Source organism: Myotis myotis, unplaced genomic scaffold (assembly GCF_014108235.1).
Source record: "Myotis myotis isolate mMyoMyo1 unplaced genomic scaffold, mMyoMyo1.p scaffold_m19_p_16, whole genome shotgun sequence".
Taxonomy (NCBI): Eukaryota; Metazoa; Chordata; class Mammalia; order Chiroptera; family Vespertilionidae; genus Myotis; species Myotis myotis.
In genome coordinates this window covers 45026991-45099079 of record NW_023416320.1, presented here as the reverse complement: position 1 = coordinate 45099079, position 72089 = coordinate 45026991, and the positions used below count along the sequence as shown (strand labels likewise).

Here is a 72089-nt window from a genome sequence, read left to right as displayed (position 1 = left end):
AGGCAGCCTGCCTTCAGCCTAAGAAACATACAGGCCCACATGCTGCAATCTAACCCACCAAGATGCTCCAGTTGGGCCACCCAAGAGGTTAACTTGGCAAACATTTCTGAGCACTGGCCAAGTGAATCACCTTGCTGGGGTCTTCATATGGATTACCTCACAGTGACCCTCAAGGACCCTGTGAGGTTTTTGGGTGTATCCTCAAAAACAGACATAACCCAGGCTCAGTGAGTTTGAATGACTTGTCTTAGGTTGCATAGTTAATGCGTCATCAGAAAGAACCTGGCACAATTAACTCCCAGACATCTATGGCTTTTTTACACACCAACAATAAACTCACAGAAAGAGAAACTAAAAACACAATCCCATTTAGCATTGCACAAAAAAAATTAAGATACCTAGGAATAAACTTAACTAAGGGAGTAAAAGACCTATACTCAGAAAATTACAGAGATTGAAGAAAGAGACAGAGGAAGACATAAACAAATGGAAGAATATACCATGCTCATTGATCGGTATAATCAACCTCTTTAAAATGTCTATACTACCCAAAGCAATCTATAGATTCAATGCACTCCCCCATTAAAATACCAGCGGCATACTTCACAGATCTAGAACAAACTCTCCGAAAATTCATCTGGAATTAAAAAAAAAAAAGGCCTCAAATAGCTGCAGCAATCCTGAGAAAGAAGAGCAAAGCTGGAGGGATCACAATACCAGATATCAAGCTATATTACAAAGCCACTGTTCTCAAAACTGCCAGGTCCTGGCACAAGAACAGACATATAGACCAATGGAACAGAACAGAGAACCCAGAAATCGGCCCAAGCCAATTATGCTCAATTAATATTGGACAAAGGAGGCAAGAACATACAATGGAGTCAAGACAGTCTCTTCAATAAATGGTGCTGGGAAAATTGGACAGATACATGCAAAAAAAAAAAAAATGAAACTAGACCACCAACTTACACCATACACAAAAATAAACTCCAAATGGATAAAGTTTTTAAACGTAAGATGGGAAACCATAAAAATCTTAGAAGAATCCATAGGCAGCAAAATATCAGACATATGTCGTAGCAATATTTTTACTGATACAGCTCCTAGGTCAATGGAAACTAAGGAGAAAATAAACAGATGGGACTACATCAAAATAAAAAGCTTCTGCACAGCAAAAGAAACCATCAACAAAAACAGTCCACTGCATGGGAGAACATATTTGCCAATGTCATCCCCAATAAGGGTTTAAATTCCAAAATTTATAGGCAACTCATACAACTTAACAAAAGGAAGATAAACAACCCTATCAAAAAATGGGCAAAGGTTGCTGGGCCAGTTTGGCTCAGTGGATAGAGCGTCGGCCTGTGGACTGAAGGGTCCCGGGTTCGATATCGGCCAAGGGCACATACCTGGGTTGCGGGCTCAATCCCCAGTAGGGGGCATGCAGGAGGCAGCCGATCAATGATTCTCTCTCATCATTGATATTTCTATCTCTCTCTCCCTCTTCCTTCCTCTCTAAAATCAATAAAGAAATATATATATATATTTTTAAATGGGCAAAGGACCTAAATAGGCCCCTTACAAAAGAAGACATACAGAAAGCCAAGAGACATATGAAAACATGCTCAAAGTCACTAATCATCTGAGAGATGCAAATCAAAATCACGAGGTACCATCTCACACCTGTCAGAATGGCTGTATTCAACAAATTAACTTACAAGTGCTGGTGAGGATGTGGAGAAAAAGGAACCCTCACACACTGCTGGTGGGAATGCAGACTGGTGCAGCCACTGTAGAGAACAGTATGGAGTTTCCTCAAAAAACTAAAAATGGAACTCCCATTTGACCTAGTAATCCCACTTCTAGGAATATATCCCAAGAAATCAGAAACACCAATCAGAAAGGATATATGCATCCCTATGTTCATAGCAGCACAATTTACCATAGCTAAGATTTGGAAACAGCCTAAGTGCCCATCAGCAGATGAGTGGATTAGAAAACTGTGGTACATGTACACAATGGAATACTATGCTGCTGTAAAAAAGAAGGAACGCTTACCATTTGCAACAACAGGGAGGGACGTGGAGAGCATTATAAAAGCGAAATAAGTCAGTCAGAGAAAGATAAATGTCACATGATCTCACCCATATGTGGACTATAATGAACAACATAAACTGATAAACTAAAATAGATCCAGAGACATAGAATCATCGAACAGACCATCCAAACTCAGGAGGAAGGCGGTGGAGTGGGGGGTGGGGGTGAAGAGTGAGAGATCAACCAAAGGACTTGTATGCATGCATATAAGCATAACCCATGGACACAGTCAGTAGCAGGGGTGTGAGGGCAAGTGCTGTGGGGGTGGGAACGAGTGGGGAGAGGTCAATGGGGGGAAAAGGATTCCTATGTAATACTTTAAACAAAAAAATAAAGAAAGGAAGAACCTGGCAGGGCAAGTATATTGCTTCTCAACCCTCATCATTGTAGACCAGTCCAACAAGGGGACAGCACTGAGAAAGTCTCCCAGCAGCGAGCATGGCTCCACCCCCACAGTGACAAGACAGAACTCACAGATTTAGAGAAATGAGGAAGCTCATTTATTATCAGGGCAGGTTGGACTGGGTGGCTCTCTGTCACAATTCCTGGAAGAATGTTGACCAATAGTTGATTCCATTCAGAGTGCCACTATTTTACCTACATCCTGTCTTCCCAAGGCTGTGAAGGCCACAGAGATGACCTCAAGCAAGATGACCTTGAGGTCTCAAACATCAGTCAAGCTGAGTGGTCACCATCTCCCCCACGTTCACAGAGAGCTCTCTGTCACAAGCATCAGAGTAACATTAACTCATGTAATCCTTACAAGCACATTGTGAGATAGGAGAGAGTTTTTATTTTCAATGTCCCCAAGGTACAGGTGAGAAAACAGAGGATCTGAATGACTGGAAGCATCCATCATCTTCTGAGTAAAAAAAAAAAAAAAAAAAAATAGAATATGGACAATGTTCTATTTATTATCAGACTAGTAATTATAGGATATTTATTTTATCATAATTCACTGAACTGCATATTCTGTTCCACATACATTACACTGCTAATAAAAATGGTAAGCATGACTACAGAGGACACGATTTAATTCCAAGGCCTAAGAATATGTATCACATATCAGTATTTGTCATTCTTTGTCATAGCTGTGTACTATTCCATTTTATAGATGGACAGTTGTTTATTTAACATTCTCTCCCTAATTGAATTTCTTCCTAGACTAGAGTATGGCATTACATGTTGCAAAAATAATCTATGTACATATATCTTTGCTCGTATGTGCATGTGCATCAGTAAGATAAAATATTTAAAATGTATTTAAAATATTAGTCCTCAACCAAGCATTTTTTATGAAAGCTTTGATAGTTATTGCCAATTTTCCCTCTAAAAATTTGTACCAATCCTTGATGAGATCGCATTTCTTCACATCTGGCCAATAGAATGATCATCAAACTGACATCTGTCAATCCAACCTGGACAAACTTCTTATTGGTGTTCTAATGTTTATTTCTTTCATTATAAGTGATGCCAGGCATTTTTTCATGTGCTAATAAGCCCATTTTATTTCTTTTTCATCAACCTACCTATTAATGTTTTTGCCTATTCATGTTTCTATTAACCAAATAGTCTTTTATTGATTTCTAGTAGCTCTATCTATTGAGAAAGTCCGCCCTTCATTTGTCATTCTTTATGCTTTTTGCCTAACAAGAAATGCTCCATTTTCATTGGCCAAATTTGTCTGTCTTTTCTCTCATACCTTTTGGGTTTTATGTCTTGTTTAGAAGGGCCTTCTCCATTCCGACTTACTTAAGACAAATATTTTCTCTAATGCAGCATTCTTGAGGGGATTTATCTAATAAGATTTTGCTGTCTCTGGGCAACAGAGTGTTGACAGTAATATCCAGGTAGAACCCAAGCATGTTGAGTTTAATACCAAAAGGATTTCTTACTGTGAAACTCTACAAACATGATCCAAAGAAATGCTTGAACAAGATGAAAGCCATTGTGTAGTATGGCAAATAGACAGATTTTACTGGACAGTTAACTAAAGTTTATATTGTACAACAGACTGTAGATACTATTTGATGGGCTTTTGCTACTCAGCCACAATTCCTCATCATGAAGGGAGTGATAAATATATTTAGCCAGATATAATCTAACCTCTAGCATTCATAATACCAGTCACTGTTGTTGGGTCTTCGGCACAAACTACTTCCTCACTTGTTACTGCTTAAATTACTTAGAGAAGAAAGAGAGGATCCCAGAGATGGAGTAATTTGCCCACCAGGGCACCAGCCAGATAGAGGTACCGAAAGGATTAAAATCTAGGTCAAACTGCAAAGACTAAGCTCTTAAGTGTCAGACAATATACCCATGTGAGATATTCAAAGGTACGATAGGACTGCAACGGCGAGGCTAAAAAACACACACACACAAAACAAAACAAAAAAACATTGCCTGAAAAAGTCCGCACAAATAAGACTCTTGGAAGGGGTTTCAGTAATGCCAGGTGCCCTGAGTTTTAGCACAATAGCCCTTCAGAGAGAGTATCCTACACCCACTCCCCGAAACAATCAGTGCACCAAGGGGTTCCCTCTCCCCTGCTGGCTTGTTCTCTGAGGGTTGCAGATGGCAGTGTGGCTGGCTGACTTTTTGTCTAGACAGAACCTCCTCCCCACAGCTCATGTAATTTCTCAGAGGCCGCCGGGCCACCTCCACCTGCTCAGTTCCCCCCGCCTCGCTATTCTGTATTCTCCACACTGCTCCCATCCTGCGGAACAAACACATCAAAGCCATATGGAGTCATTCTTTCTGGGCGCCCGTGTCCTTTCTCTCGTCTCCTTTCCCTGGCACATTAATATTAATAGCTTGTTTCTTCGCAGTTGCTTTCTTCTGCAACCTCAAGGGACCGGAACCTTTTCTTGGTCTTTGTGCCAGACTGAGGCGGTGTTTGAAGGCGTGGGGAGGCAGGCTGGAAGCATAGGCGGGGTGATGTCTGATGTCATCCAGGCCACAGTACAAGCTTGTGATGTCACTCCCTGCAGCCCGGTCCAGCCAATGTCCTTTGTGATATGTCCTTTTGGAGGAGGAGGAGGGATATGCAAATAACCTAGCAATAGCCCAGTGAAATCATTCCTAATTAACACTGGTTTGGAGACAGGCTCTGCACTAATTTTGCATGCCTTATCACATTTTATTACCACAATTAAACCAAGTTAATATCGGTATCCCTATTTTATAGGTATAGACACCCAGGCTCAGAGAGAGCCAACCACTTGCCTAATGTCACACAGCTTGTAAGTTTGAAAATGGAAATTCAAATCTCTTTCTCACTAGCTCCAAAGCCCGTATTTTAAAACTTCGACGTCAACTATTGCCTGGCCTGGAGCCTCTATTCAGGCTGGATTCCCAGAAAGCGGAGACAGGAAGAAAGCCTTCTTTTGTGCTCCCTGGGTCCCGGCGTCAGAGCCTGAGACCTGGCACGGCAGGCCCGGCCTCTGTGGGTCTGTGTTCTCCTCACTCACGCCCACTCCTGCCAGGCTTGGCACCGTCTCCGGAAGCTCTGGCATGGGAGGGCTGTGAAGCCAGAGGCCTGCGGCCAGACCTGTGCTTGCCAGGCCACAGAGAAAGCCAAGTCCTGCACTGTGCGCACCCATAATGGGCCAGAGAGCAGCTGCCAGTCAGGAATAACAAGGGGGCATGTGCCAGGGGGACTGGGTGAGTCCCAGTGTCAGCAAGCGGTCACACGAGTGGGGAGTGGTGACAGAGCTTCAAGTTCATGGAGATAACACGAGGTGGGGTGGCAAGGACACCACCCTTTCTGGCTTCATGGGTTTCTTTTTTAATTTTTAATGCACTCTCTGGATGTGAAAGTCTAACATGACAAAAATACCTAGAAGCATTATCATGGTTTGCAAGGCCTGTGATATAGCTTTGGCGGGCTTTTCCAGCCTGAGCAGGAATACCTCCTTCTGACTTTCTCCGCTCTGCACTCTGATTCTCCCCGAGGGAGGGCTTTCCGGCCTCAGGGCTGCTCCCTCTGCCCTTGACCTAGCTCCTCCCCACACACCTCCCCAGCTTCGTTGTTCCTGCCATGTTGGACTAGGTGAGTTCCCCGACCAGGTACCAATTATACAAGGCACAGGGATAGTGAGCTACGCAGTTTCCTTTAAAGGGCCAGATAGGCCCGGCCAGTGTGGCTCCGTGGTAGAGGGTTGACCCATGAACCAAGAGGTCACTGATTTGATTCCAGGTCAGGGCACATGCTCATGTTTGGGTTGTGGGGCACCTGATCGATGAGGTTTCTCTCTCGTCAATGTTTCTATCTCTCTATTCCTTTCCCTTCCTCTCTCTCTAAAAAAATAAAAATAAATAATTCATTAATTAAAAATTGAAGGTCCAGATTGTAAATATTTTGAGCTCCGTGGTCCATCCGTTTTCCCAGCACATCTACTCACCCCTGCTGTTGCAGTGTGAACACAGTCACAGGAGATACGTAAGCCAATGGGTGTGTCTGTGCTGCAAGACCACCTGACTTACAAACCACGTGGCAGGCCCATGTGGCCTGTGGCCACGGCCTGCTGACCTTCGCTCTAGGGCATCGCTGAAACTCGGAACTGTGGGCGCAGCTAACTCAGGTTTCCACAGTAAACTAAGAAAACTGACAACATGTAAATTGGTTTGGATTTCAGAAAAGTAGATCACACCCTTGAGTGCAAATTGAAGCAAATCTTTCTTGCTGGGCCGAGCCTACTTGTGATGCAGTTTTTAAAGCAATGCATGTTATCGGCAGTCAGCTGGGACTCCGGATCCTGATAACCCATGGGGTGAAATGGGAGCGAATGATTTATTTTAATATCTATATTTTGGATCTTTTAACATGCTTCCCAAGATGCTGCCTGGCTTGGGAAATTGCAAAAGAAAACGTAAGTGAGAACAAGGAATGTAGAAAGCATGTTGCCAGCAGTGTTCAGAATATTGATTCTGCTTCAGTCGGTGGAAGTGAATTAATGGGTGGAACTATTTGGGGATTTCATTTTGATGAATTCTAAATAAGCTTCTCATAAGCCTGTTACATGCAGGCCCTGGGCTCCGTGGCTGTGTCCTTGGTCTGTGCTGCCACCTTTCCCAGCCCAGCCAAATTATAGGCTCCACTGCCATTGGTGTGTGGTGTTTTGGATAAAAAGACTTCCCACGAGCTCCCAGTGTCTGGTGGAGGCCAGAAAGATCCAGCTAGAAGAAGTGTTTGTATTTATACAGCAACCGCTTATGGGACATGTACTGTGGGTCAGGGGAAAACTTATGGGTGAAACACAAACCCTACCTTCAAGGAGCATCCTGATCAGGTGAGTTAGTAGGAAATACTTATACATGGGATACAGTTCAAAGGAATCAAAATAACCTGCAGCACCCACATCTGAGCACCACGGCCACCTGCACAGTGTGGCCCTCAGCCACAGGCCCTTGTGGTCAGCTTGCTGCCAGAGCATCAGGCTGTCGGAATATGAGCTGAGGTCAGGCTGGGGCATGAGAAGACATGAAAGGTACAGAGTCACGGCCCTGCTGGAGAACATGGGTGACCAGAGCGAAAAAGGAAGTGTTCTGACTTTGCCTGAGTTTAGGGCTCCCATGGCTCTTCCATAAACGTCCTTTACAGGAGCTGGTTAGTTGAGAGCTATGGATGGGGCGGCATTGCCAGTAACACAATGCATTTCTTTAATTCTTGCCTCCTCTCGCCTGCCCTCACTTTAGGATGACCTCCAATCACTCCCCAAAATCTTATTCAGTTATTGAAATGTCATATGGAGGCATATGGCCATACAGATTCAATGAGTACAGCAACGAATGAGAGGGGAAAACCTTAGGTTATGTGGGATGGTTGGGAGTATTATTCTATAGTATAGAATCTATACGCTTCCTAGCTAAGGCATAGGAAAACAATTGTTCCCCTAGGACAGAGGTCGGCAAACTCATTAGTCAACAGAGCCAAATATCAACAGTACAACGATTGAAATTTCTTCTGAGAGCCAAATTTTTTAAACTTAAACTATATAGGTAGGTACATTGTTATTAACTTAATTAGGGTACTCCTGAGGCTTAGGAAGAGCCACACTCAAGGGGCCAAAGAGCCGCATGTGGCTCGCGAGCCGCAGTTTGCTGACCACAGCCCTAGGACCCAGACTGAGTCACCGCCCTGAACAAAGATGAAAGGCAGGCAGCTGGAAGGTCTCTACTCCTCTGACCCAGTGGACCTGTCACTCTAGCCAGGATGCTGGGCCCTTTCTCCCAACAAAGCACATCCATACATCCACGCTTGCCCACATCGATGTGTAGTCTCATGCTTATGCACAACCTTCAAAGGGCTTGTTTGCTCTTTCATTAGTGAAATGGAGTGAATTATTTTTATTTTTTTAATTTTTATTTTTTAAATACTTTTATTGATTTCAGAGAGAAAGGAGAGGGAGAGAGAGATAGAAACATCAATGATGAGAGAGAATCATTGACCGGCTGCTTCCTGCACACCCCCCACTGGGGATCTCGAGCCCACAACCTGGGCACGTGCCCTGACCAGGAATGAACCATGACCTCCTGGTTCATAGGTCGATGCTCAACCACTGAGCCACGCGGGCCTGGCGGAGTGAATTCTTTTTAAATTAGTTTCTTCCTGCCTCCGTTAAATAACAGGTGAACAAGTATTTTTTTTTTTTTTGATCTATTTGAAAACATACCAAATTATTAGCCTGTGTAGGAAACCTCTATGTTTGAGTCCCTTCACTTCTTATACTTACTCTCATAGTACTATTCAAAATTGCAAGTAATTGATTTGCTAATTATGTCTTCAATCTCTCGCTCTTCTGATTGAATACTACATGAGGGCAGGGCCATGTCTGTTGTATCATTCCAGGTTCCTTCAATACTCGTTTGTTGAATGACCAAAATGATGCACTAACTCCTTCTGGCTTGTTTCATGGCTCCTCTCCTGGGAATGCCTACATTTGGGCTGAATGTCGCTGACTTCAACAATAAGTCTCTCTGTAGCAGATGCTTTTTCTAGAAAGCCTCTCCCTCGCGGGTGATGGAAGCATCCCCAGTGATCCTTGTGGTGGGAAAACCAAATAAGGGGAAAAAGAAAAGACTGGTCCGGAGGGAAGGCACTTTCCCACTAGCAAGTCAGATTATTAATATTCGGAGGGGAATAAGAAATCTATTTAATGTTTTATGGCAAACAGGAGACACAACACTGTAATACATAACTTGCCACTGGACATTTCAAGTAATCCAGACCCTAACTCTGCCGTGTAAGCACTGTGTGAGTCCTGCAGTCAGAGAGCCAAGGCTGAGTTACAGTGTGCAAGGCCAACATATTTCTGAGAGCGCTCCAGGAGCCCTAATGGGAAAATTCAAATGAGGCCACCTGCTTTATTACCCGGCAAACGCAGTACCCCCTCCCCGCCCTCCCCGAGTGCAATTTATCCTCCTAACCGTACAGCATGGGAAATAGAATTTTTCAATGGATTTTTCTTTTAAAAGTCATCGTCTTTATCAAAAGCCACCAAGCTTTTCATTGAAAATGGATTTAGATAATTTGGGGTTTAGTGTGTCAGGCTTTTATTTTTTTATTTTCAATTTTCCTATTCTGTTCGGGAAGAGACTCATTCTGGTGTAGTCATGCCCCATTGAGCAGAGCCAAACCTGGATATAATTTATTTCCTCTGAGATGAAAGCAGCCTAATATGGAAGGAGCTATTGAAATTAAAATCTCAGAAAACCACCAACACAAGGCAGGGGTATTTTTATCAATGATGTATTCTCCCAAGAGGCAGGTTATTAAAATTTCAATTTTATATATATGAGTATATAAATACACACATACATATGTTCACACATATATGCATGTGTGTATATAAATACTTATAGAGTTTTATATATATAAATACAGACTTTCGGAAGGAAGATATGTGGTAATTAATAGAGAAAGCAAAGTCAGTAACATCTAATTAGAATGGAAGGAGAAGTCATTTTTAAAAACTGTCATATATTTAATTAAGAAAAATTAGAATTTAGATGCATGACTACCAGTTGGTAATGAGCTGAAGAGGAGCAGGTTTCAGGAAGCAGGGAGTGACTTCTAAACACACACTCTCCCCCAAGCCCAAATAACCACAACAGACCCTCCAACCGGTACAGCCATGGCGTAAGTTGGAACTCTTGTTCTATCAGGCTTTTCTTCTTGCTCAAGAGCCATTGGAAGCACATCCAGTCAAACACTTGACTGGAAGAGGTTTCTGATCTCTGGAAATGTGCACAGGGACCGCAGGTAGGTGTGGCACTGTCCCCTGCTTCCTCTCCAGAGACCAAGAGAGGCCATTAGGTGGTCATAGTCTGAACATGAAGCTCAAGCAGAAGCCTGTAGCTCCACTTGACCCTTACCAGGCAGAATTCCCAAGGTGATAGATTGTTCCTTTGACCACGTATACTTGATTGGTTGTTGGTTGTTTCTGTTTTATTTCTTTCCATCTTTTTCCCTTCTCCCCCTCCCTCCCCCCCCCCCCCCCGATTTTGGCTTTTACAAGAAATCCAAAGGGACAAACAATTATCTTAGTCCATTTCAGGCTGCTATGACAGAAGTCCATAGACTGGTGGCTTAGAAACAAGAGAAATTTATTCCTCACAGGTCTGTAGGCTGAGAAGTCTAAGACCATGGTGCCAGCAGATTCTTGGCCCATACATGGCTATCTTATCACTGTAACCTCACATGGCAGAAGGGGGAAGGATCTCTCTGGGGTCCCTCTTACAAGGCCACTAACCCCATACATGAGGGCTCTGCCCTATCTTTAAAGATCATCACATTGTGGATTAGGTTTCACCACATAAGTTTGAGAGGGACATAAATATGCAGTCTATACACTTAACCTCCCTCTGTTCCTCCTGCTCTTGGGATAGCCTACAGCATCCTTTTCCATCTTTTCAACTTCATTTTCTCTTAGACATCTTTCCAGAATAATTTTCAACTTCCTTCACCTTCTATACTCCTCTGGGCTGAAATACAAAGTCCTCCAATGTGCTCCCATAAGGCATTGTGCTTCTCCCGTTCACTGACCTCATGGCATCCAATTGATCTGATTATGGATCTGGCCCCCCATGATCTCTAAGCTCTTGGCAGGCAGAGCACACGTCTCTCTAGCCTTTCAATCCATACCACCTAACAGAGTGGACAAATTTTAAATGATTATTAGACTTAATATAAAAATTGTGTTTCCTATTTTGTACTTGTCACAATGGGGTAGGTTTTGCTGCTTTAACGAACAACTCCCATATCTCAATGAAGGACAAAACTTACCTTACAACAACACAAAAATTATTTCTCACTCATAGTACATGTCAATCGTGTGCTAGCGGCGGCCTTGCTCCATGTCGGCCTCACTCTGAGCCACAGGCACTGTGTGGAATACAGCCGGGCTGCCTTAGGACCTTACACTGGCAGGTAAGTGACCAAAAGTTACACCCATGACTTCCACTCATAGCTCACTGGCAGGAAATATCAGATGGCCCATCTAACCACAAGTAAAGCAGGAATTTTACTCCTGAGCCTAGAAAGCAGAGTGCCAACTATTGGAAAACTAACACTAAGGATCTTAATAGCTGTTGAATAGCTTTGCTTTATAATCCAGGTAGGGGTTGTGGGAGGTGGCCTGTTGCAAAGAAACAGGAATCGTGTCGGGTTTGTCTGAAGAGCCTAAACCCAGCACTACCTGACTGTCTATTGGCTCACTAGCCTCCAATTTATTATGCTTTGACTGCTGTGTTTTTTATATAAACTACTCCTTGTGCCTTGAGGTCTCATTGTATTCTGCCTGCCTTCACCTGATGACGCCCTATTCATCTTTCAGATATCTGATTATATGTGTCTTCCTCCAGAAGCCTTCACTGGAAACTCCTCACACCCCACATAGAGTGGTTAAGTACCTTTGTCTCTCTTTCTCACAGAGCCCTCCATCTTGGAATTTAACACTTTATTTCAATCCTCTATCATCTCCCACTAGATTGAATGTTTCATGAGAGTACAAATCCTGTTTTGTCCAGTACAGTAACCACTGTATCTCCAATGCTAAACACGTACTAGTCGCTCAAGAAATATCTTTGAAGGAATAAATCAATTAATGACTTTATGAATGAATATATGAAATCTCAACTGTTTTTATATTGTTACAAGGCAGTTTACTCCCATGATCTAATTCCTTGGCAGCCTTCCAAGAGAGGAAGGAATCCATTTCCTTTATTCATCTTCCTGTTTAATCCAGAATCACTACTATTCAGTTCATCTTCAGGTTTATTTCTCTCTGGCTAAAATTTGAACCTGCCTTTTTTGTTTTATTTCTAAGTTGGGAAAGCCCTCTTGGTTAGTAGAAGACCTTTGCGGAGCTGTATACTCCAAACTGTATCAGCTCATTTCATACGCATGCACACACACTCGGAGACTTGATTTCCTCTGTTTAAAGTAGAAGATATGGCCGTGACTGCTTTTAGAGCTTATATTGGTCCTGACACTCTGATTTTACGATCTCATACAGTTGCTGCATTCCAATCAACTCACCAGTGATTTCCTGTACAACTTAAAATAAATCCCTGAACCTCTGACCAGCTTCGCTGTTCCTAAGCAATCTTAAGAAGTATTAGCGTTATCTGGGAGAAGGTAATATGTTAGGTAATATGTTACTCCCTTAGAATGGGCAGAAAACTTTTTCTTGTCATTGACAATATTGCCAGAAATTCACCATTTGTCAATACAAATTTTTTGACATCCGTGTGCCAAATTCTATGCTATATGTTTGCCCAAAGGTCATAGATGCTATGTTAAACCTCGATCTTCTTCTCACACCCCATTTCTCAGGGATGCTATCTTTGAATAAGACATGATGTAATCTCCTCCCTGCCTATGGAGTGTTTTCATTTAATTCATTCTCCCTTTGGGAAGCTTTCCATGGTTCATAGACCAGGACACGAAACCCTGCACTCAGTCCCCACAGCATACTGGAGTCCTCCTTGTGATCACCTATTTACCCTCTGCCTTCCCCCGTAGAAAGCAAGCTTCATGGAGAAGGTGGCTTGAGACTCTTGCCCAACATCTGCTTCCCAGTGCCTAGTGCATTATTCACATGCTTTATTAATGGGCATATATTAAATATTTGTCAATTTAATGGATGAGAATGTTCTGGTCTGGTTGAGACTGAACTTGAGTTAAATCTTACAATCAATACTAGATTTTCCAGTTCTCAGGCTAAGCCTTTGCTTAGAGCATTACGAAAATAAAAGGGACAGTTAAGAGATTAACCAAAAGAACCAAAGAATATATATGCACATATATGCGTAACCCATGGACACAGGCAATAGTGCAGTAAAGGCCTGGGGTGGAGCAAGGATCTGAGTGGACGGGTACAAAAGGGGGGGAAAGAGGGGCATCTGAAATACTGTCAACAATAAAAAATAAATTTAAATAAAAGGACAGTTAAAAGCATTATAAAAACTCCTTTGACAAACTTATCCAGAACTTTGGAATCAAAGCATCCCATAAGTAGCTATTATAATGTTATGATACATAACCATGTTGTGTCATTTCCAAAAAGTAAAATTCTCTTTCTGGAAATGTCTTTTCTATGGTAAAAAAAAAAAAAAAAAAAAAGCCACCATTACATTTAGTAAAATTAAATTGATGGTCTCTCAAGTGCTGACCTAGCCTATACAGGAAACATCTAAGGATGTCCTTACCTGGTCTTCTATCTGTACTCTACCTACCACTTCCCAACTAAACAACTTTCCAAATGATAAGCTAAATGTTTGAAGTGAAAACGAGAAACCAACAGCTGTGTGCCTGACCAATATATGGGAAAGGAAGACCTGGGGTCTGGACTCCCCTAGTCCTGGCTGCATAGGGAAGCTCTGGAGGGTAGAAAGCCCTACTAAGAAAGCGTTCCATCTGCTATTTCATATGTGTAAACCTAAGTGTGTTTCTAACTTTCAAATGTGTTTAATTCCAGAAGTGCATTTCTTCGTCAGATGCTTTTAAGAATTCAAAGCCATTTTCCCATATTGTCAGTGGCTGTAGGTTTCCCAGGCTAGCTCACCCAATCCTATTTATTCCATACTTTAGCTGAAATACATTTTCAATTACAAAAGTAGAAAACAATGCTGTAAAGGGACCACTTTCCTTCAAATGCCATATAACATAGCTAAACACAGAGATTAGAGCAAAATACATTTAAAAGTCACAATAATTCTTTAGGCCTCAAGGTTTGTTAAGATTCAAAACTTAAAACAAGGAAAATGAACAAGAACTCAGTTTTACGTCTCCTGTAAGCAGCATGGGACACACAGCTAGCCATTTCCTAACATCCAGTCTCTCTTCCCTTAAAAAAAGAACTTATAGCTGGTTACAAGGGCAACTGGAATAAAGAGCATATGTTACTGTCCCCTGTGCAGCTAGGTGTGGGCATGTGATTGATTCTGTCCACAGGTGCATGCAGAAATGACGCATGTAACTTCCAAGTTATGCTCATGAAGTTCTGTCTATGCCCCTCCTCAACCAGTGGGATATAGAAATACTGGGGAGCCCTCGTAGACAGTGCAATTTAAGGTGGCACCCCGGGGAACAATGAAGCACAGTTTGTTAGACAATCTTTTTTTATTATGTTTTTATTGATTTCAGAGAGGAAGGGAGAGGGAGAGAAAAACAGAAACATCAATAATGAGAGAGAATCATTGATTGGCTGCCTCCACCCCGACATGTGCCGGAAATGAACCGTGACCTCCTAGTTCATAGGTCAACGCTCAATCACTGAGCCACACCGGCCGGGCAATGTCTTAGACAACCTTGAGAAGGTCTCCCAGCAGTTCTGTACCATCAACTTACTAATTTCTAGAATGATCACTTCAGTTTTCTTTCCAATTTTGAAACTAAGTATGCTAAAGAGGACATCCATTTTGGGGGTCGCAACAATGTTATCATTGTCTATGTTTCATCAGAATCCCCAAACTCACCAAGTTTAATCTGTCACTACAAAAGTGACCATTTATTAAAATTAGTCTCCACTCAAATATCACCGCTTTACTTAACACAAATATCTCCTAGTCCATTGAGACAAGGGAGGCAGCATTCACGGATTATCACATGTAAACACCTATTAGTTCCATGAAATACAACAGCAAATCTATTTCAGAACGAAACTGCGCATCTGCTAAAAGATGCAGGATTTCAGACCACCTTCATGTGTCTGCCATTTTCTCAGTCTCCTTCAGCTGGAAATAAAGATGTTCGGAAATACCCTAGGTCACAGAGGGGGTGAATGGTAATGCCAAGCTGTATGCCTAAGTCTGTCAGACTCCATTAAACATTATTGTTTTGTTTTGGGGTTTTTTTGTATGCTTGTGTTCTGAGACTAACATGACTGCCTCAAAGGTTACTGTGGGAATTAAAAAGGGCCGTGCATGTGCTATAAATGCTAATATACGGTACTGAGTATTGGGCTGAGCTCCCTGTGAGCACATTCTTATGCTGCCACCATGCCTCTCAGCTTTACACAAATAGTCTCCAGACTTTAGTCACATATTTCTTTGGGTCTTTTATTGGTTTAAAAATGTAGTGATGTGTGTACGTTAAGTATATGTACTACTGGACTAATAAATCTTGATTCTGTCACTTATTAGCTAATTGGTCTTATGTTAGTTTCTTAACCTATATCTATTTCAGCTTCCCGATCCTTTAAATAAGGATGCTAGTGTGTTTGTGTGTGTGTATATATATGGCTATAAAAGTCAAAATAATATATGTGAAGCATTAGAAACACTAGTTGGTACACAGTAAGGTGTATAACGTGCAAGATATAATTATTATTATTGTGTCAAAACACCCAAAAATAAAATTTTAAGAAAATAAAAAATATGAGTTAAGTAGATTTTCTTTTACTAATTAATGTTACAAATTTTTTTGCCCTACCTAAAAATATTATTAATTTCATTAACTTTAGCAACAAAATTATGATTGAATATGCTCCATTGCTTTTGAAAGTCTGGATACAATATTTTGTGGTAGAGTGATTTGATGACCTGGTTGAAGATTTATTTTGATTTTTGATTTTAATGACTACCTCACTGAAAAATATACTTCATAAAGAAACTCAGGCCCTGGCTGGTGTGGCTCAGTGGATAGAGCGTCAGCCTGCGGACTGAAGGGCCCAGGGTTTGATTCTGGTCAAGGGCACAAATTGTAGGCTCAACCCCCAGTAGGAGGCATGCAGGAGGCAGCTGATCAATGATTCACTCTCATCATTGATGTTTCTATCTCTTTCTCTCCTTTCTTCTCTGAAATCAATAAAGATATACTTTAAAAAAATTATTTAAAAAAAAGAAACTCAGGTCCTTATAGAAAAAGCATATTCATGTACAAATAATCATATTAGCTTTAATTATAAGCACTGGTCCCTATCTTGGGCCTATTCATTAATAATTTTTATGTTAATATTTATTTTATTTTTATAAATTTCCATCTTCCATAATATCAATCTCTTTTTATGCAAATTAAAGGACAGTGCTTAATATTTATTATCTTTACAAATGGTCTAAATATCTACTAAAAGTTTTCATTTGAAAGATTTTTTTTTAAAACAGAATAGAAAATTCAGTTTAAAAGCCTTTTTCATATTGAAATATGAGAGTTTGTAGGTAAATACATTAGTTTTAGTCTCAGGAACAAAAATTGCATAATGATGGAAATATTTATAAACATACTTTTTCAAAATTCTTTCTCTAAAGCATAAGTTTCCTTTAAAACCTGTTATTTTCTCATTTATTGTCAAAAACATTACTTCTACCTCAAAGGATCAATTAAGTGGGTACGTTTTGTCAAAAAAAAAATCACTGTTAGATAACATATCAGCAATAACTATTATTTTTATCCCAGGATATGTCTGGAAAAGAGTCCAAACCAGGAGGAGAGGGCATGCTTCCATTTTTTTAAATTATCTTCAACTTGAATTATTAGTTTCATTTTTGATCTGCAGTTTCTTTACAGGAAATATTTTAAGTAACTTGTATGTTTTAAGAGGGTTAGCTTATTAAATCAGTAATATAGTGTATAAATCCATTTCACCAAGAACATGTAAACTGTAACATGTCACCATATGTTCAAAATAAGGCCAAGAGTCTCACAACATAACATACCAAATATTTAAGATACAATCCAAAATTATATATGTAGAACCAGGAAACCTTCAATCCACATGGATAAAAGACAATCAACAGACAAAAACCAAAAGATACCACATGTCAAGAGCTAAATTGTGTTCCCCCAAAATTCATATGTTGAAGCCCCAACCCCCAGTATCTCAAAATATGACTGTATTTGCAGACAGGGACTTTTAAACGGTGATTAAGTTAAAACGAGGACATCAGGGTCCGTTCTCATGCAACTGAGTGGTGTCCTTGTAAGAAAAGGAAACAGACACATAGAGAGACAAGAAATGCCTGCACACGGAGAAGGCCATGTGAGACATCCTGAGAGCAGCATCTGCAAGGCCAGGAAAGAGGCCTTGGAGATTCCAAACCTGCTGCCACCTTGACCTCAAACATTCAGCCTCCAGAACTATGAGAAAATACATTTCTATTGTGTAAGTCACCCAGTCTCGGGTGTTCTTTTATGGCAGTTGAAGCAAACTCACCTACGCTGATATTATAATTTTCTGACAATGACTTTAAAAGCAGCTATATTTAAAATGCCACAACCAGTAATAGCAAATCATCTAGAAACGACTGGAAAAATAAAAAGTCTCATCAAAGAACTAAAACTTTTAAAAAATCGAGTGGAAATTTTAGGGAGAAAAAAAAAGTACAATAACCAAAAAGTATATAAACAAACTCACTGGAAGGGTTTTGAGATGACAGAAAAAATAGTGAGCCCAAAGACAGATCAATAGGAATCATCTAATCTGAACAACAAGGAGAAAAGAGATTGAACAAAAATTCAGAGAGTCACAGGGATGTGTGGGGCAATAGAAAGTTCTAAACTTCAGGTCCCTGGAGTTCCAAAAAGAGAGAAGAAAGAAAATGGTGCTAAAAATATTTCAGAAAATAACCACTGAAAATTTCCCAAACCTGTCAAAAGACTTGAACCTACAGATTCAAGAAGCTAAGCAAAACCTATACAGGATAAACCCAAAGAATTCCACACACGGATGTGTTAAAATCATAATCAAATTTCTGAAAAAAATAATCAAAGCCCCCAGGCAGTGTGGGTCAGTGGTTGAGCAACAACCTATGAACCAGGAGGTCACGGTTCAATTCCCAGGAAGGCACATATTCGAGTTGCAGGCTCAATCCCCAGTGTGGGGTGTGCAGAAAGCAGCCAATCAATGATTCTCTCTCATCATTAATGTCTATCCTTCTCTCCCTCTTCTTTCCTCTCTGAAATCAATAAAAAAATATATTTTTTTAAAACTAACCAAAAAAAATCTTTAAAGCAGGCAGAGGGAAATGATGTCTTATCTATAGCAGAGCAAATCAAATGACAGATTTCTCATCAGAAACCATAAAAAAAGAGGGGCATGATACCGAAGCGTGACTCATCAAAATAATGATAAACTGAACTTCATTAAAACTAAAAACTTTTGCTCTACAAAAGACATTATTAAGTAATTAAAGAGACAAGCTACAGAGTAGAAGAAACCATTTTCAAATTAGATATCTGATAAGGGATATCTATATCTATATCTATATCTATATCTATATTCAGCAGTAGGAAAACAAAAATCCAATTTAAGAAATGGGCAAAAGAAGAGACATTTCCTTAAAGTATTTATAGGTGTGGCCAATATGCATATAAAAAGATGTCCAATATAATTAGCTATTAGAGGAATGAAAATTAAAAGCATAAGATGCCACTACATATTTATTAAAATGGTTAAAATTAAAAATACTGGTAATACTAAGTGTTAGTGAGGATTTGGAGCAGCTGAAACTCATATATTGCTGGTAAGAATGAAACATGGTACAGACACTCTGGAAAACAGTTTAGTAGTTTCTTATGAAGTTACACATACATGTACATACAACTCAGCAATTCCACTCCTGAGCATTTCCCCTTGAAAAATGAAAAGTTGTATATGCACAAAAATCTGTACATGATTGTTTATACCAGCTCTATTCCAAATTGCCAATAACTGGGGAAAAAATGTCCTTCAATATGTAAGTGGAGCAATAAACTTTATATTCCAATAATGGAATACTATACAAAACCTAAAAAGAACAAAGTATGGATGCATTCAACAGTTTGGATAGGCTTTAATGGAATTATACTGAATGGGAAAAGCCTATCTCAAAATACTTCATTTATGTAATATTTTTGAAGTGATAAAATCATAGTGATGGAGATCAAAACAGATTAAAGGTTACCAGAGTTAGGGATGGGAGATGCTATTTTAAAGGGGTGTCACAGGGTGATTTGGAGGAGGCATCATATAACTGTTCTGTATCTGGATTGTGAAGATGTGTTAAAATTCAAAGAACTGTATACCCCCAAAACAGTCAAAACATTATGATAATTTAGGAAATAAAATTAATAAATTAAAAATACAATCTTCTGTTTTATTTATTCATTAACATTATTACTTTTCCCCCAAAAAATGTTATTGCCAGGTATCAGTCACATTATTGGAGAGATAAGCCTTTGGCAACAAGCCTAGAAATCTAAATACAACTTATCACAACATTTTCAAGGAAAAGGAATATTTTGAGTTCCCATCATTACTTGACCATGAAGAATGCTTTGATTCAGAAGTCTAAGTAGCAAGGTGGGGCCAACTAAGACTCACAGGAGGGTGTGGTAAAGCGAGCTGTGAACAGAAAAACAGTCCAGCCAAGATGCGTGGGTGTGGGTCCTCCAGGGAGAGAGGGAAGCAGACTCCCTAGATCTGAAAGCATCAGGCCTGAGGGAGTCTGAGGTTAGAACCAGTGCCTTGTTTCCCTGGAGGCGACTGGAGACCGTTTCAATAAGAAAGACACTGATCTTCTCAGTCATCACCTTTTAGTTGGACTGCTCTTCCCGCCTATCTTACTGCGGGCTTCGATAACAGAATAGCATAAACTGGGTGGCTTAGAAACCACAGAAAATGCCCAGCTGGCGTGGCTCAGTGGTTGAGCATCCACCTATGAACCAGGATTGGCGGTTCGATTCCAGGTCAGGGCACATGCCTGGGTTGCAGGCTCCATCCCCAGCATGGGGCATGCAGGAGGCAGCCGATCAATGATTCTCTCTCAGCATTGATGTTTCTATCTCTCTCTCTCCCTCTCCCTTCCTCTCTGAAATCAATAAAAATATATTTAAAAAAAAAAAAAAGGAAACAACAGAAATTTGTTTCTCATACTTTGAGAGCCAGCAGTCCTAGGTCGAGCCTCCAGTAGACTTAGTGTCGCTAAGACCCGGCTTCCTGATTTGGGATCCCTTGTGATCCCTTTCACTGCATCCCCGAGACTCAGAAGGCAAGGAGCGCTGGCTCTGGAACCCGTTTGTATAAGGGCACTAACCCCATTCACTAGGGCTCCTCCTCGGACCTCACCTCCCCAAGGCCCACCTTTTAATAACCTGGGTTCGGATTTCAACACAGGATTTTTGGGCGACACAAACATTCAATACATCGCACCACCCCTCGGCATCAGTAGTTAAGAAGGCGCCTGAGCAAGATGAGGGAAATTCTAGAAATAACATATATTCTTTTACCACAGATATATATACATATATATATATTCTATAAATAAAAATATATTACATATTTTATATATGAGATATAAAATAAACATAATACATATAAATATATTCTATTTATACATGTATAGTACATACATGTGCACATATAAAATATGTGCCAGGTGGCTCATATACATGTTATATTTGTATTTTACATATTACACATATATTTATATTTCATGTATCTATATTATATATATAATATGTGTTCCAGACAGTGAGGACCAGGAACGAGGCCCTGGCACCGGGCCTGGCATGAACAGCAGCCTATGACGGGCATGGATCCTACCTGGCGGTGCGCAGGGCGGGAGCTGCCTGCTGCGGGGCCTGTTCCAAGGCGTTTTATGTCCACAGGTTCCGAGCCGCGTCTGCGGAGAAGCAGCTGACCTTTCTGCCAGAAGTTTCTCCCGTCCTGGTCCCCGGGGACCCGCGTCCAGCTTCCCTGGCCCGACGGGGCCTTCGGGGCCGGACTGGAGGCTCCGCCAAAGGGCCGTCCATGGCGGGGCCGTCCTAGCTGAGCGGGGAGCAGCCTGCGGCCAGAGCCCAGAGGGCAGGGCACGGACGGGGCCCCAATGGAGCGGCTGCTGCAGACCATCGCAACCCAGGCCACGTGGTTGGAGGAGGTCCCCTCGGCCCCTCCCCGTCCTGGGAAGGTCCGTTCCGCCCAGTGTTCATAGCCGGAGCCATTTAGAGGGTGCAGCCTTGAGAGAGCATCACCGTCTGCACTGAGACCGGCTGGACTAAGGTGAGGTCTCTGTATAAGCTCCAGAATCTCGCAGGTAGTTTCCTCGCTGGTTGAGCTGTCCTACGGATCTGGAGTGGCCTCCTCTTCCCACCTCGCCTCTCCCGATGATCTGGACCAACGCACACCCACCTGGCTGCCTGGGAAGAGGCGTCCAGCCTCCATCTGTGCTGCGCTGCTTTGCCCGGGAGCCCGCAGGCGCTGGGGGGCCGCCGGCGCAGGAGGAGGAGCAGCTGAGCCAGCCTGCACCCAGGATCCCCCGGAGACCACCTGGGCCACCCACAGATGCCCCCGCACGCGGCTCGGACCCTCTGCTACTCGGAGGGGCTGCACCAGCCTCACCACAGAGCTCATGATCCAGACCTGGATCTGGGGAAGGGGCTTACCTACCTGGGACGTGGGCTTCTCAGACTAGTCACATAGCGACATGGTGTTGGTGCAGCCCATGTGACCACATGCTGAAGGAGGCCACCTTGAGCCCCCTGGCTGCCCTCCCCTCTGTTTTCATGTTGGCTGTCAACACCAAGGTCCCTGAAAAGACCAGCAGGCCCAGGTCCCCTCCATAGTCAGTACCGTTTATGGGACGAAGGCTGGTCAGGGCCCCCAGAAAAGGCTGTTCTGGTGGCTTTCCACTGCCTGCTCTGTATGTGTGTCTTGGCCCCACCCAACACTGGTAACAGCACCATGGCTTTCAGGGCTCAGGCCTCCTCGAATTTCTCCCAGATGCAGCCCTCAACCTCACTGGCTGAGGCCAGGATACCCACAGTGCGCTGTAGCTCTGTGGAGGTGGGCAGGGCCCTGGGCCGCTGCTGGGGAGGGGTGGGCCCTGTTCTGGCTCCACTCTGCCGGGGCAGCCCTGGGAGGTCTCTGCTGGTCATGAGCACCGGAGGGATGGCTCCCCCTATGTCGCTTCCCCCAAGGCCTGGGTCTCCCAGGAGATTCAGGAATGTCTAGTGAGGACAGTGACAGAGGCAGAGATGGGTGGAGCTGAGCCTGAGAACCAGCTCCTCCTCTGGGTGAGGGTCCTGAAGACATGCCCAGGACCCTCACCCAGAGGCATGGTCACCCTGCTGGAACCTGTGCCACCCGTACCAGGGCAGGAAGGCAGGACAAGGAGGGGCAGGTGGCATGAGATCATCAGCTTGAATAAACAAAAACATTTTTAGTTAAAAAATTATATAACCAAAATTAAAATAGAAATTGACATTTAGTAGGAGCCTATCCTACGTTTAAAATAGGGAAGTTTATGCCCTGACTGGTTTTGCTCAGTGGATGGAGCATCGGCCTGTGGACTGAGGGGTCCCAGGTTCAATTCCGGTCAAGGGCATGTACCTTGGTTGCGGGCACATCCCCAGTGGGGGGTGTGCCGGAGGCAGCTGATCGATGTTTCTCTCTCATCGATGTTTCTAACTCTCTGTCCCTCTCAACTTCCTCTCTGTAAAAAATCAATAAAAATATATTTTTAGAAAATAGGGAAGTTTATTGACACCCTTCTACTCAAATAATAAAGTCTAAGTCCCTTCATCTTGATCATCAGATGGACTTTAGTGACTCCTTTCAACCAACAGATGAGAGTAGGTCATAAAAATGATAAACCCTTGTCCTTCTCTCCCTCTCCCCCTCTCTTTCTCTCTCCCCATTGCTCTGACTGGGGGTGGGGGGTGTTGGGGAGGGGAGGAACAGACACCATGCCCTGAGGCTATTTAAACAGCCCTGCAGAGAGGCCCACAGGAGGGGAACTGAGAATTCCCTTCAACAGCCCACCAACATGAGGGAGTCATGTAAGAGGGCCTCCGGCAAAGTGGGTTCTCCAGCCACAGCCCAGCCTTCAGACAAATGTAGCTGCAACATCTTACAGCAACTTCATGAGAAACCCCAAGCCTGCATTCCTGAGCCACAGAAACAGTGAGGGTGGGGATGATCATTTCGCTCCAAGCCGTGCCCTGGGGCGGCAATAGATGGCTCATACAAAGCCTATAAACATCAGGCTTCACATGCATGATCTTATTTCATTCTCATCCAGTAGAACATCTTATTTGCAGATGAGCAACCTGCTGCCTGGAATTACTGAAGAATTTATTGCATGGCCGTGGTGTTACGTCACAGCCCAGCTGGAATTCACACTCAGGACATGCCACCGAGATCGCAGACTGGGTATCAGGCACTGGCGATTCAGGTGAGAGGAGTGTTAATCAGAGGAGGGAGAGGCTATTAAACAGAAGCATCATCAAGTTCAGCTGGAAGGAACAAGAGCTAAATTAGCAATTTAGTGGAAACTCTACAGGTCAGGTCAAACTTGAGGGTAAAGACCAAATCAGAAATAGGCCAAAGATGAAATGACCCAAAATGAAGAGCCCGAGTTGATTCACACTTGATATAGGGTGCCCCCCCCCAAAAAAAATGTATATACACAATTTGAATAATTATAAAGGCAGTGTTTATTAAAATACATTTCATTTTCAAAATTGAACGACTATCTATTAAAGTGTGCATACATTTTGGGAGAACACCCTGTCTGCACGCCTATGACTGTCCTTCCTTTAGGTCCTTATGTTCCTTGCAGATCCCACAATATCACAGTGGATCTAAGAGGTCAGGTGCCAGCTTATGAGTGTGAAGACTTGGCTTGGTGGGACTCTGCGACCAAGTTGTCTAGGTGAGGACCTGATCTGGGACCTTCAAATGAGTGTCCCCCAAGCAGCTGCTGAGTCAATTGAGCTTTGGTGAGGCAGTTCATCAGCCCAGGAGACACCTACATCCCAGGTGTCTGGGCCCTGGGTGTATCTTCTGGCTCCCAACATCACATCTGCAACTCAACCTTCAGGAAAGAGGATAGGCAGAAGGAACCCTTGTCCACAAACACTGAGGGGACAGTCTGGAAATGGTACGCATCACTCCTGGTCACATCCCCTTGTCCAGAACTCAGCTACATGGTCACACTCAGAAGCCAGGGAGGATTAAAAATGAGGTTTCCAACTGGGTGGCCATGTGTCCAGTTAAAAATCAGGAATTATATTATTAAGGTAAAAGGGGAGAGTGGATATTAGTGGTAAACAGCCTATAGGCACTGGATATGCCACAGTGACAGAATCTTTGAGTTGGAAAGGACTTTAGTTAGCTTCTTGTCTGCGTGTACATTCTTGGAATAATATGGTTAACATTGCTTCTCAGTCCACTGCGCAGATCAGTAGAATGAGAAACACATCCTCATCAGAGCTCCTGTTATTGCTGAATTGTTTCCAGGCTTAAACCTTTCTCCAGCTGAACACCAATCTATCTCCAGTAACCCCCACCTGTGGTTCAAGACTGCAGTCTGAAACCTCAAAGGTAAAATTTAATCTCTTCCCCACACAGGCCTCTTAGCCCATTATGTAGCAATTGTCCTCTTAACATGTTCTCTCAGCCCTCATCATCCCAGTGGCCCTCCTCGGGGCATGCCCAATGGCTCTCTGTTTCTCTTGGAAAATGGCATTCAGAGCTAGACAGCATATTCCTCTGGGATGGAGAGATGCGACTCTTGGTAAGCCAGTTGTCAAACCATCACGGCCGTGGTGAGGTTTAGAAGTGCTGGGAATTATGGCTTCCACTGAAATGGAACTCAGCCACCAATCAAAACATTGGGGTGACATTTCTCAAAAGTGCGTGAATCTCTACACAGGCACTAGCATGAGGAAAGCCTTTCTTTTTTTTTTTTTTTTTTTTTTTTTTTTTTACCTGTTTTTATCATTCATATCCAGGTCAAAGCCCCTGAAAATTCTACTTTTCCAGATTTCTAATATTTTTGGTAAAAATGTGGCAAGAGGTATGCTTCATTGGGAGTAGATTGTAAGCTTTGGAGTAAAACAAGCCTGGGTCAGACAGCCAGGTCCCAAAGGCATTAGGTGTGTGCGTTAGGGAAGGGAGTTAACCTCCCAGGGTACACATGTCCTCACACCCTTCCTGGCTGTTAGGATCACGTGTGTAATTAGAGTTAACATTGATTTAGAACTTGTCATGTGTCAAGCTGAGCATGTGCACACACAGTATGCATTTCAATGCCTACTCACCTCTGTGAAGAAGGTTCTATAATTACGCACATTTCCTAGAAGAGGAAATGGAGGCTCAGAATGTTAAAGGCATTTTCCAAATGTCACAGAGCTAGTAAGTGGCAGTACTGGGACATTGACCCGAGTCTTTGTAGCTCCAGACTATGAGCACCCAGAGAACATTCTAGCAATCTTGGTTCCTGAAATCCCACATTGAAAACCAGAGGAATGGGCGATTCCTGTCACTAAATGGTGACTGATGTGAGCCGCCTTGGCTCAAATAAACTCAGGGCTCACACAGTCCCTGTGCTCAGCCCTCAATGGTTAAGGCCAAGGTAAAGGTCTCGGCTCAGTACAATACTCCATCAATCTGTTGGGGTTTGGCAGTGGTGACCAATTTTGCTTCTGTATTGGCACACTTCCCCAGAGATATATTAGAAAGCACAAAAATTTTTAAAAAGAAAAAAGAAGGGAAAAGAATACCTACCCTGAAGTGTTATTTTGCTAACAGCCTTAACTTTGTCATAAATAAAGACTGCAAATGGGAAGAAAATGCATAAAATGAAAACAAGCCGAGGGAATCGTGGCATGCGGTATGTACAGTATATAAATATTCATGTTAAATTACCTTTCAGCGCCAACTCCATGGTTCTCCTGTGTGCACTTAGGGCTGAGTGGTTTCGGTAGGCCGTAGTTACCGGCACAAACGCGAGTGACTTTTGGGAAAGCAGGAGGAGTAACTAAGGACTACTAACACAGCCTGAATAATGTGGAATCCCACTGTAACCCCAGAAGCTCAAGCACCCTCTCTCCACTTGGCAAAGGAATAGTCATCCATCCCTTGGTCTTTCCTAGTCCATGGAAACTGAGCTGAGGGAGAACAGAGGGGAGAAAATCCTTAATCTTAGCAACAGCAGGATCTGGTATTTTCACTGCAGAGCTCAAAGAAAGAAAGAAAAAGGCTTGTTGGAAAGTTCAAATCTAGGTAACCAGTTTCTGAAAGAGTCTTTTGTGTGTGTGGGCAGGGAGGAAGGAGGGCCACGCAGGGAGGTGCCCGCGCTTTCCTGCCTGCCAGGGGGCGGGCGCCCTTCCTGTGATGAGAAGCACGAGGGTTGCTAAGTAAGGGCTGGTACAGACTGTCACAGCGCTAGGTGGGAAGGCCATTATAGGGTGGTGAGTTTGCCCAGAGGCTCAGCAGCCAACATTCCTTCCCTCTTTTCTGCTCTGACCTCCCAGGAACCTTGGGGTTAAGCTACAGTCAAGTCCAAAGGCCTTGATAACATTGATCTCACTCCTCTGTGCAGCCACTAGCTGCTTCCACCAAAGGCAACATTCTAAATGTGAGTGGTTGGAAGTTCCTCACAAGGACACAGAGAGATGTGTTGGAATCTTACTCCCCGAGCTACCCCTGCTTGTCCCTGCCTAGGAGAGGGAAGTGCATGGTGTGTAGTTTGGGTGTGATTGTGTGTGGTTCATACCTTGTTAGGACAGTGTCTGCATGCAAAAAGGGTGCTACATACATTGTTTTATGTGTAACAGCAGCATGATTTTAAAGTATTAATTAAGCTTGGCTTTCTCCTGTGCCTCAGGGATGCAAGTTCATTACATCAGCATATCCTTCAAATAAGAATACAGTCCATGAACTTAAAACTTTCTGAGTATGGCTTTGGGTATGTGTGCCAGTTCATTCAATAAGTACTTCCTGCAGACAAACTATGGGGGAGGTATTCTATGTAGCGTTAGTAATGCCAACACAGCTGGTATAGAGGGGAAGAATGTAGACTTCTGAGTCGTACTGGATTCGAATTCTGGCTCTGCCACTTGGACCTTTGAGAACTTAGGTAAAAATGCTGAAAAAAATGTTTTAAATATATTTTTATTAATTTCAGAGATGAAGGGAGAGGGAGAGAGAGATAGAAACGTCAATAATGAAAGAGAATAATTGATGGGCTGCCTCCTGCATGCCCCCTACTGGGGATCAAGCCTGCAACCCAGGCATGTGCCTGTGACTGAAATCAAACCTGGTACCCTTCAGTCTGCAGGTCCATGCTCTATCCACTGAGCCAAAGCGGCTAGGGAAAACATGTTGAAACTTTTGGTGCCTCAGTTTCTTCATCCATAAAGTGCGGTAGCTATGCCTCATAGGGCAGATGTGAGGATTTCATTGGTCAGCATGTAGGGAGCATAGTAACACAGTGTCTGGGACCAAAGAGCTCTATGAAAATGATTGCTGGTATTAAACCTCAGATGCTACCTATCGAGAGAGCACAGCCTAACAGGGAGCCCATGGGCAAGTCAGAGCATCTCGGTGTGTGAGGTCTTTAATGGTGGTGTGAACAAAGCCCTGGGAAGGACAGTCACAGGGAAAGCAGAGGGAGGAGGTGGTAGTGACTGGGGTGCAAGAAGGACAGCCTTACAGGTGGAAGGTCAGCAGGAGCCAGTGGAGGAGATGGGAGCCTGCGGGATATTTTCAAGAAGTTGTGTCACTCCATGTAGGAGAGTTGGGAAATATTTCTATTTTCTGTTGGTGTTGGTTCAGTAAATTAGAGACTCTTTGGGAACTATCCCTGGTTCCCTATTATTGGTGCATTTATGGATATTTAAAAGAGAATAGCCTTAGCCCATTTTGCTCAGTGGATAGAGCTCAGATTGTGGACTGAAGGGTCCTGGGTTTGATTCTGGTCAAGGGCACATGCCTGGGTTGTGGCTCAATCCCCAGTATGGGGCATGCAGGAGGCAGCCGATCAATGATTCTCTTTCATCATTGATGTTTCTATCTCTCTCTCCCTCTCCTGTCCTCTCTGAAATCAATAAAAATATATATATATTTTTAAAAGAGTATAGATTTCAAGAGAGAGAATCATTTATTGAGCACCCATAGGTCTTTTGCGTGTATGATTTCATTTACTTCAAATAACCCAAGAAAAATATTGTTATCCCACCTGAACAAGTGAGGAAACTGAGGCTCAGACAGCTGATGTGGTTCATCCAAGTTCACACCATCAGTAACAGGTAGAACTGAGGTGCAAACCCCATCCTGAGTAATGAGTTCCAAGGCTGTGTTTGTCTCCCTGCCTTCACTGGAGTCTTTCACTTCTGTGGGCCACCTGCCTTCTCCCCTTCAGCCAACTTCCTCCATGACCTTGACCTTGAGGATCATGGTTTATCTACCAGAAGGATCTCTCATTCTCCCATCCTGATCTTCCAAGCTCTTTCTCATTTCAAGCCAGAGAGCCACCCCACCCAGAAAATACAGGCCGGAGCAGGACAGGCTGCCTTCTTCATGCAAAAAGATTCACACATCTCCTGTATTTTTGTTCATCTATAGTCCACTCCTTAGAAGTAAGACAGAGAATTTACAGAAATGTAGGTAATTGACTTGTTTATGCTCACACAGAAAGTTAAGGGGGAAAGATGACCATGTGGAAGGTCCATTAATAGCAAGACTAGGGCCTGACCTATTCCTGAAAGAGCCTCTTTGATGGTGAGAGCTCATATCATCGTCATACACTCTACAATCCCATACGTACTGCATCTTGGTAATTTGAGTCCCTATTTCCTGCCCCTCCAATAACCCAAAGAATGCTTATTCTTTCTAGAAGCATTCCTTTAGTGATTAGTCACTTAAATCACATTTTCTTCATAATAGCATGTGAGCATGCTACCAGAAATGGCAAACAGAAGATGACAAGGATGCAGGAAGCAGGATGGGTTGGAAGAAGGATTTGAGCAGTCTTCGGAAAAGGAGAAACAAAATTTAATTTTCTCTTTATACCACAGGGAGCACAAACTCATTATTACCTGGGATGGGATGGGGACCACATGTATCAACCACCCTCAGCTCTTCCAGTTAGGCCCTACTTCATGCACTTGGCTCTAAAACACTAGCAACTCTTTTGACATTTGTTCTAGAAAAGGTGAATACTAACAGTCATAGTTAACTTCCATGAAATGCTTGGTGCCAGGAACTGTGCTCAGCCCTTACTGGTATTTCATTAGTTAATCAGCTCAGCCTCACTGTGCATTTGTTTGTGCTGGATACATTTTATTCACCCTCCCAGCCCTCCCCAACCTCTTCCACTTTGCTCTCTGTCCTGGGAGGCTGGGCTGTACCGATTATATCACCTGCTCTTACACCCTCAGCTTCTCGTTGGGTTTGGCCAACCAGCAGCCCTAGGAGAGCAGGATATGGGAGAAAGGTAGGAAAGTGAGGTCAGATTCTCTCCCTGTACTGTCCTTTCTGGTAGAACAAGGTCATGGCTTTTCTCAAAGGCCTTTTCTCAGCACCTCTTCCCCCTTTTTTATTCCTGTCTCTTGCCTCTCCCCTCTTTCCTGCTGTTTTAGGAGTAGTCACAGCTCTGTGCTACTAACCTGGGTTCCCTCTGATCTTGAGTGGTTTCCTAAGCCTCTTCCACACATTTATAATTTCTCCTTTTTTAAAACAGCCTTGTTTGAATGATCCTAACCTGAGTGTAACACCTATGTTCTATTGGGATCCTTATACATAGGCACTATTATTATTATACCCATTTTACAAATGAGTCTTAGAGATGTAAGGCCACTTGTCTAAGGCCTCACAGCATCTAGTGGCAAAACTGGATTTCAAAACCAGATGTGGCTAAACCCAGAGCCCATGTTCTGAACTGCTCTATCGTAACAGCAATACACCATTCCGGACAGTGCAGGCAAGCTGGGAGTCCTGGGCGATGCAGCAGTGAGAACATGGCAAGATGCAGAGAGAAGAAATGCACAGGGAAGGGCATATGTACACCTGACAATCACCTTATCAGGCAGAGAATTTATGCAAATGAAAGTGGGGTGAGAGATGGACATCCTCGTTGAGCATGCTGCCCCTCATCCTGGAATCACCCTATGATATTGAAGCAGGAACATCTGATAGTGCAGACAGGCTGTGAGGGGCTGTCAGATCTCACCCACGTTCAAACCCTGCTTGGGAATCACATCCCAGGGCCCCTTCAGCCTTTTTCTAATCTCCTGGCTTAACCGAGAGAGGCTCCCAATGGGACAGAGCCTTATTTAAAGCAGCTGAAGAGACCAGGACAGACAATGATTGATTCTTTACTCCAAAAGGAAAATCAGGGCTATTTTTACCCCAGACACCTAATTCATTCACTAGACCCCAGGAGGATGAACAGTGGGAACTAACTGAGACACTGCTCGCATCCGAGCAGGGCTGCTCTCTGCATGCTGGTGTCTGTCTTGCACCTCCCTCCGAAGCCGAGTGATCTTTATTTAATGCCGCAACACTGAGCTTCCCTCTGCAGAGGGAGGGATTTATTATCTCAGGCCTCAGATTAATTGAAGATAACTCTTTAACTCAAATATATTTCATAAATGATTTTCTATAAATTAGAAAGAAGTCTGCTTTTTCAGCCTAAAGCAAAAAGGATTTGAGGCAAGGGCTCTCCACAGTGCCTTCTTCCAAGCAGTTCTGTTACCTCTTGTCTCCACTACACTGAACTGCGTTTTCTGGTCATGCCCTGTACTAGGAAGTGAGGTCCTTGCAGGCTGATCATGCCTCTTTGATCTCTGGGTCCCTGGCCCAGCACAATGCCTGGCACACAGCAGGCACTCAATACATATTACAGGATGAACAGACACACGGATGTCCCCAGAACACCCTGCAGGGGCTGCCATCGAAATGTATTATGTGATTAGATTTTCTCATCAGCCTCATCCATGAAGGCAGACACCATATTTCATTTAATTTATACCTCCCATGTTTGGAACACCATGACTACTAAAAATAAACATGCTTTGTCAGAAAATGGGGCAGGAGGATGTAGCAAGCAGGAAATAAAGCCTCATTATCCATTGCCCTCCTGCATGTCTGGGAGGTATGTGGCCAGCTCCTTAGGATGGAGTCACAGGATCACACCCACCATGTGGCCAATCATTCCAAAAAGAGCTGGGCGGCAAGGCTCAGTGGTTGAGCACCAACCCATGAACCAGGAAGTCATGATTCACTTCTGGTCTGGGCCCATGCCCAGGTTGTGGGCTCAATCCCCAGTGTGGGGCGTGCAGGAGACAGCTGATCGATGATTCTCTCTCATCATTGATGTTTCTGTTTGTCTCTCTCCTCTCCCTTCCTCTCTGAAATCAATAAAAATATATTTTAAAAAAATAAAAAAGATGCCCTAACCGGTTTGGTTCAGTGGATAGAGCGTCGGCCTGCGGACTGAAAGGTCCCAGGTTCAATTCCTATCAAGGGCATGTACCTTGGTTGCGGGCACATCCCCAGTAGGGAGTGTGCAGGAGGCAGCTGGTCGATGTTTCTCTCTCATAGATGTTTCTAACTCTCTATCCCTCTCCCTTCCTCTCTGTAAAAAATCAATAAGATATATTAAAAAAAGAAAAAGAAAAAAGAGCTGTGCTTCCATCATGGAGATGCCTTATAAAGAGGATGAGAGGACAGAAGAGTCTGCTAGTTGAGCTGGTCACATCCAAGTCAATTCTAGTCATCCCACGAGCTCAGGTCAAGTGCTCCACCCTCATCCCCAGCACCACAAGTGCACGCTGAAGAGTTCAAACTGGCTCCTGGCTCTGTAGCCCCACCTTGAAACAGCTTTGGGGAGACATATAGTCTCCTTGTGGCTTCACGTGGACCTAAGCACACGTTGCTTATTCAAACATTATCCTTCTCATTTTGGCTCTTCTATTACATTGACTGAGAAATCCCAGCTTGGGCCCCACCATCTCCCATAAATTCTCACCCGGAACCAATGGGTATGGGAATCCACCTAGGAGTGTGGGGAGGAAGGAGTATGAATTTGAGCTAGATATATGGGGAGCCAGGCTGTTTTCATATTCCAACTTCACAGTCAAGACTCCTCAGCAATCCTGCTGATAAACACACCCGAATTGCCAACAAAGAATCCAGGAAAGCACCAAACAATCCCTGGAAGGCAAACCAAAAGCTGTTAACGAAAAGTGTTGACACCAGAATTACTGGCAGATGATTTCTGGGCGGCAGGAGGGGTGCCCGTGAACCGCCTCAGGGCAGCAAGACAGTCAGGAGCAGGTTGCACCAATTAATGGAGTGCTTCTGAGTAGTCGCTGTGTGCAGGAGAATCTCTCAAATAAGCTGCAGCTGCACCTGCTAAGGCTCCTGGGAAGTAGAAGCAAAGGCACTCTCTCCAGCAGCAGGGAGGCAGGACGCATGGCATCGCCATGGCTACCCAGCAGCGCCAGCCTCAAAGCCTTTCAGGAATCTCTGCTCTTTGTGCAAATGGAATCTCATTCCCCAAAGGCCTGCATTCCTACACTCTCAGGCTGCCTCTCTTTGCTCTCCCCCACTCCAATTAAAAAGGCAAGAGAGGACCCTTCCACTCTACTCATGCTGGGGACCTTCAAGGACACTCAGCTGGAATGCCTCCATCAGAGGCCCCGGGCGCACAGCAGAGGGATCCCAACAATGTCCATTCGCCAGAAAGCCCATGTATTCACAGATCACAACGTGGAACAGCATTATTAGCATGCTCTTCAATTCTCAACAGGATTGGAGGAAAAACTAGACGCTCAGTGATGTGACCGATATGCTGATTAGGATTCAGGTCTCCTTTTTCATGTTTCTGTTTTCCCAGCGTGATCTCCGGGGGAAGTGAGTGACAAGATGATTTAATCGCTATTGTGTGTTCTCAAGTGGTATCCCCTGACCAGAAGCTACAGCACCCCCTGAGAACTTGTTAGAAATGCAAAGTCCCAGGCTCCAGCCCAAACCTACTCTGGGGGAGTGGCTAGCAATAGATGTTTTAACAAGCCCTGCAGCTGGTTCTGAAGTAGCCAGTGTTTGAGAGCCTCTGCATTAGGTTGCTTGCCAGTTTCTGGGGATCAATTCAGCCCTAGCTCCTTGGCTTCCAGGCAGCCTTGGGTAGGGCCTAGGGCAGTGATGGCGAACCTTTTGAGCTCGGCGTGTCAGCATTTTGAAAAACCCTAACTTAACTCTGGTGCCGTGTCACATATAGAAATTTTTTGATATTTGCAACCATAGTAAAACAAAGACATATTTTTGATATTTATTTTATATATTTAAATACCATTTAACAAAGAAAAATCAACCAAAAAAATGAGTTCGCGTGTCACCTCTGACACGCGTGTCATAGGTTCGCCATCACTGGCCTAGGGATTGGAATTGAAGAGAACGCGGTATTATATTGTGACTCTCCATATCAGCTCTAACCTCTTGGACCAATTGACTAACCCCTAACTCCCTGGGGTCTAATTTCTTCAGAGGTAAATTGGGACACTACCTGTGAGAATTGTTTAAGAGTTAACTGAGACAAAATCCACAAAATGCCTCCCCGCTGCCTGGCCCAGTGCAGATACCAAGTCAAGTCAGCAAGTTCTCCTGTCAAAGTCTGCATCTCCGTTCCGTGGCCACATGGCCGTCCAGCAACAAATGTTTGGCACATGCCACCATCTTATTTTCAAAAATAAAAAAATAGGCTCCCTGAGTCCCATCAAATCTCCCAATCCTCCTAGATACTCCCACTTCAGCCAGGTGTCAGGATGAAGAGTCTGGCTTATTTCTTACCTGAAGCACTGGAATTGCTGACGGCCATTACTCTCCAGTGTTTGATCCTGCTTTCCTGTCTGGATGGAAGGGTTGCCCCCTCCTAGGAAATTCCCATCTTATCCCAAGGGTCTTCCTTAGTCAACTTCTTCCTACTGAATCATAAACAACCTTTAACCATGTCGTGAGTCCTCTAAGAATTCATCACAGTGAGAAATGACCATTCACTCAGAGGAACCAATTCAGAAACCAGGTACAAGACATATACTTCATCATAGTTGTTGTTTTTTTCTCTTCAGTTTACTGTTTCAAATAAGGAACCCATATCTGTGATTAAAAGAGGCAAACAATATAAAAGTGGATGTTATGGAAAGTTCCACTCTGCTCTTTCCTACCCCTGGCACTTAGATCTCTATTCAGAGGCAACCATGCTTACCAGCTTTTGGGTAAACTTCCAGAAATAGTCTATACATGGAAAAATTGAGGAAAAAAAAGCATGGATGGATAGATAGATAAACAGATATAGATATATAGGTATATGTATTATATATATAAACTCTTTGTTTTCCACAAAATGTCATATATTATACACATTGTTGGCACCAGGAATATGAAGCACAGGACAGAAGAAAATGAACTAATAAAAGACCTTAATAATCTGTAATGTTCTAGGTAAAGCAAAGTGAAGGATTCTGAGGATATTAGAATATAATATAATATAATAATATAATATAATATAATCTTGTGTCTCTGGCTACACACAGACACTCTCTTGATGACTGTATCCATGTGTGCACACATGTGCATGTATGTCTGCCTTACTCAGCAACCAGCACGACCGTGCACATCTTTAGAGATCAATGTTCTTTATCGTATGAGCCCTGATCCTCAGTTCTAGGTTGGACTTCCAGGCCCTGAGTTGAACTGCCTCTGGAAGGCCTGGTGCTAGAGACTAGTTCCCTGTTCACTCTTATCATGCCCACGTCTATGTAGCAACATCCAATTTTTTGGAGACTCACACTTGACATTGCTCAAGCCTTAAAAGTCTAGTTTCCTAGCTGCACACCTCCCGCACTCCTGCACTTCTGACCCCCACTGACAGGCAGCCTGTGGGATCTTAGTCTACTCTTCCCTGTTGTACAGATGGGAAAAATGGGGCCCAGATTCAGGCTCAGGAAGTCCCCAGAAAAACATGGATACAATATAGCCTGGACCCTGTTCTCTAGCATTCGCTTGGGCGAAGCGGAGTTGGCTAGTCTAATACAGTCATTGGTGTGAACCCTGGCTTCTGTCCATGAGAGTTGTGTTTTCTTGGCTCTAAAGCCTTAGTTTCAATATCTGGAAAGTGGGGTGATAATAACTACATATAGAATAACTGTAATTATAAATGATACTAGAGGCCTGGTACATGAAATCTGTGCACAAGTAGGGTCCCTAGGCCTGGCCGGTGATCAGGGCCAATCAGGTTCCCTGCCTCCCTGCCTCCTCCTTCCCTTGCTCCCTCAGCTCCCATCCCCCACTACTGGTCTCCCACCATGTTCTCACCACCCCCTGATGGTCAGCGCACGTCACAGCGAGTGATCGAACTCCCATTCTCCTGGTTGAACTCCCAAGGGGGAGGGGACACTTTGCATATTAGCATTTATATAAAGGCCTTTATAGATATGCAGAACAGAAAATAGCGTATATATTACAGAATAATAATAATTTTCCCAAGTTTAAGTTGCTTTTCTGTATTTCTTAAGGAGGTTCACCCTCAGCTCTCTGGCTTGCTTTCCTATTTCTATAAACAATATTAGCCCATATAGCTTAAGCACATGGGACACAAAGATGATCAACTACTGCCTTTGTCCTCTAGCAGAGGAAGGTGTGACAGACAGCCCCCAGTGCCCGGTGGGGGCTCCCTTCCGTGCAGCGATGACAACAACCTCTGGGAACACAGAACACTTACTCACTTGCTGTTGACAATAATAATGGCAGAGGCAGGTCCAGGGTAGGTGAGATGTCTGGACCAAGGCCAATCACAGGCTGAAATGGAAACACACATTTCCTGGCATATTTCCTCCATCATGCCCAGGGGTCACAGTTACTCAACACCATCCCAGGTTCTCTCCAGAATTTTCCAAATACTAGAGCCAGTACCATGGCCACTTTCAGTTCCAAGCTTCCAGACCCACAGGGACACACCAGTTCCCTCCTCTGCACGTAGGCATGTCCTTGTCCTTCCATTTTTAACACTGGGTAGCGACATGACCTCTAGATAAAGTCTCCAAGAAATAAGCCTCAGGGGCTAATTTGTCAAGCATGCAATTCAGCAACAGGACAGGGAATCTTTCCTGACTTGTGCAGATAGGGACTTACATCACAGCATGAAATTTGTTTACCCTTATCTTAGCACACAAGAACAAATTATCCCACCCTTGTTATAAATCCAGCAGCCAGCATCTATGGGTGAATTTCCACATACTTGACTTGGTGGCTGTTCACTTTCGTTTGCAGCCTTTGCCTGGAATCAAGCTCACGGAATCGTCGGTTCCAATAAAGGACTCACTGGCTTTCATCTGTGGAGATAATAGAAGAAAAGAAAGAGAAGCCGGAGTCACTGCTAACACAGAAACCTCACCTTTCAGGTTATGTGTCCTGCTTGTCCTCTCTCCCAGCTGAATCGCAGTGGCTCCATCGGACAGAAAGATCCACCAGGCCCCAGTGACACCTGTCCTGGGCAGCCTGGGAAGCCAGCACTCAGCTTTCAGGGCCTCTCTTAGACTCACCAAGTTCAGGATGGTTAGTGCAAACAGATAATCCTGAGTAGGGTGAGGAATAGCTCCAAATGGGATTTAAATGGCCTCAGTTGCCATTTAAGTAACTGAGATCAGGTAGAGCAGCGGTTCTCAACCTGTGGGTCGCGACCCCTATGGGGGATCAAACGACCCTTTCACAGGGGTCGCCTAAGACCATCGGAAAACACATATATAATTAATATTGTTTTTGTGATTAATCACTATGCTTTAATTATGTTCAATTTGTAACAATGAAAATACATCCTGCATATCAGATATTTACATTATGATTCATAACAGTAGCAAAATTACAGTTATGAAGTAGCAATGAAAATAATTTTATAGTTGGGGTCACCACAACATGAGGAACTGTATTAAAGGGTCGCAGCATTAGGAAGGTTGAGAACCACTGAGGTAGAGGAAGGGGAAACCTTGCATACAACTAACATAATTTAACCATCAAAGTAAATATTCTTGGCCTAGATGCCTAGGCTTCAAAGACAAGGATGGGATAGGGAATGAAACAAATAAACAGACAAATCATTAATAGTAACAACAATGGCTACGGGGCCCTTACCTTTTAATGCTAGGCTCCCTTGCAGCTATGCTCCATTGACTGCTCTCATTGTGGCCTCACCCCACCAGCTGTATTACCACCTTGAAGTTCTCACAATATCCCAGAGAGGGCTGTACTGTTAAGACTAGGGAACTGAAGCACTGAGAGGTGAAGTGATTTGCACAGTGTGGCACAGATATGAGATAGTACTTAATTAGAAGAGGTGGTCATCACCACCAAATCAGTATGACATGAAATGTTGAAGGGTATTTTAGAAGGAAGAGGAGGAGGAGAAGGAGGAGGAGGAGGAGGAGGAGGAGGAGGAGGAGGAGGAGGAGGAGGAGGAGGAGAAGAAGAAGAAGAAGAAGAGGAGGAGGAGGAGGAGGAGGAGGAGAAGAAGAAGAAGAAGAAGAAGAAGAAGAAGAAGAAGAAGAAGAAGAAGAAGAAAATATAAACAATAAAATGGCAATAAATATACATCTATCAACAATTGAATCTAAAAATCAAAATAAATGAACAAGGAATCTAATGAACAAAATAAACTGATGAATAAAATAGAACCAGAGGCATGAAAACATGGAACAGACTGACAAATCTTAGAGGGAAGGGGAGTGGGAAGAGATTAACCAAAGAATTTATATGCAAATATGCATAACCCATGGACACAGACCATAGGGTGGTAAAGGCCTGGGATGGGGCGGAACTAGATGGAGGTGGGAAATTGGAGGGCGGGAGGAGGAAAGCAGGGCATCTGTAATATTCTCAACAAAAAAGATTTAAAATAAGAAAAAAAGAAAAGCAAAAAAATCCTATATAATAAAAGGCCAATATGCAAATCGACCGAACGGTGGAACAACCCGTCACTATGTTGCGCACTGACCACCAGGGGGCAGACGCTCAGTGCAGGAGCTGCCCCCTGGTGGTCAGTGTGCTCCCACAGAGGGAGCACCACTCAGCCAGAAGCCAGGCTCACAGCTGGCGAGCACAGCAGTGGTGGCGGGAGCCTCTCCCACCATCAGTTGGACATCCCCTGAGGGCTTCCAGACTGCGAGAGGGCCCAGGCTGGGCTGAGGGACAACCCCCACCCTGAGTGCCTGAATTTTGAGCACCAGGCCTCTAGTAAATAAATAAAAGAGGTGGTCAGACTTCAGAACCTATATTCGAAATCAGTGTTTACTAAGCACTAACGCACACAGGAATCCCCCGGTGACCTGGTGAGAATGCAGATTCCAATTCCACAGGTGGGAGATGGACCTGAGATTTCCTGAGTCAAGCCCAGCTCCCAGGGGAGGCCCACTCTGCCAGTTCCAAGGCTGCACTTGTAGAAGCAAGGGTCAGTCTGACCCAGCCCCACAAAAAGCAATGCGAGCACCTCTGAGGGTTTGTTACCCGTCCACAGGGAAAGGAGAACAAACTGGGAGAGAGCCACTAGAAAGTGTATAACTGTTTGATAATTAGTTTGTGTCTGCCAAATCCAATCACAATAGTAAAAACCGGGGCTTATCCATCATTTTATTATTTTGTGGATGAAAGGGGCCACATGTTAACCTGACAAGCTCAGGGAAGGCCTGCATGGCAGTCTTCCAAACTCTAAGACCTTAAAGCAACCACAAGGATGGTCTGAAATTAAAACTTTAACTAAAAGCAGTTATGATGGGTAGTCATGTCCTGGGCCAGTATCTTCCCTGACAAGGTCAATCTTTACCTTAACTGAGCTTATTGTTTTTTTGCATCTATGATAACATACCCTTGAAATGTCAGGCTAACTTGTAACTTCCCTTTTTTCCAGATCCTTCAGGGCACAACCAAATGCCCAGGGTGCCAGGACAGAGACACAAATTCTTTCATTGTTATTGTTATCATGTTCATTGTTGACTGTTAACTATCTCGTACCCACCTAAGTAAAAGAAGTATGTGTCTATCATTTTACTTTTTATCCAGTCCCAGAAGTTCCCTCCCCCCCGCCCCCCCACCCCCCCACCTTGCTTTCTCCCGCCTCTCCAATCTAGCACCAAGGGATTTCATGTAACCCACCCACGTCTCCTCCTTTGATTGTAATGTATAGAAATAGGTGAAACACTGACATTCTCTGGAGCATTATCCCAACCCATTGAGATTCTGCTTCTCAGCGATTGTCGACAGTCTGGCTCAAATAAACTCACAGAAATTCTTTACAGGTTTGGATGTTTTTATGTTAACAATTTTTATTTCATTCTTCCAGTGATTTATACCTATGCTATTTACCAAGGTTGCAGTTCACCAAAAGTTGGAAATTATAAACAAAGCAAACTGCCTGGTCCTTCCCCAGAGATCATTTGAAAATCACTTCTCCAAACTTCTACACTGTACTGGCTCCCTCATAGATGGAGAGTCTGGACCCTGGTGTGTGTGTGTGTGTGTGTGTGTCCCACCTCCATTCCCATTTCCTGGAGGTTCCATTTCCTATGGTTTTGGGGTGTTCCTGCATACCTGGCCCCACATGCAGATGGAGACTGCCCTCCCTGAAACCCCTCAAGTAATGTTCACTCCGCTCTGTCCTTCCTATTTTCAGAACCTCTTCCTAGTCACTCAGCCTCGCTGAGGCTCCCTTTCCTCATTTTTTGTTGTTTTTGTTAATCCTCACCCAGTAATATTTTTTCCCATTGATTTAGAGAGAGTGGAAGGGAGGGAGGAAAGGGCAAAGCAGGGGAGGGTGGGGAGGAGAGCACAAGATTGGTTGCCTCTTGCACATGCTATGCCCCTGACCAGGGCCAGGGATCTAACCTGCAAACCAGGTATGTGCCCTTGATGGGGAGTTGAACCTGACACCCTTTGGTGCAGGGAGCTGATGCGCTAACCACTTAGCACACCAGTCAGGGCTCAGTTTCCTCTTTAGAATGAAGACCACCCACTGCGTGGCAAAAAGGGATGAAATGATTGATGTAAATCATGCAAAGGGCTTAGCACAAAGCCTGGAACAATCACTGATTGATCAATAAAGAGCAGATACAATTATTATTAGGAAAAATAGCTGTAAAAACTAAATCCATGTCAGGCATTCATAGACTCTGTCTGTCAGCATTGGAGAGAAAATTTTCAAGGAAGTATTCCTGACACTCTGCTAGGCACCGGGAAGGCAAAATACTGTGCATCTCTCAACAAAAGCAAATTAAATTATTTTCTTCTTCAACTTAGAACAGTTGGAGCCCAATTTCTTACAAAAGTCTACAACCACAGTGAAATTTTAATTTAAGCCGCTAAGCAGAACAGTGCCCCAAGGCACTGCAAGATGTCTGATCATCCAGCAAAAATGTAATTATTTTCATTCTGCTCCAGAAACTTAGGCAGGTGAGTGAACTAACAGTTTAGAGAGATTTTCAATAGCAAGGGATGAAACAAGGCCGGTTTTACCCCACCTTCAGTTACACAGAAACCCAGTTAATGGCGACCTTGCATTCCCAGTGCATGGCTGTTAGTTTCTGCCCATCAGCCATTTAGATAATGACTCAGGAGGCAGGAGCCCCTGGGGCTGTGGACAATGGAAGGGGAAGGGCCAGGACAGTGTTAGTAAAAGTTTATCTGGTCTCTGACAATTTGGGCTGGAATTTGTACTCTGAGGGAAATTTGCCTGGTGGGAATGGAAATCTTTTTGACCTTGCCAAAAGGGCAGATGTCTTCCGTGCGCAGGTTGGCGTTGTGTTTAAGAGCCTGCAGGGCTGTAGTGATTCTGTCCAACACACTGAAATCCAATGTATTTATCTTAGTTGGCATGTCCCCGAAGATCCAATGACTCAGCCCCTCCCATGGTATGCCTTCATTCCTCAAATTAGTCTGGTCCCAGGCTGTTTGCTTTCTCTCTCCCTGGACTAGCTATCCTTGCAGAGAGAGTTCAGGTTCCTTTTCCCAGTGGGCCTCTCTTCATACCTATCTGTTTCTGGAATCAGTGTGGGTGTGCTAAATTCTAAGAAACCTGCCTGAAAGCTTTGGGCTAGCTGCTCTAGGTAAAGTGCGTCCCCTTAGAGGAGGAAGAGGAAAAAGAAACAATTATAGCTGCTGTTTTGCCTACCAAGAAGCTCCTTCCTGTTGTTTGTGACATCAATGTGACAAATAGTGGAGCCAAGGTGCCATGTCCAGTGGAGTTTAGATTCAGATCTGCTCAAGTCCATAATCGCTTGTTGACTTGCCTGTTGGGGACAAGTCACTCTTGACATTTCACTCTTCCTGGGTATGAAAATGGGTATTGGAATAATAATAGAACCTGCCTGAGAGGTTATGAGGAGGTCAACCAGGTAATAATTACAAGTAGCTAGCACAGTACCTAGCACAGAGTAAATCCTTCTATCTCAGAGACAACACCGCACTTTTTGCTGGTTTATAGCAAAGAGTAGCATAATCTGCTAACCCAAAATATGCCCTTTGGCACAAGGATTATTTTGAGTTGAAGGCAATTAAGAAGCAGAGATAAGAAAGCTCTCCACCCTCCCCTATCTACCTGAAAACAGAACATGAACTCCCTTTGTTATGATTCTCCCTTCTCCACTTCCTAAACTAGGAAGGGGAAAACAACCTTATCATTAGAGGCAAGATGGTCCTCAGCAAACCTTACTAACTAGCCCTTATCTGCCCTTCCTTTCCCCTCATACGTGCCTTCTCATAATTTGCCACCACTAGAAGCTCAAAGTCCTTTTCTTTTGTCTTGTCACTTCTCTACAAAAGTATTGTACTTCACTAAAATGTCATGTATTAGTAAACCCAAGATGCCAGATAAGCCCAAGTTTTAACCACTCCTTGGATCTACTCATCAGAGTGTTCCTGGGTCTATATGCAATGCACATGTTAATCAACTTCCATTTGCTTTTCTCATGTTAATCTGTCTGTTGTCAGTTTAATTTGAGGCCCCCAGCCAATGAATTTCAAATAGGTAGAGCAAAAATACTTTTCCCTCTCCTAGAATAGCTATGTACAGAGCAGTTATAGCCCCTCCAATTTGCAAGAGCTTGGTGAACACAGTTTAGATACTTACACTTTTGGCTCAGTCTTTAAATATCCCTTGTCTGCATCCTCAACTGATCTTAGGACTCTTAAGACAAAGGCCTAATTCTAGACACTCATTAATCCATTACTTCAAAAATGCTTACTGACCATGTACTTAGTTGCTCAGTAGATGCTAGTTGGTGCGATGGGCTGTGAGCTTCCACGGGGCAAAGATTGGATTTTAGTCCCTTTGCATAGCAATTGAGAAGGATAGATGGTAGAAAGTAGGTGCTCCATGTGCCAGGCAGTCCAGCTCGGAATCCTAATTACAGTCTGGGCAGGGAAGGTGCCCACTACCAGGCATGATCTCGTATCTGAGTTTCGGCTCTGCAAATCACCAGCTGTGTGGCCATTGACTATTTCTCTGCTTTCTCATCTGCACAATGAGAATAATAATAATGCCTATGTTATTGGTGAGGATTAGATGAGTGAATACACATAAAGTTCTTAGAATGGTGCTGGATACAGTAAGCACGCAACAAATGTTAGCTGCCACTCTTATTTATTTGTGTTTATTACCAACGTTATGGATTCTCTGTCATCTGAGGTGTGGTCCTTAAACTGTAAGTTTCAAAAATCCAATTCTGTCAACCTTTTGAAAGTGGACAGACCCAGTCCCCAGAGTCAGATGAGATGAATAAAACCAGCTCTCCAGCTTACTGATTAGCAAAAACAAGTGTAACTTTCAGGTCTACTAGTATTTGTATTCTTTATAAGCATGTCTATATGGGCGGCAAAATGCCTCTCAGAGGTTGCTCAGTTGGCGGGGAGTAGAAGGAAGAACATGCTCGATAATATGAATGGTAGGTGTCCTGGCTCTGTGACAGTCAGCCTCATCCGCCTCCATTATAGTGGAAACTCCTTCTTCACAGTCACCACTCTCAAGCTGGTGTAGGGGCTATCTTCTTTACTAGAAGGTTCTAAAGACGCATCATCTTGGGGGTCACTTCAACCCTCCATTTGCTTTTCATGGAGAGAGACATTCAGTCTTTAGGCATTGTCTTGGTCAACTCAGGCTGCCATAACAAAATACCACAGATGGGGTGGGGGTGAGGGGGCACTTAAACAACATACATTTATTACCTCACAGTTCTGGAAGCTACCAGTCCAGGACCGGGGTGCCAGCATGGTCGGGTTCTGGTGAGGCCCTTCTTCCGGGCTTGTAGATGGCACCTCCTCATTGTGTCCTCACAGGGCAGAGAAAGGAAACTCTGGCATCTCTTCCTCTGCTTATAGGGCACTAATCCCGTCACGGGGACTGCACCCTCAGGACCTCATCTCAACCTGTATCCCAAAGGCCCTGCCTCCAATCCGGTCACATTTGGGGTTAGAGCGTCAACATATAAATCTGGGGGGAGACACAAACATTCAGTCATTCAGCAGGTAACAAGTACGTTACTACCTTTGGGACTTGCTGACGTATTCTGCAATCTTTGCTCTTATCCTTAGGAAAGATACAGTCACCGCACTCTTGTTTTTTTGTGGGTTTGTTGTTGTTGTTGTTGTTGTTGTTGTTCTTGTTAACCTTCACCTGAGGATATTTTTTGACTGATTTTTAGAAAGAGTAGAATAGAGGGAAAAACAGAGAGAAACATCGATGTAAAAGAAACACATCGATGGGTTGCCTCCTGCATGAGCCTGGACCAGGACCTGGGCCAGGGAGGAGCCTGCAACCAAGGTACGTGCTCTTGACTGGATTTGAATCCGGGATGCTTTGTCTGCAGGCCCCCGCTCTATCCACTGAGCAAACTGGCTAGAGGTGTCACTGCACTCTTGACCTCAAGTGTCCAAGAGGTAATATACTTGAAATAGACATGCAAGGTGTAATGAAAATAGCTATAAGAGTCCAGTGCAAATCACACATAATTTACATTTTTATAATAGTCACATTTTAAGAAGTAAAAAGAAACAGGCACTATTAATTTTAATAAAGTATTTTGTTTAACCCAATAGATCTAAAACATTATAATTTCAACATGCAATCTATATGAAAAAAAATGAATAAGATAGTTTCCTTTTTTGTGCTAAGTCTTGGAAGTTGGTGTGCATTTTATATTTATGACACATTTCAGTTCAGATGAGCTACATTTCGGGTGCTCAATAGCCAAGGGCCTATGTGGGACAGCCCAGAGCTATCATTGCTTGGTGAACTTAGCTATGTACCCGGGCCCACCTTCTTAACCCTCTGAAACGCAACTGCCTAGTACTGTGCTTGGCATACCACATGTATTCAGCACATTTTATAATTAATTTTCCCATCTGTAAATTGAGAGCAGTCCTATACCATTAGAGCTATTGTAGGGATGAATAGAAATGACCCATAAAAAGCCATTCCATTTTCTTCATTTAACTACAGTTTATTGAGCCTACCAATTGTCAAAGCACCATTCCAGGAGGCAGGGAGACATCAGTGAACAAAACAAGGATCATAGAGTTTATAATCTAAACTCTGACTTCATAGAATTTATATTTGGGAGGTATTATAAACAAAAATAAAGTAATAAGTGATATCAGATATTAAAAGTGAGCTGTGAGTCCAGTAAGTGATGGAAAAATAGAGCAGGAAAGGGGATGGTGTATGTATGGGAGGACACTTGGAATTTTAAATAGGGTTGTCAGGAAAGGCTCCCCAAGGAGCCAAGATTTAAAGAACACGTCATGAAGGTACCTGGGGGAACAGTGTTCCTGGCAGAGGGAACAGCAAATGTTAGGGCCCTGAGGGAGAAGCATGCCCACCATGGGGGAGGAACAGCAAGGGCCAGTGTGTCTTGAGGTGGGAGTGAGAGGGTGTCAGAGAGGTAATGGGGGAGGCAGGCCTGCGCCTTGAAGGTTATTCTAGGGACCTTGGCCTTCTCCAAGGGAGCTAGGGAGCCATGGAGGGTATGAGCAGAGGAATGACTTGGTGTGGCTCACAGTCTCACAGGATTGCTGGGGGTGCTGTGTTGTGAATAGACTATAGTGGGGAAGTGCTCCAAGGGGAATGCCCTGGCCTCAGGCCTATAAGTGGTTTGGGGAGAGCAGACAGAAACTGACCCACCAGACTTGTTGAACCTTATGCCCCAGATACTGAATGGGTGATCCCGCTGATCTGTCCTGCTTTCCGCAAGCTGTGCTGAACAAACGCTGTCCTCCTCCCTCACATGGAAGTACCAGGAACGCCCAAGGAAAGAAAGGGAGGTTGGGTTTGCTCTGCTGAAGCTTCTCTCATCATTAGTGCTCTTGTCTCCTCGCTGACTATCCTGCCACCCCTTCTTGCCCAAGACATACCAAATAAGATTCTTAGAATCTAGATTTTTTTCCCCTTGAAATCCCTACATTTGGATTTATAGATATGCCAATATTTGGATTTGTTGAGCTGTAAATGAAACCGGTCGCTCCCCTGGAACTGCCTGGCGAAATGCATCTTTCATGAGGCTTCCGCAGGAGCCCAGCTACACGCTCAGACTCCCGAGCACAAATCAAACTCTGGTTCAACATCAACCATAGGATGCAGGGGCCTCCTCAAGCAGCACGCCTCCGGGAGGACTGCCCGGTGTTTACCCACTGGTGAGCCCTCTTCCAGGAACAGATTAAAAGCTGCCTCACAATTTAGCCACAGGATTAATGCATGGGGGGGGGGGGGGCACCGCGGGCGAAGGAGGGGGGTGACAGCCTCAGACCCCTTTTCCTGGCATCTCCTGGTCTCCCCTACCCACAGGGCAGTCTAGCCCAGCCTTCTTGAGACAGCCTGCTCCGGTGATCGGAGGGGGAAAGCAAGGGAAATACAGATGCCAAGGAAAAGGATGCCACTCCGCAGCCTCTGGGCTCCTTTCCTGAATCTGAAGTCCTAGGAGTAATCAGCCCAGGGATGAAATGCTTTCGCTCAGAGGGAGCTAGGCCCTGACCTCGCCTCCTGTAAAGAGGACAATAAAAAGGAGGGAAAACATTCCAAAGCAGGTTCCAACAGTTATGGCCTCTTTATTGCCTGGCCCAGTTTATGCAGCAGCTGCTCTGTGTATATCCTCGCCTGGAAGTGCCATCTCCTTCCCCCCTCCCGCCCCAATGTCCCCAGCTCCCTGTCCATGAAGCTCTTGGTTTAGGGAAGGCAATGACAAAGATAGGGAGGCACCAGGTGGGCAGCCAGCTGTCCCAATTGGCCTAGGACAGTGGTCGGCAAACTCATTAGTCAAAGAGCCAAATATCAACAGGACTTCTTCAAAATAGACCCACCCAGGCCGAAAACCGACTTCTGAGCATGGGCCACGAAGTTTCAATCGCACTGTACGCGCGCCCACACGTGGTATTTTGTGGAAGAGCCACACTCAAGGAGCCAAAGAGCCTCATGTGGCTCGCGAGCCGCAGTTTGCCGACCACGGGCCTAGGATACGGGGCTTTTAGTGCTAAAACTAGGATAGTCCCGAGCAAACCAGGACAAGTTGATCACTGCATCCAGAAGACACACCGGGCGCTAGTCCGCAGACTGGCTGGTGTCTGGATGAACCCACAGGCTGGGGCCCTGGGGCAGCGTGACCCAGGGGGAAAGCAGCCCTGGAGTCAGGCAGATTTGAATCCACCAAGATTCATATCTCTGCGCTTTTGTATTCTTATCTGAGAACATGAAAACCAGGATTGGTAGGATTTAGTAAGAGGCTGCCCCCATCACAAGGTTTTGCTCCCATATTAAAACCACCATCTGGCTCTTACACGGTAGGTGAATAATTCGAGGCATCTATACTGCAGAGAAGAGACAGCTCCAAGGTCATGCGCCTGGCAAACAGGACTCCAACCTGGGCCATCACTTTCCATTCTGCTACCTCTCACCTCCTAAAGTCTGCACAAAACCCCAGCAGTGGGTAAAGTCTGGGAGTTTCCTGGCATAGGGAGGTGTAGAGAAACCGATTTCCCAGCAAACTCACTCAGCTATCTGCTGCTGCCATGAACCTGGGGCACAGCTTGGGCGGGGGGGGGAGTGGCGCACAGGTAGAGTTCTAGATTGCATAATCACACACTTCTGCCCTTGTTGCTCCTATAGTGTACATTCTTTGTTAAAAATATATTTTTATTGATTTCAGAGAGTAAGGGAGAGGGAGAGAGATAGAAACATTAATGATGAGAATCATTGATCTGCTGCCTCCTGCACACCCCCTACTGGGGATGGAGCCCACAACCTGAGCATGTGCCCTTGACCGGAATTAAACCCAGGACCCTTCAGTCTCCAGGCCGATGCTCTATCCACTGAGCCAAACCCGGTAGGGTGTGGACATTCTTAAAGCTACACATCTAGCACACCTGCAGGGTCCGCTCCCATGCCTCTAGGGTAGAAACTTCAATTCTGGATCACTCCCCACTGCCCTGGACAGAAATGCGGTGAAAGTCACTAACTGCCATTTAACACAACTTGTTTTATTGGGTGCCTTCTCCGAGGAGGTGTGTCGGGTGTGGCTGGGTCACTGGTGGGGGGGATAAAGCTACAGCATGGCTGAGAACTCAAATCCAACTAACACTTCTTTTGAGGGAGGCTGCTCTTGGGAGAAGTGCCTTCAGGGCTTTGTCCTTTGCTTGCTAGGCTCCATCTGTGTGACCTTTCCTCCCCTTTTCTATGGCAATTGCCTCCTCTCATTCATTCTCCACAGTGCAGCCTGAATGCCACCTTAAAATCCCCAAGCTTCGCCACCCCTGAGCTGCAATTACATGAATACAAGGAAGGAATTATTCCAGGGGCAGATAAGTTCTAAAGAATGTCTTTAGCCTTCAGCCCTATAGTCATTTGCTATAACAGGGATGAACTTTGAAAACCTCTTACTTCAGAGAAGCCAGTCACAAAAGACCACATATGGTATGATTCCATTTCTATGGAGTGTCTAGAACAGTCAAAACTATGGAGACAGAAAGTAGATTAGGGGGTGTCTAGAGGCAGGTGGGAGAAATGAAGAGTGACTGCTAATGGGTATGGGGTTTTTTGGGGGGATAATGAAAATATTCTAAAATTCTACTGTGATGTTTGCACAATTTTGTGAATATACTAAAATTAATTGGATTCAATTTAATGTAGGTGAATTGTATTTCAATAAAGTTTAAAAAGGAAAACATAAAAATAAAAGGTTTTAGCCGGAACCGGTTTGGCTCAGTGGATGGAGCGTCGGCCTGCGGACTGAAGGGTCCTGGGTTCGATTCCGGTCGGGGGCATGTACCTGGGTTGCGGGCACATCTCCAGTGGGGGATGTGCAGGAGGCAGCTGATCGATGTTTCTCTCTCATCGATGTTTCTAACTCTCTGTCTCTCTCCCTTCCTCTCTGTAAAAAATCAATAAAATATATTTAAAAAAAAATAAAAAAAATAAAAGGTTTTAACTAAGTCATAAAGAAAAAGCAACAACAGCTGTTTGGAATGCAGTGCTGCTGTAGGCCAAGTCCAAGGTTATTTTACCCAGTTTTAACCGTCCACAGATTTGAGGGATAAGACAGCAAGGCAGTTCCTCTGGGATGACAGCCCTGACTGACTCTACTCTGAAGTGGTTTTGTTTATATTATTTTTCACAGTGTTTCTCCTTATTAGATCCTTACCCCAGAGTGCTGGCTACAAACTGTTATACTCCTGTGTCCTAGGGATTCTCTCATCACCAGTCAACCTACCCAGTGGCCTAACACAGCTGACAGCAGCAAAGGCTTCACAGTCTAACAGACATGGGGTGACTGGTCATGGCCTTCCTAAGTCTCACTCTTCCCTACATGAGCTCACATGATAGTGACAAAAACCATTTAGATAACAGCAGCTCCCAGAGCACTGTTATCAACAGGTGTGTGTGTGTGGGGGGGGGGGGGCTCTCATCTATCACACTTGCCTAAGGCTTGTCAGATCTTACATAAATTTAACCTGCACAAAAGTTTCTTTTTCCTTTCTTTTTTTTTAAATTTGTAATTTTACTGAGCATTTCTGCTTATTTTTAGAACTCTTGTGTTTTTTTTTTGTTTGTATTTTCAAGTATATTTTTATTGATTTCAGAAAAGGACGAGGGAGAGATAGAAACATCACTGATGAGAGAGAACCATTGATCAGCTGCCTCCTGCACGCCTCCCACTAGGGATCAAGCATACAACCCGGGCATGTACCCTAAACCAGAATCAATCGGGGACCCTCCGGTCTCCAGGCCAACGCTCTATCCACTGAGCCACACCAGGTAGGGCCAGAAGTTTCCCTTGGGTCTATTTTATTCTGTGATCTTAGACTTGCTGAAGGACTCACTTCCATTCTAGCCCTGCTAATATTGATTATTCGGGTTCAACAGTACACAAGTAGATTGATCCCCCCCCCCCCCCCAAACTGAAAAGGATCGCAGCAGTGTTAGTATATTGCTGTTTCCACTGGTTGGTATACGCACTGAATAAATAATGGTGTTACCTGGAAAAACTTCGTCAAAAGGAACAGTGATGGAAAACTGGGTAGAGGAGGTCTTGAGTTGCATTCTTAATTACACCACCAATGAGTTAGGGTGGTCCAGTGAATACGTAAGCTTGTCTATGGGGGACCCTCCACCCCCACTCAGATCCAAGAAAGAACATTTTAGTGGCCTGCATCTTAGGTACAAAACAAACAGGCAGGAGAGGGGGAGGGAGGAAGTGTCCTCTTGCAGGGGAGGGGATAGGCAATACTCTTCGCATTCTGCAGATCTCTCCGTCACTTCCTTCTGTAAATCAGCAGGAAGGAAACACATCCACCGGGGCCTCTGCTAATTTGTTCTTAATTTAAGGACAATGAGGCAATTCCTACATCCTTTCTCCCCTCACCAAAGCAAGAGCTGAATCCTCTCTCTCACTACCAGACCAACTGGTAGCTGGAAATGATGGAGGCTGTGGAATGAACTTTTGCTAACTCCGAAGGACATTGAATAAACACAGCGCTGGTCTTGGAGGTAAGGCAGGAATGAAGTCTCCCTTTCGTTTTACCCTGATTCCTTTCTATGAAATGTTTTCCTACCTGAAAGTTCCACAGCACTCATTCTGGAAATACCTCTAAACTGGCACGCTTCTTGAGCTGTTCCACTAAAAAAAAAAAAAAAAAAAAAATCGTTGCTGTGAACATTGGCAGAAATACGTCCTAGGGAAGAAAATACCCGTTTGCTTCCTAATGCCTGTCTCTCCTTCTCCAGGTGCTCAGGCAAAAAGGCCACGGGAAAGAAAACAGCGAACTCTTGTTCTCTCTCTCTCTCTCTCTCTCTCTCTCTCTCTCTCTCTCTCTCTCTCTCTCTCTCTCTCGTCTCTGCACTGGCAGGGGGCGTTCGCCTTTCACTGTTTTTCAAAGCCTGCAGCTCGGAAGAATGCGAACTGAGCCGGCAGCGAGGGGCCCACCGCGGGCCCCGGCTCTGGGCGGGCAAGCGGGGCCGGCCAGCGGCCGGCGAAGGCACCTGCGCTCGGGGCGCCCGTCCCGCCGGCGCGGCGGGGAGTTACCAGCGGGACTTAAACCGGCCCCGGCGCGGGGGCGTGGCCTGGGCGGAGCCCGCGGCCTCCGTGGGCCGGACGGGGCGGGGGATCCCGGAGGCTCTGCACCGGGTGGGAAAGCCCGGGTTCCGGGAGCGAGCGCCTGTCTCTTTAAATGCCAGGGGCTGCGCTCCCGCCCGGGGAGCCCGGAGCCGGATCTACAATCCCGTCCCTCCCGCTCCGGAGCTTGTTGCTCGCCGGGCCCGAGCGGGAGCCGCCACCGCCGGGCGGGGGAGCCGAGCGGCTTCTTTCTCCTCCTTCTCGCGCCACACCTCCCCCGAGAGCCGGTGGAGGGGGAACGGCCACCCCCGCAGGAGGCCAGAGGTGCGGGGCGGACGGGCATCGCCCCCCGCCTTCCAGTCCCGAGGCGCCAAGTAGCCGAGGGGGCGAGACATGCGTCGCTGCCCGCTGCCCAGCTTCGCCGCCGCCCGCGCCCGGAGAGGAGGGACCGGGGAGCCCACACCTGCAAACTCGCCCTAGAAGTCTCCGGGTGCGCCGGCCCCCACCCCGATCCCCACGGACTCCACCTCTCGGCGGTGAGTTTGCGCAGGTAACCCGAGCGAAGGGCACGCGCGGGGGGGACGGAGGGGGGGAGAGCGTCACCGGGGAGCCGGGGCGTGTCTCACCTGCCCGGACCCCGCTACCCCATCCTCGCTGCTTCCCCGGGGGAAGGAGGCGCGGGGAGTGAGGGTCCTCTCTGGGTTAGTTAGGGCCCCGGGTGCCAGCGGCGTGTGAAAGGGGGGACTGGAGTAAAGTTTCTCTTCCTCGCCCCTCCTGCCCGGCCTTGGCAGGTCGGGCGCTGGCGGAAGCGGTAGGAGCGGCTGAGACGGTGGACTTTTGCCCGAGCGCGGTGACGGGCCGGGGGCGGGGGTGGAGCTGGAGTTGCCTGGCTTCCTGAAGCCGCGGCCCGACAGGTGGAGGGATGAGGGAAGGCTCGCCACCGCCGTAGAATGGCTCCCGGTGCGCGATCCGAACCTCCCTCCCGCCCCTTAGCAAACCGCCCTCTACCCCGAGGGGCTCCTATACGGCTTCCTTGCCTTCCTCTCCCAACAGGTGGTCCCAGCCCCTGTCCGGGGACCGGTGCCAATGACCCCAGTGGTGGTTTCGCTTTCTCCCCTCTCGGCGGCGTGAGGTGAGCGTGTGTCCGCAGCGTGATGGGCAACCAGGTGGAGAAACTGACCCACCTAAGTTATAAGGAAGTTCCCACAGCCGACCCGACCGGCGTGGACCGGGACGACGGGCCTCGCATCGGGGTCTCCTACATCTTTTCCAACGATGACGAGGAAGCGGAGTCGCAGCCGCCGCCCCCGGGCCCGGATGGCGGGGGCTTGCCCCAAGGGGAGGATGGCGGGCCGCCGCCGCCCCCGCCGCAGCCCTACGACCCTCGGCTGCACGAGGTGGAGTGCTCCGTGTTCTACCGCGAGGAGTGCATCTACCAGAAGAGCTTCGCGCCGGGCTCCGCCGCGCTGAGCACCTACACGCCCGAGAACCTGCTCAACAAGTGCAAGCCCGGCGACCTGGTGGAGTTCGTGGCCCAGGCGCAGTACCCGCACTGGGCGGTGTATGTGGGGAACTTCCAGGTGGTGCATCTGCACCGGCTGGAGGTGAGCAACAGCTTCCTGACCGACGCGAGCCAGGGCCGGCGCGGCCGCGTGGTGAACGATCTGTACCGCTACAAGCCGCTCAGCCCCGCCGCCGTGGTGCGCAACGCGCTGGCCCACGTGGGCGCCAAGGAGCGCGAGCTGAGCTGGCGCAACTCGGAGAGCTTCGCCGCCTGGTGCCGCTACGGCAAGCGCGAGTTCAAGATCGGCGGCGAGCTGCGCATCGGCAAGCAGCCCTACCGGCTGCAGATCCAGCTCTCTGCCCAGCGCAGCCACACGCTCGAGTTCCAGAGCCTGGAGGACCTGATCATGGAGAAGCGGCGCAACGACCAGATCGGGCGGGCGGCTGTGCTGCAGGAGCTGGCCATGCACCTGCACCCGACCGAGCCAGAAGAGGGCGACAGCGACGCTGCGCGGACTAAGCCGCCTCTCGAGCGCCCCCCTGAGCCCTGCTGGGAGGAGGAGGACCGAGAGGCGGTGGTGCACTGATGGGCCAGCTGCATGCAGATCTGTGAGAGGAAGCTGTTGCCAGCAGCCGCTGCCCCCTCTCTCCATTCCTCTACCATCACCTTCTGGGCCGCATCTGGGCTCCTGGGCCATTTGGAAAATAAAAGAGTTGGCGAAAGGCGCAGCCAGCTGTGGCTTGAGCTTTTTATGTTGACAGAGGAGGAAGAGGGTGCAGGTAGGAAGAAAACTTTGGTTGGGGGCACGGCCTGCCCACCCTTGCAATCTGTAGTCTTTCTGAGGTGGGGCAAATTGTGGACATGCCTGGCACTAAGTCCCTGCTGGACCTGGGTCCAAAATCGACCCTTTTTACGCACACAGGGGTGGAGAAAAATTCGGAGTACCAAGGCCTGCCATTGCCTCCTACCGGCTTACCCCTACTCTGTGCTAAGGCCAGAGTGGGGTTGGGGCCTGAAGACTGCCCCATACCCTCTATCCCTGTGGAGCTGTGTGTGGGGTCCAGCAGGCTGAGTGATTTCTTTTCTGGGCCTCCTGGGAGGCAAGCCTGGAGAAACCAGGACCAGGTCTGGGAGCAACAGACGCAAACCGAGCAGCTGCCTGTGAAGTGGAACAAAATGTCCAGTAAACTTGGGCTACAAAACAAAGAGTTTGCTACCTCCCTCCTCCCGGTCCCCAAGTAATTCATCTTCTGGAGCTGGCTGAGCCTCCTACCCCCTCCTGCTCCACCAGCCACTTCCCAGGTTATAAGTAAATCATTGTCATGGGCCAGCTAGGGGAAGGATTCAATTATGGTTCTGTGTGGCCGCCTTTGTTTCTAGCCTGCTATGGTAGGCATTTACAGCTGTGTTATTTGTTATCAAAGGAGGGAATAGCCTTTTGTGTCTCTGATCTAATTAAACCTGCTCGGCTGTGTTCATCCGCAGGTCGCACATGGGATTGGCTGGTGCCACCCCATAAAGTATCCACTACAGAAGCAGCCAAACAGGTTTGTCCTGGTAGGAATTAGTCAATCACTCCCACTGAACCCCATTCCTGAACAATGAAGGTAACCTTTTTAAAACGTAAGGCTTTCATGGTGGTCCTGTGAATTTTCATTTTCCCTTCTCATTTTTGTTCTTCTGCTGTTAAAATCTTAGGCCTGAGGCCTACTTCAATGCTAAGGTATTTATTTTGGTAGCGACACTTGATGCACACTTAATTCAAAAGATGTGCAGAGTCTTGTTATATGGAAGCAGTCTCCTTGGTGCTTGGAGGACACCCTTCAGAATGCTTTCCCCAGATAGCTGAGGGCAGTCACAAATGCCAGGCGGTGAGGTCAGTGCCAAATCTGGCGACACTCCTAAAGCACTGGTTCCTAATTGTGGGATCTCTTGGCAGCAGGCTGGCTAATACCAGTTGGATCTCCTGCTGAGCTATAGTTTGCTTTATTATGAGGCTTTAAACATTTTTTACAACCTGTTCCTTGTATTCATGTGAGCTCTTTAATGATGTGTGCCCTGCACTTCAGAATGCAGCTCTGCCGCACAATGACATTGCTAACACTGTCTCAAAAGTTGAGTAAAGTTTTTCTTCCTGTTGGAAGTCATTAGAGATTACAGTGAACATGTCATTTCGCGACCTAATTCTCACGGTTGGAGTAGAATCATATTTGAGTCTCTACAGTGTGGTCATCCTTGGGCCTCCTGCCTGGAGATCTCTAAATCAAGGCAACAAGACTTGAAGGATAGCCTTGTTTACTTTTTCAGACTTGGCATTTGAAGCCATAATTTTTAAGGCTTCATAGCACTTCCACATGACGTCATTTAACTACAAGGGCATTAGCCATGTTCCCTGCTTTTGCAGGGATCTCCAGACAGGTCCTATCACATTGTTAAAGCTGAGCCACACTCGACCCCAGTCTGCATCTTTGGAGACCCATGTGTCTCCTGTTGGGAATGTCAGTCTAGTTTCCATGTTTAGTAAGTCTCACCACTTAGTGTGTATGTTGTCTTGCTCATGGAAAAGCGGAGCAAGAGAAACAGGGGCACAGGCATCGAGGAGAGCTACTCTACCTAACAGATTTGGATTTTCTTTTATGTTTGGCACAGCAGTGATAGTTGGAAGGAATGACTAACGTGCAGGCAGCAGAAAGGAGGAACAGGCAACACTCTCTTTTCCACTCCCCCATCTCCGTCTCCCTCTTTTGCCCTCAAATGGAAAGTGAATGTCATTGGTCCCATTGAGGCATAGCAGCGACTATCTGTTGTTGCAAACAAACTGCTTTTGGTGAGAAGTTTCAGCGTGATGAAGAACTGTAAGACCTACACCAGTGATCACATTCTGCCTCTAGCAAACAGGTTTTTGATAACAGGAGGAAATAGATCGACGCCACTTGCTGCTTCCCCATGTCAAGCAAGCATTTTGTACAGGGTACCAGAGATGTGAAATACGTCATACTTAGGAACTGTGATGCCTTCGGAAGTGTTTGTAGGCTTACACAGCTTCAGGTAGGGCAGCAACCAACCAGCGAAGGTGCCAAGAAAGGAGAAGGGAACCAGCTCTCGGCTCTTCTTCAGCATGGCAGTGTTGTGGGTGAGTTTTTAATCCTAGGCAGTGGCTACATCTGGCACCTAAAACAAAACATATATATCTATATCTATATCTATATATATATATTCAATAATTTTTGTTTCTCCTTAGGATTAAGACTTTGGAACTATTTTGTATTTCGAATTACAGATGCTGTTTGAAGGAAAGAAATACTGATTCTAAGGTTTTTCAGAGGCTCTGGCAGGGATGAGCAGGACATCCGAGTGGAGCGTATGCCAAGTGTAATCAGACAAATTCTATTTTCTTACTTGAGCAGCTATTTTATGGGACTGCTTATGTATGTCCGAGGAGCCCACAACTTCAGCCACACAACTTTTTGTACTGCAAGAACTCAACTTTTTGTAGCTTTTATTTCACATTTAATTTAAAGTAACTATAGCACTAAAATGCCTAGCAGAAGATTTTCCTCCAGACCTGTAAGGAAATTTTATGAAAAAAGATCCTTCAGTGGTTAAACGTCTCATGTCGTTGGTGCTTCTGACCCTAATAGCACCACTAGACAACACAGCAACCACATGGAAACATATTTTTGGAAGCAAAACTTTAATTTTATACGACATATGCTATGGAGAGTGAAGAAAATTTAAGGATTACTTGTTTTCTATTTTTTTCTTAACAAAATGGAATCCACTGTGTTGAAGACTCTTGATATTATGTGATTGTCTAACCATTTTTTATACCAATAAATTGAAATAAAATCCAGTATGATCATGGTCATTGAATGGATTAGTCTGAAAAGTTATATTTTATTTATGATTTTTAAAAATCAGGGTAACTAAACTTCTCATTGTGTTGTTTTGTTCTTCAATATACTTGTAATCCATGGAGAATTCCACTGATGAACACGATAATTTCCACATGTGTTTTATTTCTCAGTGAACTGTGTAAACTTTAATTTTGTTGAAGGTTGTATGTTAACTCTATGTTATGTTCTCATACCACTTCTTGAGAAGGAAGTTCTAATTTGAAATTGTATCATTTCCTTCAAAATGAAGGGCAATGCTTAGTTAAATAAAAGATTGATAACATCTTTTAAACCATTTCCTCTTTAGTATGTCTTATTAAAATAAAACCTGTCAGGTTCTTTTGAAAGATGCTTTGAGGGTTTCCAATAAACCATCTATTAGAGTTAACTGAATTTATATATATGTTTCCCACTTGTATACCTTTTTTCCCTCACATTTTTGGTCCATATCCAGGTTCCTCAGCTTAACTGCAGTTTTTCTGAGAATATTAGTGTGTATCATCTTTTCCAGTGCTCAGCAGACAATTGGATGGATTAATTTAGTGACTGAAAACCCTCATTGCATTTACAGTGTGAGAATTAATGACCCATTGTTTCTAGGCTATTGGTGTTCATGAAAAATGTCTCATGGACATAAATTTCCAATATACATTGATTTTCAGAATTAATGCAAACGTTACTGGAAACCACACACATTTTGGAATCTACACTGGGGAGCTGAGGGACTACGGTCAGTAACCCATGTTGCATCATAGGTAGGTAGTTTCAGAGTCCCAGACAGAGAATGGGCTCAGCGAGTAATTTCATTACAGAAGATGGGCAAGTGTGATCATGTGGCACTGTTGGCATGATAAGGAAGGGGTGCATTTGCCAGGAGTTGGTGAAGGAGCAGATGTGGCATCTGGGACTGGTGTGGGGGAGGCCACCAGCACTCTACACCGACACCTGGAAATGCTCCCACAATCCTATGAGGTCCTAAAGTCTTGAGTTTTATCAAAAGACTCGTGCGAAACTTTTGAATAGGAAGAAAGTTGATTGCTGAAGGCTGTAAAGAGCTCAGGTAGCAGTGAGACCCTTTTTCCCTAGAGTGGGAGTCCTTGGTTTGAAATGGTACTCATGGCACAAGGAAGTAGGGGGAGGGAAGCCTACTGGAATGTGTATTCTTGGGTGATTTGGGTGCAATTTTGGTAGAAGCTGCTGTTCCCATTTCTCCTAAGTGGACTGAGCTTGGTTAATGTAGGAAAATGACATGTTTGAAAGCATTTAAAAAGAGCTCAAAATGTACAGTCTCAAAATATGTGCAGAAGGGCTTTTATTTCCTTTTACTGAATTTAGCAAAACTGCTGATTGAACAAATACAGCAATTTTATCTGCAGAGTAGATGCAAGAATGATTAGTGTCCATTTGCAATCACAGCAGGGTGCTAAGTATTTATGAAGGGTTAAAGGATGGTGAGCCGTCGCCTGGGTATTAGAACATATAGAAGTTAAACAAATGGAAACCTCCAGAGATAGTTTGTACTGCTGAGCTTGTTTCAAAGGGGAAATCAATTTCACTCCTACATAGAGGACAGAGTATGATAAAAGGTGGCTCTGTAAAAGCTTGTGGTTGGTAGGATTCAAATAAAGTAGATGTGTATACGTTTAGTTGGAGTACTGTTGGAGAACTTAGATAAAAAATTCTTGAAGGTGCAAATGGTGGAGGAGAATGGGGCATAACTAACATTGATGAGGCACTTAACTGGGAGGCTCCCAAATTCCTATTGTCTAACATACAAAGAAAACCTGAACCGTGGTTTCATTTCTTTTATTATTTTAATCTTTATTGAAATTATTATATATGGCTTCCTTTTCCCCTCATTAATCCCATGCAGTCTACCCCCACCCTCCTGCCCCAGGCTTTCACTACTTAATTGTCCATATCCATGGGTTATACATATATATACATACAAGATCTTTGGTTGATTACCTCCCACCCACCCATGCTCCCCCACCTTCCCTCAGATTCTGCACTGTGTTCTATGCTTCCATTTCTCTGGCTCCTATCTGTTCATCAGTTATTTTGTTAATTAGATTCTACATATGAGTGAGATCATGTGATACTTGTCTTTCTCTGTCTGACTTATTTCACTTAGCATGATACTCTCCAGGTCCCTTCATGCTGTCTCAAAGGGTTAGATGTACTTTTTTACTGCTCCATAGTATTCCATGGTATAAATATACCACAGCTTTCTTATCCACTCATCTACTAATGGGCACTTAGACTGTTTCCAGATCTTAGCTCTTGTAAATTGTGCTACTATGAACATTGGGGTGCATACATTCTTTCTGATTGGTGTTTCGGGTTTCTTAGGATATATTCCTAGAAGTGGGATCACTGGGACAAATGGCAGTTCCATATTTAAATTTTTGAGGAAACCCCATACTGTTTTCCATAGTGGCTGCACCAGTCTGCAGTGTACTAGGGTCCCCTTTCACATCCTCACAAGCACTTGTCATTTGTTGATTTGTTGTAGCCATTCTGACAGGTGTGAGGTGACACCTCATGGTTGTAATTTGCATCCCTCTGATGATCAATGACTTTGAGCATTTTTTCATTTGTCTGTTAGCTGTCTGTATATCCACTTTGGAGAAGTGTCTAGGTCCTTTGCCCATTTTTTAATTTGATTGTTTGTCTTTTGTTAAGTTGTATGAGTTCCCTATAAATGTTGGAGATTAACCCCTTATTGGATATATCATTGGCAAATAAGTTCTCCCATGCAGTGGGCTCTCTTGTTACTTTGTTGGTGGTTTCTTTTGCTGTGTAGAAGCTTTTTATTTTGTGGCGTCCCATTTGTTTATTTTCTCCTTACTTTCCATTGTCCAAGGAGATGTATTGGTAAACATGTTGCTAAGAGGGATGTCTAATATTTTGCCGCCCATGGATTCTTCTAATTTTTTTTATGGTTTCCTGTCTTACATTTAAGTCTTTTATCCATTTTGAGTTTATTTTGTGTAAGGTATGTCTAGTTTCATTTTTTTACATGTATCTGTCCAATTTCCCCAACACCATTTCTTGAAGAGACTTGACTCCATTGTATGCCCTTGCCTCCTTTGTCAAATATTAATTGAGCATAGTGGCTTGGGTCAATTTCTGGTGACGCATAGTTTCTATCCTCATGTAACTTATTTCTTAATAGGTAAGGCAGGATTAGAGGAGCCTAATTGTTGACCAAACTGAACGTGGAGTGTCTGACCTAGGCACACAGCATCAAATAGTGTTAAGGCTTGGCAGTCAAACTCCCTGGGTTTCTCTAATACGGGCTCTGCCTACAATTAACCTTGGGAGAAATTATGCACTTGCTTGAAAAAAATGTATTTCCTCTTCTGTACTGTGTGGCTTGTGTCACTGGATTCATTTAACTCCCTCCATCTAAGTTGTATTTTAAAAATAGTATAATTAATATATAATATGTCTTAATATAATTGAGCTATAGTAACGATATCTACTTCAAATGGATGTTGTGAGCACAAAAGAAAACAATGACGATAAAGCCCAAATCAATACCTACTATGATTAACTAGAGAACATTTGGGCTATTGTATGTGTTCAGAAGCCTTATTCAAATTAAATAAAGTTACTGTCTGGGAGAGAGAGGTGTCCTTCCCTTTAGTCTTGGAGAATTTCTTAGCTAGATATAAGACATTGGTAGGATAAGAAAGAGATAGTCTAGTTAACACTTTAGTTGTTTAGCCACTGCTGTCATGTTTCAAATGTCTTGAGCTTTGATCTTTGGCAGATGACCCGTTTAACTATTTTTTATTATGTTTACTCATTCAAATATTTCCTGAGAACTTTGAAGGTACTAGGTGGTGGAGAGCCAAGGGAGGGGCATGGATAGGGAGGAATAGTGCAGTGATAATATTAACAATGATGAGGTCACCTTGCCCGCACTGCCCTATTTTAATCATCACACGGCCTTCTGGACAGATGTTAATCTTTGGTTTAGAAAAATGAGGTGATTTGTCCATGGTCATTAGATAATAAATGGCAGCTTGTGGCCTGGAACAGGATTGCTGGTCTCCAAAGCCCCAGGCTGTGGAGGGCCACCTAGAGATCATCTGATACTCCCACTGTTTTGACCAACTCTCCCTTCTTACCTGTGGAGAATACCTTCTTCTTCATCAGCATCTGGTGTGCAGTATTATCTGAATAGCACAGATATTTGCAGCAACTCTCAAGGCAGTGACTCTGGGAGGCAGGAAGAGGCAGGAAGAGGAAGAGAGGCAACTCTGGGCCAAGGGGAATTTTACTTCTGTATCAAGAGTAACAATGACAAGCCTGGGGCGAATGTTCACCACCCTGTAATTGCTCCCACCCTCCCTGTGGCTGAGTACTGTGCCATTCCCTGCTCAGATTGTACTTCTGTCTGCCCGTTTGTGACTTCATTTCCCCCTTTAGGTCAAGGTCTGGTCACACAGGCCTGCTTGGAACCATGGTTCTAACCCCTGACCTGCTGTGTGACCTTGGGCAAGTTAGTAACTTCTTTAAGCCATTTGACTTATTTAAAAAGTGGGGCTAGCCTGGCCGGTATGGCTCAGTGGTTGAGTGTTAACCTATGAACCACAAGGTTGTGGTTTGATTCCTGGTCAGGACACATGCCCAGGTAGTGGGCTTGATCCCAGTGTGGGATGTGCAGGAGGCAGCCAATCAATGATTCTCTCTCATCATTGATGTTTCTCTCTCTCTCTTTCTCTCTCTCCCTTCATCTCTGAAATCAATAAAGATATATTAAAAATACATAAATAAGTAAGTAAGTAAATAAATAAATAAAAGTGGGGTTAGTAGGAGTGCCTACTCCATAGGGCTGTTCCTTGCCTCCCATCAGACAATGTAAATCCAGTGTATCGTGGGGCACTGAGGTGTGGCATGGTAGCCATATCAGCTTTGCCATAAATGGCTCTGCTACGAATATGATAGAGGACCTTGACCAAGTCCCTGTGCCACTCTAGGGCCCTGGCTCTGCCATTCTGTGTGTGGAGTACCGCCTCCAGCAGGAGGGGTCTGTGACAAGATTCCAAGTGCAACTTTCGCCTTTGGGATGGTTTATAGAAGTTGCTAGGTGCTCTACTTAATTATAATTAATTAACACTACTAAGTGCTGATTCCTTGGCTATAGTAAATGTAAGCCAGTTAATAAGGATAATAATAATAAAGACTGAATTTTACAGAGTGCTTTTATGTGAAAAGTAGGGACTATACACAAATATGTTTTTGTACTGGCAAATTTTGTTATGATCTTATGTTAGGACCCATTCTGGGCCATCGATGGGAAAAAGAGGTGATGATAAGAGTAAATTAAATTAATTTGTGTTTCCTTTTTTTTTAGAAAAAGTATTTAGAATTTTTTTGTTTAAGTTTAAATTTTTGAACACTGATTTTTTTTTTTCATGTATTAGAGTACATTTCTCTTTGTTACCTGATTCTACTCATGGCCAATACAAGGAGTTCTCCTGTATCTCAATGGATATGCATGACTTATTCTATTTTATTTTAATGGAGTCTATTTGTTTTTTTATTTCAGAAAGAGCAAGGTCGTTCATAAACTCATCAAGCATCAAATGGTGGCAGTTCTTTGTGCCAACATCTATTGTAGTACTTAACAAAATAAAAGACTCTGTATTTTTAGAGCAGTGTTAGGTTCACAACAAAATTGAGTGGAAAACACAGCATTCCCACATACCCCTTCTCCAAACTCACAGCCTTGCCACCACCAACATGGGTCTTAGCGAAGTCAACTGGTTACAGTGGATGAACTAACATTAACACATCATTGTCAGCCAGAGTTTATATTACATTTTCCTCTTTGTATTGTACAGTCTATGGTTTTGACAAATGTATCCATCACTACGGCATCATACAGAATAATTTCACTCATTTCTTCCCCCTTTCCCACATGGGGGTAGGCAGGGGTCCAGAATAGACTTCCTGGGGCAAGTTGAGCAGGTAGGGGAGGTCTTATCTGAGCAAGATTCTGACAGAATCCTGCTCCCATCTCATCAACCCTTTATTTTAACAGTACATCACACATCTGTCTTTGTATGACAGGGGAAAAGGTATCTGTGAGAACAAATACTAAACATTGCTTAGTAGTTTCTCTTTTCACAGTTCTGGTAGAGATTTCAGCCAACTGGGGGACATTAGTGAAAACTCTGAAGAATATCGATTTTACTGCAGTCACAGTGTTCTCTTATCTTGAGTACCATCATCACCCAGCCCACTTGAGGCAATTCCAAACCGCAGCAGTCTGGTGAGGACTGGGGCTGCTCTGTGTTTTCAGGGAGCTGAGAGGCAGTGTGGAAAGCACTGGCCAGTGTCGGAGCCAGTACCAGGACAGTCACCAGCACCTCCCCTTTCTAGGCCACCTGGGAGGTGACCTCACCTGGCTCAGGAGGCCACATGATTCAATTGTAAAGTGGGGGTAATACGTCACCTACCTTGTGGGGTTCTGGAGTTAGTGGCGATATCCATACATCACTCAGAAGTAGTCCTGGTGCGAAGTTACATGCTCAGGGATTACTTGGTGTCATTATCCATTTTCCCCTTTTTCAGTTTTGCCTGGTGTTTATGACTCAACACCAAAATCTCACAGGTGAATTTCAGATTGGAGCGGGTTAAGCCAAACTTGACCAGAGTTTGGTCACAGATGGCAAAACATTTGGTTTTGTCATGGTTAATGCTATCCGGCCCCAGGTGTTTGGGGGAGAATCATAAGTATGTGTATAACACACACACACACACACACACACACACACACACACACACACACCAACAAGCCAAGTGCATCATTTCAACTGACTCTTTGGTTTGTCCCCAACCTGACCACTTAAAAGGTGAACCTCAGGCACTGATATCATTACGAAGTTATAATTGTTTGATTACCTTCCTGGGTAATGCCTTTCTCTGCCTGCCCTTTAAACCCAGGAATATCTTTGATTGTTATAATGTCATTTATTACTTTTTTTACATTTTAAAAATAATATGTGCTTCATATAAAATAAGTTCAAATACCAAAGTGCATAACATAAAAGTGAAGGGCATCCTCCAGCGCCCCCCGCCACCCTGCTCCACCTCTAACAGACTTATCGGTAGTAGGTGTGTCATGTGTTCCTTCTAGACATGTTTTCTATGAATATTCAGATATGCTATTTGCATATATTTTCCCCAGTTTTTAAAAATTATATTAGGCTACCCATATTATTCTGCCACTTTTTTTTTACTCATCAATAAGATGAGTAAATTAAGACTTTCTTTTATATTAGTACTTAATGTGTGTAAAACATCTCTTTATAAACAGTTGTTTAAGTATTTCACAGTAAGAAGCTTTTGTTTCTTATTTATGCACTAGAGGCCCCGTGCAAGAAATTGGTGCACTGGTACAGTCCCTAGGCCTGGCCAGCGATCGAAGTGTGAGCATCTGGTGTGGAAGGGCAGGTCCCAGCTGTCCTCTGGGCCCTGGGCAGCACCTGGGCCCCCGCGTGCCCCCTTCTGCCTAACTCACAGCTCCCGAGTCCCCATAGGAGATGCTGTGAGCATGGCTGGATGCCGTGGGCCAGGGCACAGCATGGGCCTCTAGGCCGCCCAGTGGCGCCGCATAGAAGCCGGGCAGGTAGCGTGCTCTCTCCTAGCCGGCCTCGCAGACTGGTTCCTGTGGGAAAGCCTGGCTCACCCAGAAGAGGCCACGCGGGTGTGGGGCAGGCTCCTCGTGGGCGCCAGTACCTGAGGGGGGTGAGGGGGAGGGCTTCCCCTGCACACAAGCTCTGGCATCCCGGGGGAGGGTAGCAGGGGGAGTGAGAGCGAGCTCAGCAGACACCCCACATTCTCACCACACCTCTGCCCCGTCACCCCCACCCCCAGGTAGCCGGCAAGAGGTTGCAGCCCCCTGCCTGGGTGATGCCTGCCATGTTTTGCACCACCCCCTGGTGGTCAGCACATCTCATAGCAAGCAGTCAAACTCTCAGTCGAACATCCGCCTGAGGGGACAATTTCCATAGTAGGCTTTTATTATATAGGATTTTTTCATTGATGTCTATTCAAACTATATCCAATGTTTCCTAATTGCACTATAAATGATACCACAAGCATCTTGCTATACCTGTCCTTGGCATACGTGTGAGTATTTCTGAAGGATATAATTGTTGTAGTGAAATTTCTGGATTTAAGGTTATGCAAAATTTATATTTTAATAGGAACAACCATATGGCTCTCTATAAAAGATTGTGCCAATTTACAGTAATGCTAATAACATTCTTAGTTGTTTGAAAATGTTTGTTTACTCATCGGTAAAAAAAAAAATAGTATATTATTGTTTGATTTTCTATGAGAGTTTTATTTTTTACCACTTGAGCTGTTCCCATTGGTATCACCAAGAATTCTAATCAGTGGTTTACCAGTTTTATTCTATTACAGACATTCTAATCTCTCAGCATTTGGTTATTGGATCAGCCTGGCAAATTATAGAGTCCAATCTATGAACTTAAATAAACAGTAGAAAGTAGTGGTGGAAGGTATCCAAAATCATCCTTCTTTTAAAAATATAAAGCAGAGTGTTTGACACCCTTTAGTGTTGCCAATAGTACTTAGATTGAAATCAAAGTTTCTTCCTATGGCCTGTTAGCTTGCACAATCGGGCCTCTGCTTATGTTGCCCACTTACCACTCCCCCTTACAGGGTATACTCCACCTTCAGAGGCTTAAATTTATTTTTCTAAAACTCCTTCTTACTTTAGAGCTGTGTTTGTGTTTGTGTGTATGCGTGCACACACACACGAAAACATGATCAAACAATTCCTAAATGTGCTATGATGAGATGTAGTAAGACTATGTGGTAGGCAAACTAATGGTCCCCCCCTTCCCAAATATATCTTTATCCTAATCCCCAGAACTGTGAATATGTTTTCTGGCCAGTCAAAATCCTAACATAAAGGATTCACTAGGAAGGAGAGCAAACACTCAGAGCCTCATATTTTCACCAATGTACCCCACATCTCTTTGGACAAAACTTGCCTTTGAATGCCTATCGCATCCGCAACCTTTGCTTTGGAAATGCAATGTTTGCCATGTGCTTGATGCATCCACAGCCCTGGATTAGGTGCTCTGGGGAGATTGGAATTGTGTTCAGAGGCATAACTAGTGATTCAATAGTTGTGTTCTTGTTGGAGAAATCAGAGTCAGAAGGAACTTGGAAATAGTGAAGACAGAATGAGACATTCAACTGTGACGCGTAGTTAGGGGCAAGAGGACATTTGGGTCACCTTGGTTATCGGCAGCAATGACAACACTCATTTTTAACCTGATGCATTTCTAAAGCACGTTTCACAGAGTATCACATTTGACCTTTACATCCTTTCCTTAAGGTATTGTGACTATTTTCCTTGAAAAGGTGTGGGAATTGAGCCTCAGAGAAGGGGAAATACAGTGTTAATTGAGCACATGCTATATGCCAGCCACCGTGGCTGGAACCCTGACATGGTATTTCATTTACTCTCCAGCATAATCTGGGAGGTTGTCACTGTAAATCTCATTTTACAGATGAAGTCCAAGATCACTGAGCTGTGAAATGGACCAAACAAGGTTGGGCCCCACAGTTACCTGACTCCTGGACCAGTGGTCTTCCTGCTGCATTGCCGTTACTCGTAGCAGTTACACTGGTCTGCAAGCATTTCCCAAATCGCATAATTTTGAGGGCTTCCCTCCAGATTTCCGCAGTGCTGCTCAAAGTTGAAGACTTTGCTCTTCTTTGGTGGTCCCTGTTACTCTGAAAAACGAGTTTATGAAGGCAAGAAACTGAACACCGAGAGATGAGAGAGCTAAGGGAAGTCAAGAGTCCCATGTGTGAGGAGCTTTGATTTTTACTGTAACTTTTTGTTTGGGCATCATTTCAAAGTCACTTGAATAAGCACAGTGTACAAGAACCTGTCTCCCCTTTACGCAGATTCATCTTCTGTTAACACTTGATCCCATTGGAACAGTGCCAGTGGGATAAGTGTTTCTAACGCCATGCTTACCCAAGGACTCTGTGGCTAGCAGCTTCTTTATTCCTCGTTTGAACTGTTCTACAGCCCAGCTCTTGTATTCATCCTCCCTGACCCACATTCTCAACTTGAGTTTTATATTATTGCTCAGAATCCCCTTCTCTCTCACAGTGTGGGTATGAGTCTGGCTCAACAACTGATCAGCTTGAATTTGGATCACTGTTCCACCACTTAAGAGCCATTGTAGCGTTTAGAGAGGCAGTTTCCTCACCTGAAAAAAATGGACCTGAAGTAGTACCTTCTGGAGCGTTTGTGAAGATTCCATGGAATCATGTAAAAAGGAGTTTCATCCCAGCACCAAGCACAAGATAAATTCCCCTAGAAATGCAAACTCACTTGTTGAAGGCCCATATTCACCCTATAGTTATTCATACAGCTGTACCAGTTGTCAAAATATTGAAACATGTCCATATCAGGAGATAAATAGCTGCTTCCCTGAACCCCACCCCTCACCTCCATAGCATCGCCATCTTCCTGGCCACTGTCCTGGGACCCCCATGATGTCCCCAGCATCCACCTAACAGGTAGAAGCCTGCAGAGCTGGGGCCTCCAGCAATCTGCTGCAGCTCTCCGTGGAGCATTTTGATTGGTTGACGACTGCTGAACTATATCAATATCCCCACAGTATATTAGCTTAGTGCCTATAATTACTATCACATCCACTTACAAAATATGAAGGAAGCAGGGGAGGGAATGAGGAACTTTGCCCAAAGTCACACAGAAAATGATGACTTAATCTTGAGACTATTTCATTTCCAAACCATGTCCATTCTCTGTGGAGTTGAGGCCCTGTCTCCAAGCCTAGTTCAACCCTGTGACCTTGGGCAGGGGACTGCATCTCTCAGAGGGGGAACAGTGAGAATGATTCTTCTAGCTTCTCTGCCTTTCCAGGCTTTGAAAAGTGCCAAGATAGGGAAACTTTCCTTGTCTTTTGTTCAGGGCAAATCATCAAGTTCAGTGGTCAATTTTAGGCCAGAGATCAAACTCAATTCGTTAATTATTCACAAAGTTGGAAACGCTGCTCTTCTCTTGAAACTGCTTAAACCCACTGAGATAAGCCAGAACTACGAAGCTGATAAAAACAAACTTGTTGAAAATAACTATTCAAAGCAGAGCATATAAATGTTTTCAGAGAGGAATTGTGAGCCAGAGAAAGCAAAGGCACAATGAAAGGAGCATGGCCTTGGGAACCAGGAAGACTCCATTTATGAGCTGTGTCCTATTGGGCAAGTCATGTAATAAGTAACCTGTATTTCATCCTTTAAAAATGAGAATAAGCATCTTGAAAAGTTATTTAGAGCCAGACATAATGAGGGCACAGCCTAGAGCTCAGTGCCTGGCATCAGGAGTGAGAGTCCAAATATTTGCTAACCTGGACTCCAGGACTCTAAAGGAACCAGAATCACTGTGAATCAGCATCCCACAAGTTCCCAGAGGCCCCCTGCAGGCCAGGAGTTAACCCTTTCCTTGCTAGATCACTGAGGACAGGGGAGTGGCTATTTGCCAATAGAATGGAAAACTTTAGTTGTTCTATTCTGATGCCTTGACTACCCAGCATCCCTGGCCAGTAGTAGAAGAAAGTGCTCAGACACCCTCAGGTTTATCCTTCATTATATGAGAACTAGTGGCCCAGTGCACAAATTTGTGCACATTAAAAGGAAATTAATTAGAAGATATATTTGAATATCGCTTTTCACTCTCTATAATAGAAGTGTCAACCAAATTCACGATCGACAATGACAGATCGAAACACATGCATGCGATTGGCACTAGTGAGAGATTTATATGGAGAAATAAACTTGCTTAATTAGACCTGCTTTCTGATTTAGCTAAACTTTTTCCAGCCCAGTGAAGCACTCCAAATTCTCTTTCAGGTAATTGTCTGCAACACAGCAGTAAATATCAACACTAAGCAGACTACTATTGTAGATCACTCAGGGAGAACAAAGGGTAAAATATTTAACTGCAGCAGTGTTTGACTATATTCTGTGCAGTGAGAAAACCTGAAGTCATTTTCTTTTTTAAAAAAAACATATTTTTATTGATTTCAGAGAGGAAGGGTGAGGGAGAGAGAGAAACATCAAAAATGAGAGAGGATCATTGATCGGCTGCCTCCTGCATGCCCCCTACTGGGGATCAAGCCTGCAACCTGGGCAGCTCTTGACTGGAATCGAACCTGGGACCCTTCAGTCCTCAGGCTGACGCCATATTCACTGAGCCAAACCAGCTAGGGCTGAAGTTATTTTCAAGGTCCACCATTTCTTACTTCTTTTCAGTCGGGTCAAGTTTCTAAGCTTTCTAAATCTCCATTTTCCAGCTAATGAAAAGAAAATAGGATTCCACTGTGTCTCCTATCTACCTACTTCCAGGACTTCTGTGAGGATCAAATGAGATGAGGCACAGGAAAACGCTTCACAGACATTTGGTCAAAGTATAAAATATTTCCACCTGGCTATAAAGCAAGTCATGTTCCTGGGCTGAAGAAACTCCAAGGAGGCTAGTGGCTAGGGAGAGGAAGCCAGGCATTGCTACATGACATCATTACCCAGCGCCCACTGCCACCATTTCCGGACTGGCCTGAGCTGTGGGTCACATTTTATGCCATGGGGTCTTGGCAGCATCGGCTGGGATTTGGTGGGCTATTGCTCCGGGATGGTGGGAGGGACTGTGTCCCACTCGGGGGAAGCCGAGTGTTGCTTTGTTGGCTCCAGGTCCATGGTGCCATTTCTCTGTAAATGGTCAGTGCGCATCACAGCAGCTCCTGCTTTGAGCGTCTGCACCCGGGTGGTCAGTGTGCATCATAGCGGCCAGTCAGACAGTCAGACACTAGTATATTAGCCTTTTATATATATAGATTATTCTGTTTTATGCTTACACCAGAGGCTTGGTCCACAGATTAATGCAGCAGTGGGATCCCTTGGCCTGGCCTATACCCTCTCGCAATCCAGGACCCCTCAGGGGATGTCAGAGGCCGGGTGCATGGATTCAGCTCGATCCCCACAGGCCAGGCTGAGGGACCTCACCAGTGCACAAATCCGTGCACCAGGCCTCTAGTATGCATATATGATCTTTGGTTAATCTCTTCCCATCCTTTCACCTCCCCACTTCCCTCTGAGATTCATCCGTCTGTTCCATGTTTCCATGCCTGTGCATCGAGCGTCTGCCCCCTGGTGATCAGTCCGCATCATAGCTACTGGTCAAACCATCGAATAGTTGGTCGAATGGTCCAAGGGTCACTGAGGCTTTCATGTATATAGATGTGATATTGATCTGTAATTTTCTCTTATTATGATATCTTTGTCTGGTTTGCTATCAGGATAAAGTAAACATCATAGAATGGAGTCTCACATGTCTCTGAGGTTCTGTTTATTTTTTTATTTTTTTTTATTTTATTATTTTTAGTTCTTTATACTTAGTAATCTCAATTTACCTGCCTTTCAGTTTATTAATTCTTCTGCTTGCTCAAAACTACAGTTGGGCCCCGCTAGTTAAATTTTCATTCCTCTCGTGCCTTGCAACTTCAGAGTTTATTGACTTTAAAAAAATAATTTCTATCATTTTATTTGTATTTTTGATTTGGTAACACATTTTTCTCATACTTCAATTCTTTAGACACAGTTTATTTTAGTTTTTGAATATATTCATGATAATTGATTTAAGTCTTTGTTTATTACAATGTCTGGCCTTTCTCAGGGACAGTGTCTGTAAACTATATTTTTCTTTGTATGGGCCATATTTTTCTATTTCTTTGAATGTCTTATTTTTTTTTTTTGTCATTGTTATTCGTAACTGGCCATTTAAAATAATATAGTGAAAAAAAATAAAATAATACAGTGTTTCAACTATGGAAACCTGTTCTCTTTCTTTCTTCTCCAGGCTTTGTTGTTGTTGCTGCTGTTTGTTTAGCGACTTCTTGGAATAGTCCAGGAAAATTTGCATTTTTGTCACATGTCACCACTATAGTGTCTATTCAATTAGCTTAGTTAACTAATGACTAGATATGTAATTTAAAAAAAATAATCTTGAACTAATAATCTCCCAGCATTTTCAGTGCTTTGTGTGTGTGTGTGTGTGTGTGTGTGTGTGTGTGTGTGTGTGTTGTTTTCAGTGATCTGCAGGCAGTCTCCAACTCCATCTTATCCTTAACTTTCTGCCCATGCCGATGTTCAGGATACTCAGAGGAGAGAGCGGGGTTTTTCCTGGGCATATGCACACTCTTGAAATTGCGGACGGGCTCCTCTACCCACAGGAATAGGTTGGAGCTTTCCAAAGGTTCCCATGGACATCTCATTACCCAGTTTTTCTTTTTAGAAATCTTTGGTTAGCTTCATGTGAGCTCCAACTGTTAACACCTCCTCAGGCAGCTGTGATTTTAAACAATTGCCGCTGATTTTATTTGACAAATACTCTGTGGGGAGGGCTCTTTACAAAGTGTAAGCTCTAGTTAGGTCAAATAAAGAAAACCCTTGAAGGTGGAGCTTCTTGAAAACTGCCAGATGTGTCAAATAGTGCAAATTCTCTGGGAATGGGACTTCTGGGGAGCTCCAAGCCCATCTTGCTTCCTTCAGTAACTACTAAGTTGATGGTTTCACAGCTACTATAGTTGTGAGACTGTTGGCTCTCAGCACTACTTACTGAATTGCTAGGGAGAGTGTGATGGGCATCAGGCAGGTTAAAATACCACAAGACTCACTGTCCTTGCTGAGATTTAGCCATTGCTCATGAGTAAATGCTGCTTGGATTGTTGCAAGCCTTTGGTGATTTTTCAGAGTTCTGAAAAAGTTAATAGGATTTTGACAGTTTTCAATGGTGTTCTCATGGCTTTTTATGGAGAAGTGAGTTTCAGAGGTCCTCAATTGATCATTTCAGAATAGTCAATTGCACATTCACTTTCTATAGTTATAACAAAATTACCACAAACTTAGCTGCTAAAACAACACCCATGTATTATGTCACAGTTGTTGTAGGTCGAAAGTCCTGGCACAGAGTAACTGCGTTTTCTGCTCGGGGTCTTGCAAGGTTGAAATCAGTGTGTTGGTTGGACTGTGTTCTCTTCTGGGGCCCGAGGTCTTATGCAGGCTGTTGGCAGACTTAAGGTTGTGGTTGTAGGAGTGAGTCCCTGTTTTTATTTTCTGTTTGTTTTTTGCTGGCTGGTGGCCATCTCAGCTCCTAGAGGCCTCCTTTTGGTCCTAACTGACAACCTGAAAGGTAACTTGTTCAAAGCCAGCAGGAAAAGTCTCTCTACAGTCTGTTAAAAGGGAGTCTTATGTGACCTAATGTAATTGTGGGAGTCATAGGACCTGCTCATACTCAAGGAGTGGGGATTATATAGGGTGGCTATACGAGGGGGTAAGGTTCTTGGGACCCATCGTAGAACTCTGCCTACCATAGGCTTATTGTGGGTCTTCAAGCATTTGGCTACAAGGGGAATCATTGCCATCTATATTTCACTGTGTGGCTCTATTTCATAGAGCACTTTCATTTAAATTAATCAAATGTAATCCTCACAATAGCCCTCTGAGAGAGGGAGGGAAGGCGTTCCTAAACCCATTTTAGAGATTTGAATCAAAGGCTCAGAGACATTATATGACTTACTCACGAGCACACAGCAAATTTATTCCTCTGAGTCTAAGCAGGGAGTCCTCAGCTCTACCACACACCTGCATACATGTTAAGGGTCAG

At 44.4% G+C, this 72089-nt stretch overlaps 1 protein-coding gene and 2 long non-coding RNA genes across 15 annotated transcripts; 1 reads left to right on the top strand and 2 right to left on the bottom strand.

The window, feature by feature from the left end:
• Window positions 1–33761: 33761 nt before the first annotated feature.
• LOC118670697 lies at window positions 33762–37714 on the bottom strand. Of its 2 annotated transcripts, none has more exons than XR_004972450.1 (4): window positions 37491–37714; window positions 36601–36694; window positions 36089–36161; window positions 33762–34288 (listed from the first exon to the last, which is right to left on the bottom strand). It is a non-coding gene; the product is annotated as an uncharacterized LOC118670697 (long non-coding RNA). The 2 variants fall into 2 exon arrangements; XR_004972449.1 differs by having other exon boundaries at window positions 33762–34285.
• Window positions 37715–40195: 2481 nt separating this feature from the next.
• On the bottom strand, window positions 40196–52057 carry LOC118671000. 2 transcript variants are annotated; one of them, XR_004972551.1, is made up of 4 exons: window positions 51562–52057; window positions 50436–50500; window positions 43566–43830; window positions 40196–42858 (listed from the first exon to the last, which is right to left on the bottom strand). It is a non-coding gene; the product is annotated as an uncharacterized LOC118671000 (long non-coding RNA). The 2 variants fall into 2 exon arrangements; XR_004972550.1 differs by lacking the exon at window positions 40196–42858 and having other exon boundaries at window positions 42907–43830.
• On the top strand, window positions 50175–56630 carry LRATD2 (LRAT domain containing 2). Of its 11 annotated transcripts, none has more exons than XR_004972549.1 (4): window positions 50996–51471; window positions 51989–53218; window positions 53925–53986; window positions 55089–56630. XR_004972549.1 is itself a non-coding variant. In XM_036338707.1 (3 exons), exons 1-3 carry the CDS (start codon window positions 50776–50778, stop codon window positions 55108–55110), a joined length of 780 nt encoding a protein of 259 aa, XP_036194600.1. In that variant the 5' UTR covers window positions 50175–50775; the 3' UTR covers window positions 55111–56630. The 11 variants fall into 11 exon arrangements, 4 of the variants coding, with proteins under 4 accessions (XP_036194600.1, XP_036194599.1, XP_036194598.1 ...); XR_004972548.1 differs by having other exon boundaries at window positions 51989–53741; XM_036338707.1 differs by lacking the exon at window positions 51989–53218 and having other exon boundaries at window positions 50175–51471.
• Window positions 56631–72089: the final 15459 nt, after the last annotated feature.

Excerpts from the sequence above, each read along its gene's own strand:
- LRATD2 (XM_036338705.1), top strand. The coding sequence starts at position 52,090 with ATGGGCAACCAGGTGGAGAAACTGACCCACCTAAGTTATAAGGAAGTT.